At 44.3% G+C, this 71727-nt stretch overlaps 12 non-coding genes across 12 annotated transcripts; all 12 read right to left on the minus strand.

Moving 5' to 3' along the window:
- Window positions 1-2620: 2620 nt before the first annotated feature.
- On the minus strand, window positions 2621-2727 carry LOC138468669 (U6 spliceosomal RNA). Its single transcript, XR_011268409.1, has one exon. It is a non-coding gene; the product is annotated as a U6 spliceosomal RNA (small nuclear RNA).
- A 4578-nt stretch (window positions 2728-7305) lies between these two features.
- On the minus strand, window positions 7306-7409 carry LOC138468626 (U6 spliceosomal RNA). Its single transcript, XR_011268376.1, has one exon. It is a non-coding gene; the product is annotated as a U6 spliceosomal RNA (small nuclear RNA).
- A 4580-nt stretch (window positions 7410-11989) lies between these two features.
- Window positions 11990-12093, minus strand: LOC138468627 (U6 spliceosomal RNA). The gene has a single exon (XR_011268377.1). It is a non-coding gene; the product is annotated as a U6 spliceosomal RNA (small nuclear RNA).
- Window positions 12094-16675: 4582 nt separating this feature from the next.
- On the minus strand, window positions 16676-16779 carry LOC138468628 (U6 spliceosomal RNA). Its single transcript, XR_011268378.1, has one exon. It is a non-coding gene; the product is annotated as a U6 spliceosomal RNA (small nuclear RNA).
- A 4586-nt stretch (window positions 16780-21365) lies between these two features.
- Window positions 21366-21469, minus strand: LOC138468630 (U6 spliceosomal RNA). Its single transcript, XR_011268379.1, has one exon. It is a non-coding gene; the product is annotated as a U6 spliceosomal RNA (small nuclear RNA).
- A 4562-nt stretch (window positions 21470-26031) lies between these two features.
- Window positions 26032-26138, minus strand: LOC138468670 (U6 spliceosomal RNA). The gene has a single exon (XR_011268410.1). It is a non-coding gene; the product is annotated as a U6 spliceosomal RNA (small nuclear RNA).
- A 4562-nt stretch (window positions 26139-30700) lies between these two features.
- LOC138468671 (U6 spliceosomal RNA) lies at window positions 30701-30807 on the minus strand. The gene has a single exon (XR_011268411.1). It is a non-coding gene; the product is annotated as a U6 spliceosomal RNA (small nuclear RNA).
- A 4578-nt stretch (window positions 30808-35385) lies between these two features.
- Window positions 35386-35489, minus strand: LOC138468632 (U6 spliceosomal RNA). Its single transcript, XR_011268381.1, has one exon. It is a non-coding gene; the product is annotated as a U6 spliceosomal RNA (small nuclear RNA).
- A 4590-nt stretch (window positions 35490-40079) lies between these two features.
- LOC138468633 (U6 spliceosomal RNA) lies at window positions 40080-40183 on the minus strand. The gene has a single exon (XR_011268382.1). It is a non-coding gene; the product is annotated as a U6 spliceosomal RNA (small nuclear RNA).
- A 4594-nt stretch (window positions 40184-44777) lies between these two features.
- LOC138468634 (U6 spliceosomal RNA) lies at window positions 44778-44881 on the minus strand. Its single transcript, XR_011268383.1, has one exon. It is a non-coding gene; the product is annotated as a U6 spliceosomal RNA (small nuclear RNA).
- A 4573-nt stretch (window positions 44882-49454) lies between these two features.
- On the minus strand, window positions 49455-49558 carry LOC138468639 (U6 spliceosomal RNA). The gene has a single exon (XR_011268387.1). It is a non-coding gene; the product is annotated as a U6 spliceosomal RNA (small nuclear RNA).
- Window positions 49559-60318: 10760 nt separating this feature from the next.
- On the minus strand, window positions 60319-60422 carry LOC138468646 (U6 spliceosomal RNA). The gene has a single exon (XR_011268393.1). It is a non-coding gene; the product is annotated as a U6 spliceosomal RNA (small nuclear RNA).
- Window positions 60423-71727: the final 11305 nt, after the last annotated feature.

The following is a 71727-nucleotide window of genomic DNA, read 5'->3' on the forward strand; positions in this document are numbered from 1 at the left end:
AAATCCTGCCATAAGTTTGAGGGACCGAGCGGTGGTAACTGTAAAAGAATTTGGCAGTAATCCCTCAAGAATTACCACCAAACTCGTAAAGGCCCAATGAATGAACAGAAGACTGTTAAAAGTGAAATCAGCGGCCCAGCGAGGCCAACAGGTTAGTTTGGTAATATATGCCATCCCAGATAGAGAAAGGAGAATGGATGGTAAGACATAGAGAGAAGTGAACTGATTGACCCTTTTGCGTCTTTCCAAGGACAGTCTGTTGTAGATAGGCCAAATCTGATCCGAATGCACCTGGCCCATTTCCCCATCATGATCCTCGAGCCAGTCCACCTTAGCTTACCACAGAAGTCTGTACACTGCTGGTTTACTTTTCTGACTGGAGGGTAAATCTCTCCCTGACATTTGAAACATCCTTTGGTTTGGATAAAGGTGATCCCTACACCATGCGTTGGAAAAAATATTGATGTCTCCCCTAGGGTAAGACCTATAGCAATATGCAAGACAGAGGGATAAGTACACTTCTAAGTAACCTGTGTAGTAAGAATTATAGCTGGACAAAAACAAAATGTGACCACAATAAAGCCTTTGTCTAATGTACTACATGGTTCATTTGACGCAATTAATATAACTGACTATTCAATGCATCCATTTACATTAATGGGCCGCTGTCCACATTAATGGCATGGGTGAGGGCACTCTAGCACAAAGCACTCATCAAGAGAAGCACATAAATATGTTCACTTGCAATAGGCAGTGACTAGGTAGCAGAGAGGGCAGTTTGCTAGCATCAAAACACTGTTATGAACCCTGCAACCAGCCTTCTGTTAGACTTCAGAGGTAGCTCCTAGAAACAGGAAAAGTTGGTTTCACATGTATGCTACCACATCAGGTACAGCAAACATTATCAGAGCACCTGTTTAAGAAAGGCACATTGGAGACCTTTGGGTCCCTCAACTGGCAGTAGAAGGATTACACAAGAGGTACAGGAGCCAGTGGTGCAATGTAAACCTCCTCTGACTGTGAAACTAGAGGTTGTATCTTGCACCCCTATCCGATTTGACATCTTTCCAGACTTCTGGTTTAATTGCTTTAAGGTTTAGTCCAGTGTATCTCAGTGTTTGCAATATAGTCTTCATTATATGGGTGGGACATGCTGTGAACATTCATGAACAGGGCTGATTCTATGGCAGTGCAAGACTAGGCAGCATTCTAAAGCCTCAACATCAAGGCTCACCAGATGGCCCCTAAAAGTAAGAAATGGTTTCTATTTCCCTGCATGTGTGCTCTAATGGAGTCGAGTTGGGCTTTGGCTTATGTTCAGGAGACAAATATCACATTTATATACTATGGCAACTGTCCGGCACAGCCCCCACCTGCATAGCAAAGAATATATTTTGGCTATGATTCAGGCAGGAAAGAAATCCTGCCATCGAGGGCAGCAACATTTTGAAATACACAGCCACACCTGACAGCTGGTAGCGAGCAGGGCTGATGTGTCTGTCCCTGGGCAGGGCAATGAGCACCCTTCTCTCTAGCCCTCTGCCCTTCACGTCCCTGATCGGCCACGATCGGCCAATGACCTCTCTATGAGAGCTGCAGTTGAGCTTTTTATGGACCTCAGTAACTCATGGACAGGTGGCAAATTGTACACCGGATAAAGGCTTAACCTCATCTTTCTGGCTGGTGGGCTGAATCTGGGTCTTCTCCAACAGGCTGGCAGTCAAACAGGGCTTCGAGCGGCTGAAAAAGTGGGCTCCCCAGAAGACAATGGCAAATGATTTGCATAGGCAGAGCCCCATCTCTCTCTCTCTCTCTCTCTCTCTCTGCCCTAGACGTGCTTACTCTACAATAGCAAGATTGTTACAAATGCATAGAGATGGAGGTGGGATGGTTAACTGGCAACTCTGAGTAACTAAACCTGTAGTGCTTGGCTGCATACCAAAGCAGCAGCAGAGCCCAGGCCCTGGCACATAAACTGTGACACAGGGAGGAAGGCTGTGGGGTCTCAGTAACTTCAGGAATGGAGCCAGTGACTGACATGACTTCAGGGCTTCTAGCTCCCCCCTCCTCAACCAACCAGGATCCAAGAATCTATGCGTGTGAAGGATCACTTCCATGCTCAGACACCAGACACTGAGCCTTTTTCCATTTAGAAAACGTCCTGAAAGCTTTTCCATGCAAGCACGTGGGTTCCCATATGTCCTAATTGTATCTATGCTCTCTCTCTGCCTGACATCTGCGCTACACATAGCTTTTAAGTCCTGAAGCGCGTTTTGAAAGTGGCAATTGATAAGGCAGTGTTTGAAGGATAGTTAAATCAATAAGAAAATCACACACCTAAAAGCAAAGTATACAAGACATTGCTAAGCTTTATTCAGGATTAAGGCCTAGAACTATTTAAAGAGGTAGCATTAAGGAATGTTTGATAACACTGCCTAAAGCCAGCCAGCAATGCAGTGCGATGTGCTACATAGAAAATGGGCAACAAGAAGGAGACAAGGCCATAGCACTAAGTTTGGTATAATCAGAGAAAAATACCTTTGAAACACTACTTTTTTAGAGCCACAAGACATAGAATTGAATGGCGTTCTGTTTATTCGGTCAATAAGACTTACAAGTAAAGAATGATTCTCGCTTGGCAGGTGATAAAAAGTACGGACTTATGCAGGGGCCATGCTCATCTACTTTGTATCATTCCGATTTGGTACATGTGCTGCCGAAGCGCACAAAGTTAAAGACACCCCACACAGTATTTATGACGCCAGAATGTGCAGGCTTTTTAACATAGGCCCACTTGGTATGGTGTAACTTTGGCCAGACACCTATTATTTATGGAGGAGATATGAATATGAGGGTAAAAAAACAATGATCCAGGTTTCTTCACTGCTCTTTTAATCCAAAATAACTGATTTGTTTGTCGGACTATAACATTCAGAGGTGCAAAGGGTCATGGTCCAGGTTGCATAGAAAGAGAGAAGACGCATCACAATGGCTTAGTGATGTATGCCTGAAAGCAGCCCATAGGTCTGATAGGCCAGAAAAAAGACTCTGTGCTTGTGATCATGTGTTTGTGGGTCAGTTACCTCTTCATGAATAATCAGCTGTATATGGTGCCACCGCCAGAGGGTGCCAGTTCGATGCCTGCAGGCAACATATGTATTCTATGACTGATTTCAATTTTCATCTGGATGACATGCTTAGGATGCCTATCCCCTCACCCATTTTCCAGCGGTCTAGTGTCATTATATACGCACAGTAAATCTCTTACACCAGGTATTAGATCAAAGTGAAGTAATTTTTTCAACTTGTGAGGCTCGTGGTACTAACTTTTTTTTGGGTTATAACTGAGGGCGTTTGATACTATAAGTAAATGTTTAAAGCATATATTCCGCTGCAGGGCTCTGCCACTTACATTTGAGGGTCAGGACTGCAGGGAGGCGCATGGTAAAGAGTGACCCTCGTGAGTATTACCCCGAATAGTATATATGACATAATTCCCATGGTAACGGCCTGGAGATTCTGATGCTCCCGTTAAAAAGGAATAAAAAGAATGTTTATGATTTTAAGTTTTTCTTAAATTCTATTGTATTATCATTCTAATAAAAATAATTAAACATTAAAAAAAAAGTAAGGAAGGCAATAATGTAAATTTGGTTGTTCCCGTAGCTGGATGTGGTGATCCAGAAAGGGGGAGACCTATGGCAATGAAGGGTATTACTTAAGTGAGAGCAGGGAGAGAGGGTGATACAATTATTGGCAGCTGATGAGAGAAGACACATCTGACGATTCCTTTACTGGTCCAGGTAAGAGGCCAAGTGCCACCTATGACAGGGGGCTTCTGTTGTAGGGAGTGCCCTGTGCCCCATCCCTCCTGGTGCAGTGTTGCCCCGTCACTGTTCACAAACATTCTCCCGCGCAGGGAGTCAGTCTTAGCATAGCTATCTGAGACAGGGACTGTCACAGGTTTACTCCTGACAAAGCCTTTGGAAGGCATTTGGAACCCAGGGAGGTAGGAAAAAAAAGGCCTCATCAACCCTTTGGCGCTGCTGTAAAAAAGTGGCAGTATTTCAGTTCCAAGCCACTATTTTCCATTACCGCACCGCCGAGTTATAGGTTTGACGCGAAGTGAAGGATTTACCTCCAAAAACACTCTGGAGGTAAATCTCTCACTTCAAGATAAAAAAATCATCAGATTTACTGTGGCGGAATTACCGCTCGCAGTAAACCAAATAAGTCCCCATGGAGTCCAATGGAAAACGGGGTCTAACAGCCCTGCTACCAACTGATAATCCTGCAATAAATTTACGGACCCGCATGGAGATAATGGTAACCGAGATTGGTGGTAATTTCTCTGGAATGACTGCCAAACTCATAATAAGGCCCAATAGTTCTAAATATGAGTTTAGCTGTGCCATAGAAAAGTGGCAGTAATTCTCATGCTGCCACATTTCTGACCGGGAATTGATTTACCACAATGCCATATTATAGGTTTGGCATCTAATTGGAGGACTGACCTCCAGCATATTGCTGGAGGTAAGCCCTCCATTTAAAGGTCATAAACTGCTCGATTTACAGTAGTGGAATTACCATATGTGCTAAATGTGACAAAATGCCGATGTAGACCTGTGGATGCCAAATGGGGAGTAACACAACTGTTAACTCACTTAAAATCCTGCCATAAGTTTGAGGGACCGAGCGGTGGTAACTGTAAAAGAATTTGGCAGTAATCCCTCAAGAATTACCACCAAACTCGTAAAGGCCCAACGAATGAACAGAAGACTGTTAAAAGTGAAATCAGCAGCCCAGCGAGGCCAACAGGTTAGTTTGGTAATATATGCCATCCCAGATAGAGAAAGGAGAATGGATGGTAAGACAGAGAGAAGTGAACTGATTGACCCTTTTGCGTCTTTCCAAGGACAGTCTGTTGTAGATAGGCCAAATCTGATCCGAATGCACCTGGCCCATTTCCCCATCATGATCCTCGAGCCAGTCCACCTTAGCTTACCACAGAAGTCTGTACACTGCTGGTTTACTTTTCTGACTGGAGGGTAAATCTCTCCCTGACATTTGAAACATCCTTTGGTTTGGATAAAGGTGATCCCTACACCATGCGTTGGAAAAAATATTGATGTCTCCCCTAGGGTGAGACCTATAGCAATGTGCAAGACAGAGGGATAAGTACACTTCTAAGTAACCTGTGTAGTAAGAATTATAGCTGGACAAAAACAAAATGTGACCACAATAAAGCCTTTGTCTAATGTACTACATGGTTCATTTGACGCAATTAATATAACTGACTATTCAATGCATCCATTTACATTAATGGGCCGCTGTCCACATTAATGGCATGGGTGAGGGCACTCTAGCACAAAGCACTCATCAAGAGAAGCACATAAATATGTTCACCTGCAATAGGCAGTGACTAGGTAGCAGAGAGGGCAGTTTGCTAGCATCAAAACACTGTTATGAACCCTGCAACCAGCCTTCTGTTAGACTTCAGAGGTAGCTCCTAGAAACAGGAAAAGTTGGTTTCACATGTATGCTACCACATCAGGTACAGCAAACATTATCAGAGCACCTGTTTAAGAAAGGCACCTTGGAGACCTTTGGGTCCCTCAACTGGCAGTAGAAGGATTACACAAGAGGTACAGGAGCCAGTGGTGCAATGTAAACCTCCTCTGACTGTGAAACTAGAGGTTGTATCTTGCACCCCTATCCGATTTGACATCTTTCCAGACTTCTGGTTTAATTGCTTTAAGGTTTAGTCCAGTGTATCTCAGTGTTTGCAATATAGTCTTCATTATATGGGTGGGACATGCTGTGAACATTCATGAACAGGGCTGATTCTATGGCAGTGCAAGACTAGGCAGCATTCTAAAGCCTCAACATCAAGGCTCACCAGATGGCCCCTAAAAGTAAGAAATGGTTTCTATTTCCCTGCATGTGTGCTCTAATGGAGTCGAGTTGGGCTTTGGCTTATGTTCAGGAGACAAATATCACATTTATATACTATGGCAACTGTCCGGCACAGCCCCCACCTGCATAGCAAAGAATATTTTTTGGCTATGATTCAGGCAGGAAAGAAATCCTGCCATCGAGGGCAGCAACATTTTGAAATACACAGCCACACCTGACAGCTGGTAGCGAGCAGGGCTGATGTGTCTGTCCCTGGGCAGGGCAATGAGCACCCTTCTCTCTAGCCCTCTGTCCTTCACGTCCCTGATCGGCCAATGACCTCTCTATGAGAGCTGCAGTTGAGCTTTTTATGGACCTCAGTAACTCATGGACAGGTGGCAAATTGTACACCGGATAAAGGCTTAACCTCATCTTTCTGGCTGGTGGGCTGAATCTGGGTCTTTTCCAACAGGCTGGCAGTCAAACAGGGCTTCGAGCTGCTGAAAAAGTGGGCTCCCCAGAAGACAATGGCAAATGATTTGCATAGGCAGAGCCCCATCTCTCTCTCTCTCTCTCTCTCTCTCTCTCTGCCCTAGACGTGCTTACTCTACAATAGCAAGATTGTTACAAATGCATAGAGATGGAGGTGGGATGGTTAACTGGCAACTCTGAGTAACTAAACCTGTAGTGCTTGGCTGCATACCAAAGCAGCAGCAGAGCCCAGGCCCTGGCACATAAACTGTGACACAGGGAGGAAGGCTGTGGGGTCTCAGTAACTTCAGGAATGGAGCCAGTGACTGACATGACTTCAGGGCTTCTAGCTCCCCCCTCCTCAACCAACCAAGATCCAAGAATCTATGCGTGTGAAGGATCACTTCCATGCTCAGACACCAGACACTGAGCCTTTTTCCATTTAGAAAACGTCCTGAAAGCTTTTCCATGCAAGCATGTGGGTTCCCATATGTCCTAATTGTATCTATGCTCTCTCTCTGCCTGACATCTGCGCTACACATAGCTTTTAAGTCCTGAAGCGCGTTTTGAAAGTGGCAATTGATAAGGCAGTGTTTGAAGGATAGTTAAATCAATAAGAAAATCACACACCTAAAAGCAAAGTATACAAGACATTGCTAAGCTTTATTCAGGATTAAGGCTTAGAACTATTTAAAGAGGTAGCATTAAGGAATGTTTGATAACACTGCCTAAAGCCAGCCAGCAATGCAGTGCGATGTGCTACATAGAAAATGTGCAACAAGAAGGAGACAAGGCCATAGCACTAAGTTTGGTATAATCAGAGAAAAATACCTTTGAAACACTACTTTTTTAGAGCCACAAGACATAGAATTGAATGGCGTTCTGTTTATTCGGTCAATAAGACTTACAAGTAAAGAATGATTCTCGCTTGGCAGGTGATAAAAAGTACGGAACTCCACGATTTTGCACGTCATCCTTATGCAGGGGCCATGCTCATCTACTTTGTATCATTCCGATTTGGTACATGTGCTGCCGAAGCGCACAAAGTTAAAGACACCCCACACAGTATTTATGACGCCAGAATGTGCAGGCTTTTTAACATAGGCCCACTTGGTATGGTGTAACTTTGGCCAGACACCTATTATTTATGGAGGAGATATGAATATGAGGGTAAAAAAACAATGATCCAGGTTTCTTCACTGCTCTTTTAATCCAAAATAACTGATTTGTTTGTCGGACTATAACATTCAGAGGTGCAAAGGGTCATGGTCCAGGTTGCATAGAAAGAGAGAAGACGCATCACAATGGCTTAGTGATGTATGCCTGAAAGCAGCCCAAAGGTCTGATAGGCCAGAAAAAAGACTCTGTGCTTGTGATCATGTGTTTGTGGGTCAGTTACCTCTTCATGAATAATCAGCTGTATATGGTGCCACCGCCAGAGGGTGCCAGTTCGATGCCTGCAGGCAACATATGTATTCTATGACTGATTTCAATTTTCATCTGGATGACATGCTTAGGATGCCTATCCCCTCACCCATTTTCCAGCGGTCTAGTGTCATTATATACGCACAGTAAATCTCTTACACCAGGTATTAGATCAAAGTGAAGTAATTTTTTCAACTTGTGAGGCTCGTGGTACTAACTTTTTTTTGGGTTATAACTGAGGGCGTTTGATACTATAAGTAAATGTTTAAAGCATATATTCCGCTGCAGGGCTCTGCCACTTACATTTGAGGGTCAGGACTGCAGGGAGGCGCATGGTAAAGAGTGACCCTCGTGAGTATTACCCCGAATAGTATATATGACATAATTCCCATGGTAACGGCCTGGAGATTCTGATGCTCCCGTTAAAAAGGAATAAAAAGAATGTTTATGATTTTAAGTTTTTCTTAAATTCTATTGTATTATCATTCTAATAAAAATAATTAAACATTAAAAAAAAAGTAAGGAAGGCAATAATGTAAATTTGGTTGTTCCCGTAGCTGGATGTGGTGATCCAGAAAGGGGGAGACCTATGGCAATGAAGGGTATTACTTAAGTGAGAGCAGGGAGAGAGGGTGATACAATTATTGGCAGCTGATGAGAGAAGACACATCTGACGATTCCTTTACTGGTCCAGGTAAGAGGCCAAGTGCCACCTATGACAGGGGGCTTCTGTTGTAGGGAGTGCCCTGTGCCCCATCCCTCCTGGTGCAGTGTTGCCCCGTCACTGTTCACAAACATTCTCCCGCGCAGGGAGTCAGTCTTAGCATAGCTATCTGAGACAGGGACTGTCACAGGTTTACTCCTGACAAAGCCTTTGGAAGGCATTTGGAACCCAGGGAGGTAGGAAAAAAAAGGCCTCATCAACCCTTTGGCGCTGCTGTAAAAAAGTGGCAGTATTTCAGTTCCAAGCCACTATTTTCCATTACCGCACCGCCGAGTTATAGGTTTGACGCGAAGTGAAGGATTTACCTCCAAAAACACTCTGGAGGTAAATCTCTCACTTCAAGATAAAAAAATCATCAGATTTACTGTGGCGGAATTACCGCTCGCAGTAAACCAAATAAGTCCCCATGGAGTCCAATGGAAAACGGGGTCTAACAGCCCTGCTACCAACTGATAATCCTGCAATAAATTTACGGACCCGCATGGAGATAATGGTAACCGAGATTGGTGGTAATTTCTCTGGAATGACTGCCAAACTCATAATAAGGCCCAATAGTTCTAAATATGAGTTTAGCTGTGCCATAGAAAAGTGGCAGTAATTCTCATGCTGCCACATTTCTGACCGGGAATTGATTTACCACAATGCCATATTATAGGTTTGGCATCTAATTGGAGGACTGACCTCCAGCATATTGCTGGAGGTAAGCCCTCCATTTAAAGGTCATAAACTGCTCGATTTACAGTAGTGGAATTACCATATGTGCTAAATGTGACAAAATGCCGATGTAGACCTGTGGATGCCAAATGGGGAGTAACACAACTGTTAACTCACTTAAAATCCTGCCATAAGTTTGAGGGACCGAGCGGTGGTAACTGTAAAAGAATTTGGCAGTAATCCCTCAAGAATTACCACCAAACTCGTAAAGGCCCAATGAATGAACAGAAGACTGTTAAAAGTGAAATCAGCGGCCCAGCGAGGCCAACAGGTTAGTTTGGTAATATATGCCATCCCAGATAGAGAAAGGAGAATGGATGGTAAGACATAGAGAGAAGTGAACTGATTGACCCTTTTGCGTCTTTCCAAGGACAGTCTGTTGTAGATAGGCCAAATCTGATCCGAATGCACCTGGCCCATTTCCCCATCATGATCCTCGAGCCAGTCCACCTTAGCTTACCACAGAAGTCTGTACACTGCTGGTTTACTTTTCTGACTGGAGGGTAAATCTCTCCCTGACATTTGAAACATCCTTTGGTTTGGATAAAGGTGATCCCTACACCATGCGTTGGAAAAAATATTGATGTCTCCCCTAGGGTGAGACCTATAGCAATATGCAAGACAGAGGGATAAGTACACTTCTAAGTAACCTGTGTAGTAAGAATTATAGCTGGACAAAAACAAAATGTGACCACAATAAAGCCTTTGTCTAATGTACTACATGGTTCATTTGACGCAATTAATATAACTGACTATTCAATGCATCCATTTACATTAATGGGCCGCTGTCCACATTAATGGCATGGGTGAGGGCACTCTAGCACAAAGCACTCATCAAGAGAAGCACATAAATATGTTCACCTGCAATAGGCAGTGACTAGGTAGCAGAGAGGGCAGTTTGCTAGCATCAAAACACTGTTATGAACCCTGCAACCAGCCTTCTGTTAGACTTCAGAGGTAGCTCCTAGAAACAGGAAAAGTTGGTTTCACATGTATGCTACCACATCAGGTACAGCAAACATTATCAGAGCACCTGTTTAAGAAAGGCACCTTGGAGACCTTTGGGTCCCTCAACTGGCAGTAGAAGGATTACACAAGAGGTACAGGAGCCAGTGGTGCAATGTAAACCTCCTCTGACTGTGAAACTAGAGGTTGTATCTTGCACCCCTATCCGATTTGACATCTTTCCAGACTTCTGGTTTAATTGCTTTAAGGTTTAGTCCAGTGTATCTCAGTGTTTGCAATATAGTCTTCATTATATGGGTGGGACATGCTGCGAACATTCATGAACAGGGCTGATTCTATGGCAGTGCAAGACTAGGCAGCATTCTAAAGCCTCAACATCAAGGCTCACCAGATGGCCCCTAAAAGTAAGAAATGGTTTCTATTTCCCTGCATGTGTGCTCTAATGGAGTCGAGTTGGGCTTTGGCTTATGTTCAGGAGACAAATATCACATTTATATACTATGGCAACTGTCCGGCACAGCCCCCACCTGCATAGCAAAGAATATTTTTTGGCTATGATTCAGGCAGGAAAGAAATCCTGCCATCGAGGGCAGCAACATTTTGAAATACACAGCCACACCTGACAGCTGGTAGCGAGCAGGGCTGATGTGTCTGTCCCTGGGCAGGGCAATGAGCACCCTTCTCTCTAGCCCTCTGCCCTTCACGTCCCTGATTGGCCAATGACCTCTCTATGAGAGCTGCAGTTGAGCTTTTTATGGACCTCAGTAACTCATGGACAGGTGGCAAATTGTACACCGGATAAAGGCTTAACCTCATCTTTCTGGCTGGTGGGCTGAATCTGGGTCTTCTCCAACAGGCTGGCAGTCAAACAGGGCTTCGAGCGGCTGAAAAAGTGGGCTCCCCAGAAGACAATGGCAAATGATTTGCATAGGCAGAGCCCCATCTCTCTCTCTCTCTCTCTCTCTCTCTCTCTGCCCTAGACGTGCTTACTCTACAATAGCAAGATTGTTACAAATGCATAGAGATGGAGGTGGGATGGTTAACTGGCAACTCTGAGTAACTAAACCTGTAGTGCTTGGCTGCATACCAAAGCAGCAGCAGAGCCCAGGCCCTGGCACATAAACTGTGACACAGGGAGGAAGGCTGTGGGGTCTCAGTAACTTCAGGAATGGAGCCAGTGACTGACATGACTTCAGGGCTTCTAGCTCCCCCCTCCTCAACCAACCAAGATCCAAGAATCTATGCGTGTGAAGGATCACTTCCATGCTCAGACACCAGACACTGAGCCTTTTTCCATTTAGAAAACGTCCTGAAAGCTTTTCCATGCAAGCACGTGGGTTCCCATATGTCCTAATTGTATCTATGCTCTCTCTCTGCCTGACATCTGCGCTACACATAGCTTTTAAGTCCTGAAGCGCGTTTTGAAAGTGGCAATTGATAAGGCAGTGTTTGAAGGATAGTTAAATCAATAAGAAAATCACACACCTAAAAGCAAAGTATACAAGACATTGCTAAGCTTTATTCAGGATTAAGGCCTAGAACTATTTAAAGAGGTAGCATTAAGGAATGTTTGATAACACTGCCTAAAGCCAGCCAGCAATGCAGTGCGATGTGCTACATAGAAAATGTGCAACAAGAAGGAGACAAGGTCATAGCACTAAGTTTGGTATAATCAGAGAAAAATACCTTTGAAACACTACTTTTTTAGAGCCACAAGACATAGAATTGAATGGCGTTCTGTTTATTCGGTCAATAAGACTTACAAGTAAAGAATGATTCTCGCTTGGCAGGTGATAAAAAGTACGGAACTCCACGATTTTGCACGTCATCCTTATGCAGGGGCCATGCTCATCTACTTTGTATCATTCCGATTTGGTACATGTGCTGCCGAAGCGCACAAAGTTAAAGACACCCCACACAGTATTTATGACGCCAGAATGTGCAGGCTTTTTAACATAGGCCCACTTGGTATGGTGTAACTTTGGCCAGACACCTATTATTTATGGAGGAGATATGAATATGAGGGTAAAAAAACAATGATCCAGGTTTCTTCACTGCTCTTTTAATCCAAAATAACTGATTTGTTTGTCGGACTATAACATTCAGAGGTGCAAAGGGTCATGGTCCAGGTTGCATAGAAAGAGAGAAGACGCATCACAATGGCTTAGTGATGTATGCCTGAAAGCAGCCCATAGGTCTGATAGGCCAGAAAAAAGACTCTGTGCTTGTGATCATGTGTTTGTGGGTCAGTTACCTCTTCATGAATAATCAGCTGTATATGGTGCCACCGCCAGAGGGTGCCAGTTCGATGCCTGCAGGCAACATATGTATTCTATGACTGATTTCAATTTTCATCTGGATGACATGCTTAGGATGCCTATCCCCTCACCCATTTTCCAGCGGTCTAGTGTCATTATATACGCACAGTAAATCTCTTACACCAGGTATTAGATCAAAGTGAAGTAATTTTTTCAACTTGTGAGGCTCGTGGTACTAACTTTTTTTTGGGTTATAACTGAGGGCGTTTGATACTATAAGTAAATGTTTAAAGCATATATTCCGCTGCAGGGCTCTGCCACTTACATTTGAGGGTCAGGACTGCAGGGAGGCGCATGGTAAAGAGTGACCCTCGTGAGTATTACCCCGAATAGTATATATGACATAATTCCCATGGTAACGGCCTGGAGATTCTGATGCTCCCGTTAAAAAGGAATAAAAAGAATGTTTATGATTTTAAGTTTTTCTTAAATTCTATTGTATTATCATTCTAATAAAAATAATTAAACATTAAAAAAAAAGTAAGGAAGGCAATAATGTAAATTTGGTTGTTCCCGTAGCTGGATGTGGTGATCCAGAAAGGGGGAGACCTATGGCAATGAAGGGTATTACTTAAGTGAGAGCAGGGAGAGAGGGTGATACAATTATTGGCAGCTGATGAGAGAAGACACATCTGACGATTCCTTTACTGGTCCAGGTAAGAGGCCAAGTGCCACCTATGACAGGGGGCTTCTGTTGTAGGGAGTGCCCTGTGCCCCATCCCTCCTGGTGCAGTGTTGCCCCGTCACTGTTCACAAACATTCTCCCGCGCAGGGAGTCAGTCTTAGCATAGCTATCTGAGACAGGGACTGTCACAGGTTTACTCCTGACAAAGCCTTTGGAAGGCATTTGGAACCCAGGGAGGTAGGAAAAAAAAGGCCTCATCAACCCTTTGGCGCTGCTGTAAAAAAGTGGCAGTATTTCAGTTCCAAGCCACTATTTTCCATTACCGCACCGCCGAGTTATAGGTTTGACGCGAAGTGAAGGATTTACCTCCAAAAACACTCTGGAGGTAAATCTCTCACTTCAAGATAAAAAAATCATCAGATTTACTGTGGCGGAATTACCGCTCGCAGTAAACCAAATAAGTCCCCATGGAGTCCAATGGAAAACGGGGTCTAACAGCCCTGCTACCAACTGATAATCCTGCAATAAATTTACGGACCCGCATGGAGATAATGGTAACCGAGATTGGTGGTAATTTCTCTGGAATGACTGCCAAACTCATAATAAGGCCCAATAGTTCTAAATATGAGTTTAGCTGTGCCATAGAAAAGTGGCAGTAATTCTCATGCTGCCACATTTCTGACCGGGAATTGATTTACCACAATGCCATATTATAGGTTTGGCATCTAATTGGAGGACTGACCTCCAGCATATTGCTGGAGGTAAGCCCTCCATTTAAAGGTCATAAACTGCTCGATTTACAGTAGTGGAATTACCATATGTGCTAAATGTGACAAAATGCCGATGTAGACCTGTGGATGCCAAATGGGGAGTAACACAACTGTTAACTCACTTAAAATCCTGCCATAAGTTTGAGGGACCGAGCGGTGGTAACTGTAAAAGAATTTGGCAGTAATCCCTCAAGAATTACCACCAAACTCGTAAAGGCCCAACGAATGAACAGAAGACTGTTAAAAGTGAAATCAGCAGCCCAGCGAGGCCAACAGGTTAGTTTGGTAATATATGCCATCCCAGATAGAGAAAGGAGAATGGATGGTAAGACATAGAGAGAAGTGAACTGATTGACCCTTTTGCGTCTTTCCAAGGACAGTCTGTTGTAGATAGGCCAAATCTGATCCGAATGCACCTGGCCCATTTCCCCATCATGATCCTCGAGCCAGTCCACCTTAGCTTACCACAGAAGTCTGTACACTGCTGGTTTACTTTTCTGACTGGAGGGTAAATCTCTCCCTGACATTTGAAACATCCTTTGGTTTGGATAAAGGTGATCCCTACACCATGCGTTGGAAAAAATATTGATGTCTCCCCTAGGGTGAGACCTATAGCAATGTGCAAGACAGAGGGATAAGTACACTTCTAAGTAACCTGTGTAGTAAGAATTATAGCTGGACAAAAACAAAATGTGACCACAATAAAGCCTTTGTCTAATGTACTACATGGTTCATTTGACGCAATTAATATAACTGACTATTCAATGCATCCATTTACATTAATGGGCCGCTGTCCACATTAATGGCATGGGTGAGGGCACTCTAGCACAAAGCACTCATCAAGAGAAGCACATAAATATGTTCACCTGCAATAGGCAGTGACTAGGTAGCAGAGAGGGCAGTTTGCTAGCATCAAAACACTGTTATGAACCCTGCAACCAGCCTTCTGTTAGACTTCAGAGGTAGCTCCTAGAAACAGGAAAAGTTGGTTTCACATGTATGCTACCACATCAGGTACAGCAAACATTATCAGAGCACCTGTTTAAGAAAGGCACCTTGGAGACCTTTGGGTCCCTCAACTGGCAGTAGAAGGATTACACAAGAGGTACAGGAGCCAGTGGTGCAATGTAAACCTCCTCTGACTGTGAAACTAGAGGTTGTATCTTGCACCCCTATCCGATTTGACATCTTTCCAGACTTCTGGTTTAATTGCTTTAAGGTTTAGTCCAGTGTATCTCAGTGTTTGCAATATAGTCTTCATTATATGGGTGGGACATGCTGTGAACATTCATGAACAGGGCTGATTCTATGGCAGTGCAAGACTAGGCAGCATTCTAAAGCCTCAACATCAAGGCTCACCAGATGGCCCCTAAAAGTAAGAAATGGTTTCTATTTCCCTGCATGTGTGCTCTAATGGAGTCGAGTTGGGCTTTGGCTTATGTTCAGGAGACAAATATCACATTTATATACTATGGCAACTGTCCGGCACAGCCCCCACCTGCATAGCAAAGAATATTTTTTGGCTATGATTCAGGCAGGAAAGAAATCCTGCCATCGAGGGCAGCAACATTTTGAAATACACAGCCACACCTGACAGCTGGTAGCGAGCAGGGCTGATGTGTCTGTCCCTGGGCAGGGCAATGAGCACCCTTCTCTCTAGCCCTCTGTCCTTCACGTCCCTGATCGGCCAATGACCTCTCTATGAGAGCTGCAGTTGAGCTTTTTATGGACCTCAGTAACTCATGGACAGGTGGCAAATTGTACACCGGATAAAGGCTTAACCTCATCTTTCTGGCTGGTGGGCTGAATCTGGGTCTTTTCCAACAGGCTGGCAGTCAAACAGGGCTTCGAGCTGCTGAAAAAGTGGGCTCCCCAGAAGACAATGGCAAATGATTTGCATAGGCAGAGCCCCATCTCTCTCTCTCTCTCTCTCTCTCTCTCTCTCTGCCCTAGACGTGCTTACTCTACAATAGCAAGATTGTTACAAATGCATAGAGATGGAGGTGGGATGGTTAACTGGCAACTCTGAGTAACTAAACCTGTAGTGCTTGGCTGCATACCAAAGCAGCAGCAGAGCCCAGGCCCTGGCACATAAACTGTGACACAGGGAGGAAGGCTGTGGGGTCTCAGTAACTTCAGGAATGGAGCCAGTGACTGACATGACTTCAGGGCTTCTAGCTCCCCCCTCCTCAACCAACCAAGATCCAAGAATCTATGCGTGTGAAGGATCACTTCCATGCTCAGACACCAGACACTGAGCCTTTTTCCATTTAGAAAACGTCCTGAAAGCTTTTCCATGCAAGCATGTGGGTTCCCATATGTCCTAATTGTATCTATGCTCTCTCTCTGCCTGACATCTGCGCTACACATAGCTTTTAAGTCCTGAAGCGCGTTTTGAAAGTGGCAATTGATAAGGCAGTGTTTGAAGGATAGTTAAATCAATAAGAAAATCACACACCTAAAAGCAAAGTATACAAGACATTGCTAAGCTTTATTCAGGATTAAGGCCTAGAACTATTTAAAGAGGTAGCATTAAGGAATGTTTGATAACACTGCCTAAAGCCAGCCAGCAATGCAGTGCGATGTGCTACATAGAAAATGTGCAACAAGAAGGAGACAAGGCCATAGCACTAAGTTTGGTATAATCAGAGAAAAATACCTTTGAAACACTACTTTTTTAGAGCCACAAGACATAGAATTGAATGGCGTTCTGTTTATTCGGTCAATAAGACTTACAAGTAAAGAATGATTCTCGCTTGGCAGGTGATAAAAAGTACGGAACTCCACGATTTTGCACGTCATCCTTATGCAGGGGCCATGCTCATCTACTTTGTATCATTCCGATTTGGTACATGTGCTGCCGAAGCGCACAAAGTTAAAGACACCCCACACAGTATTTATGACGCCAGAATGTGCAGGCTTTTTAACATAGGCCCACTTGGTATGGTGTAACTTTGGCCAGACACCTATTATTTATGGAGGAGATATGAATATGAGGGTAAAAAAACAATGATCCAGGTTTCTTCACTGCTCTTTTAATCCAAAATAACTGATTTGTTTGTCGGACTATAACATTCAGAGGTGCAAAGGGTCATGGTCCAGGTTGCATAGAAAGAGAGAAGACGCATCACAATGGCTTAGTGATGTATGCCTGAAAGCAGCCCAAAGGTCTGATAGGCCAGAAAAAAGACTCTGTGCTTGTGATCATGTGTTTGTGGGTCAGTTACCTCTTCATGAATAATCAGCTGTATATGGTGCCACCGCCAGAGGGTGCCAGTTCGATGCCTGCAGGCAACATATGTATTCTATGACTGATTTCAATTTTCATCTGGATGACATGCTTAGGATGCCTATCCCCTCACCCATTTTCCAGCGGTCTAGTGTCATTATATACGCACAGTAAATCTCTTACACCAGGTATTAGATCAAAGTGAAGTAATTTTTTCAACTTGTGAGGCTCGTGGTACTAACTTTTTTTTGGGTTATAACTGAGGGCGTTTGATACTATAAGTAAATGTTTAAAGCATATATTCCGCTGCAGGGCTCTGCCACTTACATTTGAGGGTCAGGACTGCAGGGAGGCGCATGGTAAAGAGTGACCCTCGTGAGTATTACCCCGAATAGTATATATGACATAATTCCCATGGTAACGGCCTGGAGATTCTGATGCTCCCGTTAAAAAGGAATAAAAAGAATGTTTATGATTTTAAGTTTTTCTTAAATTCTATTGTATTATCATTCTAATAAAAATAATTAAACATTAAAAAAAAAGTAAGGAAGGCAATAATGTAAATTTGGTTGTTCCCGTAGCTGGATGTGGTGATCCAGAAAGGGGGAGACCTATGGCAATGAAGGGTATTACTTAAGTGAGAGCAGGGAGAGAGGGTGATACAATTATTGGCAGCTGATGAGAGAAGACACATCTGACGATTCCTTTACTGGTCCAGGTAAGAGGCCAAGTGCCACCTATGACAGGGGGCTTCTGTTGTAGGGAGTGCCCTGTGCCCCATCCCTCCTGGTGCAGTGTTGCCCCGTCACTGTTCACAAACATTCTCCCGCGCAGGGAGTCAGTCTTAGCATAGCTATCTGAGACAGGGACTGTCACAGGTTTACTCCTGACAAAGCCTTTGGAAGGCATTTGGAACCCAGGGAGGTAGGAAAAAAAAGGCCTCATCAACCCTTTGGCGCTGCTGTAAAAAAGTGGCAGTATTTCAGTTCCAAGCCACTATTTTCCATTACCGCACCGCCGAGTTATAGGTTTGACGCGAAGTGAAGGATTTACCTCCAAAAACACTCTGGAGGTAAATCTCTCACTTCAAGATAAAAAAATCATCAGATTTACTGTGGCGGAATTACCGCTCGCAGTAAACCAAATAAGTCCCCATGGAGTCCAATGGAAAACGGGGTCTAACAGCCCTGCTACCAACTGATAATCCTGCAATAAATTTACGGACCCGCATGGAGATAATGGTAACCGAGATTGGTGGTAATTTCTCTGGAATGACTGCCAAACTCATAATAAGGCCCAATAGTTCTAAATATGAGTTTAGCTGTGCCATAGAAAAGTGGCAGTAATTCTCATGCTGCCACATTTCTGACCGGGAATTGATTTACCACAATGCCATATTATAGGTTTGGCATCTAATTGGAGGACTGACCTCCAGCATATTGCTGGAGGTAAGCCCTCCATTTAAAGGTCATAAACTGCTCGATTTACAGTAGTGGAATTACCATATGTGCTAAATGTGACAAAATGCCGATGTAGACCTGTGGATGCCAAATGGGGAGTAACACAACTGTTAACTCACTTAAAATCCTGCCATAAGTTTGAGGGACCGAGCGGTGGTAACTGTAAAAGAATTTGGCAGTAATCCCTCAAGAATTACCACCAAACTCGTAAAGGCCCAATGAATGAACAGAAGACTGTTAAAAGTGAAATCAGCGGCCCAGCGAGGCCAACAGGTTAGTTTGGTAATATATGCCATCCCAGATAGAGAAAGGAGAATGGATGGTAAGACATAGAGAGAAGTGAACTGATTGACCCTTTTGCGTCTTTCCAAGGACAGTCTGTTGTAGATAGGCCAAATCTGATCCGAATGCACCTGGCCCATTTCCCCATCATGATCCTCGAGCCAGTCCACCTTAGCTTACCACAGAAGTCTGTACACTGCTGGTTTACTTTTCTGACTGGAGGGTAAATCTCTCCCTGACATTTGAAACATCCTTTGGTTTGGATAAAGGTGATCCCTACACCATGCGTTGGAAAAAATATTGATGTCTCCCCTAGGGTGAGACCTATAGCAATATGCAAGACAGAGGGATAAGTACACTTCTAAGTAACCTGTGTAGTAAGAATTATAGCTGGACAAAAACAAAATGTGACCACAATAAAGCCTTTGTCTAATGTACTACATGGTTCATTTGACGCAATTAATATAACTGACTATTCAATGCATCCATTTACATTAATGGGCCGCTGTCCACATTAATGGCATGGGTGAGGGCACTCTAGCACAAAGCACTCATCAAGAGAAGCACATAAATATGTTCACCTGCAATAGGCAGTGACTAGGTAGCAGAGAGGGCAGTTTGCTAGCATCAAAACACTGTTATGAACCCTGCAACCAGCCTTCTGTTAGACTTCAGAGGTAGCTCCTAGAAACAGGAAAAGTTGGTTTCACATGTATGCTACCACATCAGGTACAGCAAACATTATCAGAGCACCTGTTTAAGAAAGGCACCTTGGAGACCTTTGGGTCCCTCAACTGGCAGTAGAAGGATTACACAAGAGGTACAGGAGCCAGTGGTGCAATGTAAACCTCCTCTGACTGTGAAACTAGAGGTTGTATCTTGCACCCCTATCCGATTTGACATCTTTCCAGACTTCTGGTTTAATTGCTTTAAGGTTTAGTCCAGTGTATCTCAGTGTTTGCAATATAGTCTTCATTATATGGGTGGGACATGCTGCGAACATTCATGAACAGGGCTGATTCTATGGCAGTGCAAGACTAGGCAGCATTCTAAAGCCTCAACATCAAGGCTCACCAGATGGCCCCTAAAAGTAAGAAATGGTTTCTATTTCCCTGCATGTGTGCTCTAATGGAGTCGAGTTGGGCTTTGGCTTATGTTCAGGAGACAAATATCACATTTATATACTATGGCAACTGTCCGGCACAGCCCCCACCTGCATAGCAAAGAATATTTTTTGGCTATGATTCAGGCAGGAAAGAAATCCTGCCATCGAGGGCAGCAACATTTTGAAATACACAGCCACACCTGACAGCTGGTAGCGAGCAGGGCTGATGTGTCTGTCCCTGGGCAGGGCAATGAGCACCCTTCTCTCTAGCCCTCTGCCCTTCACGTCCCTGATTGGCCAATGACCTCTCTATGAGAGCTGCAGTTGAGCTTTTTATGGACCTCAGTAACTCATGGACAGGTGGCAAATTGTACACCGGATAAAGGCTTAACCTCATCTTTCTGGCTGGTGGGCTGAATCTGGGTCTTCTCCAACAGGCTGGCAGTCAAACAGGGCTTCGAGCGGCTGAAAAAGTGGGCTCCCCAGAAGACAATGGCAAATGATTTGCATAGGCAGAGCCCCATCTCTCTCTCTCTCTCTCTCTCTCTCTCTCTCTCTCTGCCCTAGACGTGCTTACTCTACAATAGCAAGATTGTTACAAATGCATAGAGATGGAGGTGGGATGGTTAACTGGCAACTCTGAGTAACTAAACCTGTAGTGCTTGGCTGCATACCAAAGCAGCAGCAGAGCCCAGGCCCTGGCACATAAACTGTGACACAGGGAGGAAGGCTGTGGGGTCTCAGTAACTTCAGGAATGGAGCCAGTGACTGACATGACTTCAGGGCTTCTAGCTCCCCCCTCCTCAACCAACCAAGATCCAAGAATCTATGCGTGTGAAGGATCACTTCCATGCTCAGACACCAGACACTGAGCCTTTTTCCATTTAGAAAACGTCCTGAAAGCTTTTCCATGCAAGCACGTGGGTTCCCATATGTCCTAATTGTATCTATGCTCTCTCTCTGCCTGACATCTGCGCTACACATAGCTTTTAAGTCCTGAAGCGCGTTTTGAAAGTGGCAATTGATAAGGCAGTGTTTGAAGGATAGTTAAATCAATAAGAAAATCACACACCTAAAAGCAAAGTATACAAGACATTGCTAAGCTTTATTCAGGATTAAGGCCTAGAACTATTTAGAGAGGTAGCATTAAGGAATGTTTGATAACACTGCCTAAAGCCAGCCAGCAATGCAGTGCGATGTGCTACATAGAAAATGTGCAACAAGAAGGAGACAAGGTCATAGCACTAAGTTTGGTATAATCAGAGAAAAATACCTTTGAAACACTACTTTTTTAGAGCCACAAGACATAGAATTGAATGGCGTTCTGTTTATTCGGTCAATAAGACTTACAAGTAAAGAATGATTCTCGCTTGGCAGGTGATAAAAAGTACGGAACTCCACGATTTTGCACGTCATCCTTATGCAGGGGCCATGCTCATCTACTTTGTATCATTCCGATTTGGTACATGTGCTGCCGAAGCGCACAAAGTTAAAGACACCCCACACAGTATTTATGACGCCAGAATGTGCAGGCTTTTTAACATAGGCCCACTTGGTATGGTGTAACTTTGGCCAGACACCTATTATTTATGGAGGAGATATGAATATGAGGGTAAAAAAACAATGATCCAGGTTTCTTCACTGCTCTTTTAATCCAAAATAACTGATTTGTTTGTCGGACTATAACATTCAGAGGTGCAAAGGGTCATGGTCCAGGTTGCATAGAAAGAGAGAAGACGCATCACAATGGCTTAGTGATGTATGCCTGAAAGCAGCCCAAAGGTCTGATAGGCCAGAAAAAAGACTCTGTGCTTGTGATCATGTGTTTGTGGGTCAGTTACCTCTTCATGAATAATCAGCTGTATATGGTGCCACCGCCAGAGGGTGCCAGTTCGATGCCTGCAGGCAACATATGTATTCTATGACTGATTTCAATTTTCATCTGGATGACATGCTTAGGATGCCTATCCCCTCACCCATTTTCCAGCGGTCTAGTGTCATTATATACGCACAGTAAATCTCTTACACCAGGTATTAGATCAAAGTGAAGTAATTTTTTCAACTTGTGAGGCTCGTGGTACTAACTTTTTTTTGGGTTATAACTGAGGGCGTTTGATACTATAAGTAAATGTTTAAAGCATATATTCCGCTGCAGGGCTCTGCCACTTACATTTGAGGGTCAGGACTGCAGGGAGGCGCATGGTAAAGAGTGACCCTCGTGAGTATTACCCCGAATAGTATATATGACATAATTCCCATGGTAACGGCCTGGAGATTCTGATGCTCCCGTTAAAAAGGAATAAAAAGAATGTTTATGATTTTAAGTTTTTCTTAAATTCTATTGTATTATCATTCTAATAAAAATAATTAAACATTAAAAAAAAAGTAAGGAAGGCAATAATGTAAATTTGGTTGTTCCCGTAGCTGGATGTGGTGATCCAGAAAGGGGGAGACCTATGGCAATGAAGGGTATTACTTAAGTGAGAGCAGGGAGAGAGGGTGATACAATTATTGGCAGCTGATGAGAGAAGACACATCTGACGATTCCTTTACTGGTCCAGGTAAGAGGCCAAGTGCCACCTATGACAGGGGGCTTCTGTTGTAGGGAGTGCCCTGTGCCCCATCCCTCCTGGTGCAGTGTTGCCCCGTCACTGTTCACAAACATTCTCCCGCGCAGGGAGTCAGTCTTAGCATAGCTATCTGAGACAGGGACTGTCACAGGTTTACTCCTGACAAAGCCTTTGGAAGGCATTTGGAACCCAGGGAGGTAGGAAAAAAAAGGCCTCATCAACCCTTTGGCGCTGCTGTAAAAAAGTGGCAGTATTTCAGTTCCAAGCCACTATTTTCCATTACCGCACTGCCGAGTTATAGGTTTGACGCGAAGTGAAGGATTTACCTCCAAAAACACTCTGGAGGTAAATCTCTCACTTCAAGATAAAAAAATCATCAGATTTACTGTGGCGGAATTACCGCTCGCAGTAAACCAAATAAGTCCCCATGGAGTCCAATGGAAAACGGGGTCTAACAGCCCTGCTACCAACTGATAATCCTGCAATAAATTTACGGACCCGCATGGAGATAATGGTAACCGAGATTGGTGGTAATTTCTCTGGAATGACTGCCAAACTCATAATAAGGCCCAATAGTTCTAAATATGAGTTTAGCTGTGCCATAGAAAAGTGGCAGTAATTCTCATGCTGCCACATTTCTGACCGGGAATTGATTTACCACAATGCCATATTATAGGTTTGGCATCTAATTGGAGGACTGACCTCCAGCATATTGCTGGAGGTAAGCCCTCCATTTAAAGGTCATAAACTGCTCGATTTACAGTAGTGGAATTACCATATGTGCTAAATGTGACAAAATGCCGATGTAGACCTGTGGATGCCAAATGGGGAGTAACACAACTGTTAACTCACTTAAAATCCTGCCATAAGTTTGAGGGACCGAGCGGTGGTAACTGTAAAAGAATTTGGCAGTAATCCCTCAAGAATTACCACCAAACTCGTAAAGGCCCAATGAATGAACAGAAGACTGTTAAAAGTGAAATCAGCGGCCCAGCGAGGCCAACAGGTTAGTTTGGTAATATATGCCATCCCAGATAGAGAAAGGAGAATGGATGGTAAGACATAGAGAGAAGTGAACTGATTGACCCTTTTGCGTCTTTCCAAGGACAGTCTGTTGTAGATAGGCCAAATCTGATCCGAATGCACCTGGCCCATTTCCCCATCATGATCCTCGAGCCAGTCCACCTTAGCTTACCACAGAAGTCTGTACACTGCTGGTTTACTTTTCTGACTGGAGGGTAAATCTCTCCCTGACATTTGAAACATCCTTTGGTTTGGATAAAGGTGATCCCTACACCATGCGTTGGAAAAAATATTGATGTCTCCCCTAGGGTAAGACCTATAGCAATATGCAAGACAGAGGGATAAGTACACTTCTAAGTAACCTGTGTAGTAAGAATTATAGCTGGACAAAAACAAAATGTGACCACAATAAAGCCTTTGTCTAATGTACTACATGGTTCATTTGACGCAATTAATATAACTGACTATTCAATGCATCCATTTACATTAATGGGCCGCTGTCCACATTAATGGCATGGGTGAGGGCACTCTAGCACAAAGCACTCATCAAGAGAAGCACATAAATATGTTCACCTGCAATAGGCAGTGACTAGGTAGCAGAGAGGGCAGTTTGCTAGCATCAAAACACTGTTATGAACCCTGCAACCAGCCTTCTGTTAGACTTCAGAGGTAGCTCCTAGAAACAGGAAAAGTTGGTTTCACATGTATGCTACCACATCAGGTACAGCAAACATTATCAGAGCACCTGTTTAAGAAAGGCACCTTGGAGACCTTTGGGTCCCTCAACTGGCAGTAGAAGGATTACACAAGAGGTACAGGAGCCAGTGGTGCAATGTAAACCTCCTCTGACTGTGAAACTAGAGGTTGTATCTTGCACCCCTATCCGATTTGACATCTTTCCAGACTTCTGGTTTAATTGCTTTAAGGTTTAGTCCAGTGTATCTCAGTGTTTGCAATATAGTCTTCATTATATGGGTGGGACATGCTGTGAACATTCATGAACAGGGCTGATTCTATGGCAGTGCAAGACTAGGCAGCATTCTAAAGCCTCAACATCAAGGCTCACCAGATGGCCCCTAAAAGTAAGAAATGGTTTCTATTTCCCTGCATGTGTGCTCTAATGGAGTCGAGTTGGGCTTTGGCTTATGTTCAGGAGACAAATATCACATTTATGTACTATGGCAACTGTCCGGCACAGCCCCCACCTGCAGAGCAAAGAATATTTTTTGGCTATGATTCAGGCAGGAAAGAAATCCTGCCATCGAGGGCAGCAACATTTTGAAATACACAGCCACACCTGACAGCTGGTAGCGAGCAGGGCTGATGTGTCTGTCCCTGGGCAGGGCAATGAGCACCCTTCTCTCTAGCCCTCTGCCCTTCACGTCCCTGATCGGCCAATGACCTCTCTATGAGAGCTGCAGTTGAGCTTTTTATGGACCTCAGTAACTCATGGACAGGTGGCAAATTGTACACCGGATAAAGGCTTAACCTCATCTTTCTGGCTGGTGGGCTGAATCTGGGTCTTCTCCAACAGGCTGGCAGTCAAACAGGGCTTCGAGCGGCTGAAAAAGTGGGCTCCCCAGAAGACAATGGCAAATGATTTGCATAGGCAGAGCCCCATCTCTCTCTCTCTCTCTCTCTCTCTCTCTCTCTCTCTCTGCCCTAGACGTGCTTACTCTACAATAGCAAGATTGTTACAAATGCATAGAGATGGAGGTGGGATGGTTAACTGGCAACTCTGAGTAACTAAACCTGTAGTGCTTGGCTGCATACCAAAGCAGCAGCAGAGCCCAGGCCCTGGCACATAAACTGTGACACAGGGAGGAAGGCTGTGGGGTCTCAGTAACTTCAGGAATGGAGCCAGTGACTGACATGACTTCAGGGCTTCTAGCTCCCCCCTCCTCAACCAACCAGGATCCAAGAATCTATGCGTGTGAAGGATCACTTCCATGCTCAGACACCAGACACTGAGCCTTTTTCCATTTAGAAAACGTCCTGAAAGCTTTTCCATGCAAGCACGTGGGTTCCCATATGTCCTAATTGTATCTATGCTCTCTCTCTGCCTGACATCTGGGCTACACATAGCTTTTAAGTCCTGAAGCGCGTTTTGAAAGTGGCAATTGATAAGGCAGTGTTTGAAGGATAGTTAAATCAATAAGAAAATCACACACCTAAAAGCAAAGTATACAAGACATTGCTAAGCTTTATTCAGGATTAAGGCCTAGAACTATTTAAAGAGGTAGCATTAAGGAATGTTTGATAACACTGCCTAAAGCCAGCCAGCAATGCAGTGCGATGTGCTACATAGAAAATGTGCAACAAGAAGGAGACAAGGCCATAGCACTAAGTTTGGTATAATCAGAGAAAAATACCTTTGAAACACTACTTTTTTAGAGCCACAAGACATAGAATTGAATGGCGTTCTGTTTATTCGGTCAATAAGACTTACAAGTAAAGAATGATTCTCGCTTGGCAGGTGATAAAAAGTACGGACTTATGCAGGGGCCATGCTCATCTACTTTGTATCATTCCGATTTGGTACATGTGCTGCCGAAGCGCACAAAGTTAAAGACACCCCACACAGTATTTATGACGCCAGAATGTGCAGGCTTTTTAACATAGGCCCACTTGGTATGGTGTAACTTTGGCCAGACACCTATTATTTATGGAGGAGATATGAATATGAGGGTAAAAAAACAATGATCCAGGTTTCTTCACTGCTCTTTTAATCCAAAATAACTGATTTGTTTGTCGGACTATAACATTCAGAGGTGCAAAGGGTCATGGTCCAGGTTGCATAGAAAGAGAGAAGACGCATCACAATGGCTTAGTGATGTATGCCTGAAAGCAGCCCATAGGTCTGATAGGCCAGAAAAAAGACTCTGTGCTTGTGATCATGTGTTTGTGGGTCAGTTACCTCTTCATGAATAATCAGCTGTATATGGTGCCACCGCCAGAGGGTGCCAGTTCGATGCCTGCAGGCAACATATGTATTCTATGACCGATTTCAATTTTCATCTGGATGACATGCTTAGGATGCCTATCCCCTCACCCATTTTCCAGCGGTCTAGTGTCATTATATACGCACAGTAAATCTCTTACACCAGGTATTAGATCAAAGTGAAGTAATTTTTTCAACTTGTGAGGCTCGTGGTACTAACTTTTTTTTGGGTTATAACTGAGGGCGTTTGATACTATAAGTAAATGTTTAAAGCATATATTCCGCTGCAGGGCTCTGCCACTTACATTTGAGGGTCAGGACTGCAGGGAGGCGCATGGTAAAGAGTGACCCTCGTGAGTATTACCCCGAATAGTATATACGACATAATTCCCATGGTAACGGCCTGGAGATTCTGATGCTCCCGTTAAAAAGGAATAAAAAGAATGTTTATGATTTTAAGTTTTTCTTAAATTCTATTGTATTATCATTCTAATAAAAATAATTAAACATTAAAAAAAAAGTAAGGAAGGCAATAATGTAAATTTGGTTGTTCCCGTACCTGGATGTGGTGATCCAGAAAGGGGGAGACCTATGGCAATGAAGGGTATTACTTAAGTGAGAGCAGGGAGAGAGGGTGATACAATTATTGGCAGCTGATGAGAGAAGACACATCTGACGATTCCTTTACTGGTCCAGGTAAGAGGCCAAGTGCCACCTATGACAGGGGGCTTCTGTTGTAGGGAGTGCCCTGTGCCCCATCCCTCCTGGTGCAGTGTTGCCCCGTCACTGTTCACAAACATTCTCCCGCGCAGGGAGTCAGTCTTAGCATAGCTATCTGAGACAGGGACTGTCACAGGTTTACTCCTGACAAAGCCTTTGGAAGGCATTTGGAACCCAGGGAGGTAGGAAAAAAAAGGCCTCATCAACCCTTTGGCGCTGCTGTAAAAAAGTGGCAGTATTTCAGTTCCAAGCCACTATTTTCCATTACCGCACCGCCGAGTTATAGGTTTGACGCGAAGTGAAGGATTTACCTCCAAAAACACTCTGGAGGTAAATCTCTCACTTCAAGATAAAAAAATCATCAGATTTACTGTGGCGGAATTACCGCTCGCAGTAAACCAAATAAGTCCCCATGGAGTCCAATGGAAAACGGGGTCTAACAGCCCTGCTACCAACTGATAATCCTGCAATAAATTTACGGACCCGCATGGAGATAATGGTAACCGAGATTGGTGGTAATTTCTCTGGAATGACTGCCAAACTCATAATAAGGCCCAATAGTTCTAAATATGAGTTTAGCTGTGCCATAGAAAAGTGGCAGTAATTCTCATGCTGCCACATTTCTGACCGGGAATTGATTTACCACAATGCCATATTATAGGTTTGGCATCTAATTGGAGGACTGACCTCCAGCATATTGCTGGAGGTAAGCCCTCCATTTAAAGGTCATAAACTGCTCGATTTACAGTAGTGGAATTACCATATGTGCTAAATGTGACAAAATGCCGATGTAGACCTGTGGATGCCAAATGGGGAGTAACACAACTGTTAACTCACTTAAAATCCTGCCATAAGTTTGAGGGACCGAGCGGTGGTAACTGTAAAAGAATTTGGCAGTAATCCCTCAAGAATTACCACCAAACTCGTAAAGGCCCAATGAATGAACAGAAGACTGTTAAAAGTGAAATCAGCGGCCCAGCGAGGCCAACAGGTTAGTTTGGTAATATATGCCATCCCAGATAGAGAAAGGAGAATGGATGGTAAGACATAGAGAGAAGTGAACTGATTGACCCTTTTGCGTCTTTCCAAGGACAGTCTGTTGTAGATAGGCCAAATCTGATCCGAATGCACCTGGCCCATTTCCCCATCATGATCCTCGAGCCAGTCCACCTTAGCTTACCACAGAAGTCTGTACACTGCTGGTTTACTTTTCTGACTGGAGGGTAAATCTCTCCCTGACATTTGAAACATCCTTTGGTTTGGATAAAGGTGATCCCTACACCATGCGTTGGAAAAAATATTGATGTCTCCCCTAGGGTAAGACCTATAGCAATATGCAAGACAGAGGGATAAGTACACTTCTAAGTAACCTGTGTAGTAAGAATTATAGCTGGACAAAAACAAAATGTGACCACAATAAAGCCTTTGTCTAATGTACTACATGGTTCATTTGACGCAATTAATATAACTGACTATTCAATGCATCCATTTACATTAATGGGCCGCTGTCCACATTAATGGCATGGGTGAGGGCACTCTAGCACAAAGCACTCATCAAGAGAAGCACATAAATATGTTCACCTGCAATAGGCAGTGACTAGGTAGCAGAGAGGGCAGTTTGCTAGCATCAAAACACTGTTATGAACCCTGCAACCAGCCTTCTGTTAGACTTCAGAGGTAGCTCCTAGAAACAGGAAAAGTTGGTTTCACATGTATGCTACCACATCAGGTACAGCAAACATTATCAGAGCACCTGTTTAAGAAAGGCACCTTGGAGACCTTTGGGTCCCTCAACTGGCAGTAGAAGGATTACACAAGAGGTACAGGAGCCAGTGGTGCAATGTAAACCTCCTCTGACTGTGAAACTAGAGGTTGTATCTTGCACCCCTATCCGATTTGACATCTTTCCAGACTTCTGGTTTAATTGCTTTAAGGTTTAGTCCAGTGTATCTCAGTGTTTGCAATATAGTCTTCATTATATGGGTGGGACATGCTGTGAACATTCATGAACAGGGCTGATTCTATGGCAGTGCAAGACTAGGCAGCATTCTAAAGCCTCAACATCAAGGCTCACCAGATGGCCCCTAAAAGTAAGAAATGGTTTCTATTTCCCTGCATGTGTGCTCTAATGGAGTCGAGTTGGGCTTTGGCTTATGTTCAGGAGACAAATATCACATTTATGTACTATGGCAACTGTCCGGCACAGCCCCCACCTGCAGAGCAAAGAATATTTTTTGGCTATGATTCAGGCAGGAAAGAAATCCTGCCATCGAGGGCAGCAACATTTTGAAATACACAGCCACACCTGACAGCTGGTAGCGAGCAGGGCTGATGTGTCTGTCCCTGGGCAGGGCAATGAGCACCCTTCTCTCTAGCCCTCTGCCCTTCACGTCCCTGATCGGCCAATGACCTCTCTATGAGAGCTGCAGTTGAGCTTTTTATGGACCTCAGTAACTCATGGACAGGTGGCAAATTGTACACCGGATAAAGGCTTAACCTCATCTTTCTGGCTGGTGGGCTGAATCTGGGTCTTCTCCAACAGGCTGGCAGTCAAACAGGGCTTCGAGCGGCTGAAAAAGTGGGCTCCCCAGAAGACAATGGCAAATGATTTGCATAGGCAGAGCCCCATCTCTCTCTCTCTCTCTCTCTCTCTCTCTCTCTCTCTCTGCCCTAGACGTGCTTACTCTACAATAGCAAGATTGTTACAAATGCATAGAGATGGAGGTGGGATGGTTAACTGGCAACTCTGAGTAACTAAACCTGTAGTGCTTGGCTGCATACCAAAGCAGCAGCAGAGCCCAGGCCCTGGCACATAAACTGTGACACAGGGAGGAAGGCTGTGGGGTCTCAGTAACTTCAGGAATGGAGCCAGTGACTGACATGACTTCAGGGCTTCTAGCTCCCCCCTCCTCAACCAACCAGGATCCAAGAATCTATGCGTGTGAAGGATCACTTCCATGCTCAGACACCAGACACTGAGCCTTTTTCCATTTAGAAAACGTCCTGAAAGCTTTTCCATGCAAGCACGTGGGTTCCCATATGTCCTAATTGTATCTATGCTCTCTCTCTGCCTGACATCTGGGCTACACATAGCTTTTAAGTCCTGAAGCGCGTTTTGAAAGTGGCAATTGATAAGGCAGTGTTTGAAGGATAGTTAAATCAATAAGAAAATCACACACCTAAAAGCAAAGTATACAAGACATTGCTAAGCTTTATTCAGGATTAAGGCCTAGAACTATTTAAAGAGGTAGCATTAAGGAATGTTTGATAACACTGCCTAAAGCCAGCCAGCAATGCAGTGCGATGTGCTACATAGAAAATGTGCAACAAGAAGGAGACAAGGCCATAGCACTAAGTTTGGTATAATCAGAGAAAAATACCTTTGAAACACTACTTTTTTAGAGCCACAAGACATAGAATTGAATGGCGTTCTGTTTATTCGGTCAATAAGACTTACAAGTAAAGAATGATTCTCGCTTGGCAGGTGATAAAAAGTACGGACTTATGCAGGGGCCATGCTCATCTACTTTGTATCATTCCGATTTGGTACATGTGCTGCCGAAGCGCACAAAGTTAAAGACACCCCACACAGTATTTATGACGCCAGAATGTGCAGGCTTTTTAACATAGGCCCACTTGGTATGGTGTAACTTTGGCCAGACACCTATTATTTATGGAGGAGATATGAATATGAGGGTAAAAAAACAATGATCCAGGTTTCTTCACTGCTCTTTTAATCCAAAATAACTGATTTGTTTGTCGGACTATAACATTCAGAGGTGCAAAGGGTCATGGTCCAGGTTGCATAGAAAGAGAGAAGACGCATCACAATGGCTTAGTGATGTATGCCTGAAAGCAGCCCATAGGTCTGATAGGCCAGAAAAAAGACTCTGTGCTTGTGATCATGTGTTTGTGGGTCAGTTACCTCTTCATGAATAATCAGCTGTATATGGTGCCACCGCCAGAGGGTGCCAGTTCGATGCCTGCAGGCAACATATGTATTCTATGACCGATTTCAATTTTCATCTGGATGACATGCTTAGGATGCCTATCCCCTCACCCATTTTCCAGCGGTCTAGTGTCATTATATACGCACAGTAAATCTCTTACACCAGGTATTAGATCAAAGTGAAGTAATTTTTTCAACTTGTGAGGCTCGTGGTACTAACTTTTTTTTGGGTTATAACTGAGGGCGTTTGATACTATAAGTAAATGTTTAAAGCATATATTCCGCTGCAGGGCTCTGCCACTTACATTTGAGGGTCAGGACTGCAGGGAGGCGCATGGTAAAGAGTGACCCTCGTGAGTATTACCCCGAATAGTATATACGACATAATTCCCATGGTAACGGCCTGGAGATTCTGATGCTCCCGTTAAAAAGGAATAAAAAGAATGTTTATGATTTTAAGTTTTTCTTAAATTCTATTGTATTATCATTCTAATAAAAATAATTAAACATTAAAAAAAAAGTAAGGAAGGCAATAATGTAAATTTGGTTGTTCCCGTACCTGGATGTGGTGATCCAGAAAGGGGGAGACCTATGGCAATGAAGGGTATTACTTAAGTGAGAGCAGGGAGAGAGGGTGATACAATTATTGGCAGCTGATGAGAGAAGACACATCTGACGATTCCTTTACTGGTCCAGGTAAGAGGCCAAGTGCCACCTATGACAGGGGGCTTCTGTTGTAGGGAGTGCCCTGTGCCCCATCCCTCCTGGTGCAGTGTTGCCCCGTCACTGTTCACAAACATTCTCCCGCGCAGGGAGTCAGTCTTAGCATAGCTATCTGAGACAGGGACTGTCACAGGTTTACTCCTGACAAAGCCTTTGGAAGGCATTTGGAACCCAGGGAGGTAGGAAAAAAAAGGCCTCATCAACCCTTTGGCGCTGCTGTAAAAAAGTGGCAGTATTTCAGTTCCAAGCCACTATTTTCCATTACCGCACCGCCGAGTTATAGGTTTGACGCGAAGTGAAGGATTTACCTCCAAAAACACTCTGGAGGTAAATCTCTCACTTCAAGATAAAAAAATCATCAGATTTACTGTGGCGGAATTACCGCTCGCAGTAAACCAAATAAGTCCCCATGGAGTCCAATGGAAAACGGGGTCTAACAGCCCTGCTACCAACTGATAATCCTGCAATAAATTTACGGACCCGCATGGAGATAATGGTAACCGAGATTGGTGGTAATTTCTCTGGAATGACTGCCAAACTCATAATAAGGCCCAATAGTTCTAAATATGAGTTTAGCTGTGCCATAGAAAAGTGGCAGTAATTCTCATGCTGCCACATTTCTGACCGGGAATTGATTTACCACAATGCCATATTATAGGTTTGGCATCTAATTGGAGGACTGACCTCCAGCATATTGCTGGAGGTAAGCCCTCCATTTAAAGGTCATAAACTGCTCGATTTACAGTAGTGGAATTACCATATGTGCTAAATGTGACAAAATGCCGATGTAGACCTGTGGATGCCAAATGGGGAGTAACACAACTGTTAACTCACTTAAAATCCTGCCATAAGTTTGAGGGACCGAGCGGTGGTAACTGTAAAAGAATTTGGCAGTAATCCCTCAAGAATTACCACCAAACTCGTAAAGGCCCAACGAATGAACAGAAGACTGTTAAAAGTGAAATCAGCAGCCCAGCGAGGCCAACAGGTTAGTTTGGTAATATATGCCATCCCAGATAGAGAAAGGAGAATGGATGGTAAGACATAGAGAGAAGTGAACTGATTGACCCTTTTGCGTCTTTCCAAGGACAGTCTGTTGTAGATAGGCCAAATCTGATCCGAATGCACCTGGCCCATTTCCCCATCATGATCCTCGAGCCAGTCCACCTTAGCTTACCACAGAAGTCTGTACACTGCTGGTTTACTTTTCTGACTGGAGGGTAAATCTCTCCCTGACATTTGAAACATCCTTTGGTTTGGATAAAGGTGATCCCTACACCATGCGTTGGAAAAAATATTGATGTCTCCCCTAGGGTGAGACCTATAGCAATATGCAAGACAGAGGGATAAGTACACTTCTAAGTAACCTGTGTAGTAAGAATTATAGCTGGACAAAAACAAAATGTGACCACAATAAAGCCTTTGTCTAATGTACTACATGGTTCATTTGACGCAATTAATATAACTGACTATTCAATGCATCCATTTACATTAATGGGCCGCTGTCCACATTAATGGCATGGGTGAGGGCACTCTAGCACAAAGCACTCATCAAGAGAAGCACATAAATATGTTCACCTGCAATAGGCAGTGACTAGGTAGCAGAGAGGGCAGTTTGCTAGCATCAAAACACTGTTATGAACCCTGCAACCAGCCTTCTGTTAGACTTCAGAGGTAGCTCCTAGAAACAGGAAAAGTTGGTTTCACATGTATGCTACCACATCAGGTACAGCAAACATTATCAGAGCACCTGTTTAAGAAAGGCACCTTGGAGACCTTTGGGTCCCTCAACTGGCAGTAGAAGGATTACACAAGAGGTACAGGAGCCAGTGGTGCAATGTAAACCTCCTCTGACTGTGAAACTAGAGGTTGTATCTTGCACCCCTATCCGATTTGACATCTTTCCAGACTTCTGGTTTAATTGCTTTAAGGTTTAGTCCAGTGTATCTCAGTGTTTGCAATATAGTCTTCATTATATGGGTGGGACATGCTGTGAACATTCATGAACAGGGCTGATTCTATGGCAGTGCAAGACTAGGCAGCATTCTAAAGCCTCAACATCAAGGCTCACCAGATGGCCCCTAAAAGTAAGAAATGGTTTCTATTTCCCTGCATGTGTGCTCTAATGGAGTCGAGTTGGGCTTTGGCTTATGTTCAGGAGACAAATATCACATTTATATACTATGGCAACTGTCCGGCACAGCCCCCACCTGCATAGCAAAGAATATATTTTGGCTATGATTCAGGCAGGAAAGAAATCCTGCCATCGAGGGCAGCAACATTTTGAAATACACAGCCACACCTGACAGCTGGTAGCGAGCAGGGCTGATGTGTCTGTCCCTGGGCAGGGCAATGAGCACCCTTCTCTCTAGCCCTCTGCCCTTCACGTCCCTGATTGGCCAATGACCTCTCTATGAGAGCTGCAGTTGAGCTTTCTATGGACCTCAGTAACTCATGGACAGGTGGCAAATTGTACACCGGATAAAGGCTTAACCTCATCTTTCTGGCTGGTGGGCTGAATCTGGGTCTTCTCCAACAGGCTGGCAGTCAAACAGGGCTTCGAGCGGCTGAAAAAGTGGGCTCCCCAGAAGACAATGGCAAATGATTTGCATAGGCAGAGCCCCATCTCTCTCTCTCTCTCTCTCTCTCTCTCTGCCCTAGACGTGCTTACTCTACAATAGCAAGATTGTTACAAATGCATAGAGATGGAGGTGGGATGGTTAACTGGCAACTCTGAGTAACTAAACCTGTAGTGCTTGGCTGCATACCAAAGCAGCAGCAGAGCCCAGGCCCTGGCACATAAACTGTGACACAGGGAGGAAGGCTGTGGGGTCTCAGTAACTTCAGGAATGGAGCCAGTGACTGACATGACTTCAGGGCTTCTAGCTCCCCCCTCCTCAACCAACCAAGATCCAAGAATCTATGCGTGTGAAGGATCACTTCCATGCTCAGACACCAGACACTGAGCCTTTTTCCATTTAGAAAACGTCCTGAAAGCTTTTCCATGCAAGCACGTGGGTTCCCATATGTCCTAATTGTATCTATGCTCTCTCTCTGCCTGACATCTGCGCTACACATAGCTTTTAAGTCCTGAAGCGCGTTTTGAAAGTGGCAATTGATAAGGCAGTGTTTGAAGGATAGTTAAATCAATAAGAAAATCACACACCTAAAAGCAAAGTATACAAGACATTGCTAAGCTTTATTCAGGATTAAGGCCTAGAACTATTTAAAGAGGTAGCATTAAGGAATGTTTGATAACACTGCCTAAAGCCAGCCAGCAATGCAGTGCGATGTGCTACATAGAAAATGTGCAACAAGAAGGAGACAAGGCCATAGCACTAAGTTTGGTATAATCAGAGAAAAATACCTTTGAAACACTACTTTTTTAGAGCCACAAGACATAGAATTGAATGGCGTTCTGTTTATTCGGTCAATAAGACTTACAAGTAAAGAATGATTCTCGCTTGGCAGGTGATAAAAAGTACGGAACTCCACGATTTTGCACGTCATCCTTATGCAGGGGCCATGCTCATCTACTTTGTATCATTCCGATTTGGTACATGTGCTGCCGAAGCGCACAAAGTTAAAGACACCCCACACAGTATTTATGACGCCAGAATGTGCAGGCTTTTTAACATAGGCCCACTTGGTATGGTGTAACTTTGGCCAGACACCTATTATTTATGGAGGAGATATGAATATGAGGGTAAAAAAACAATGATCCAGGTTTCTTCACTGCTCTTTTAATCCAAAATAACTGATTTGTTTGTCGGACTATAACATTCAGAGGTGCAAAGGGTCATGGTCCAGGTTGCATAGAAAGAGAGAAGACGCATCACAATGGCTTAGTGATGTATGCCTGAAAGCAGCCCAAAGGTCTGATAGGCCAGAAAAAAGACTCTGTGCTTGTGATCATGTGTTTGTGGGTCAGTTACCTCTTCATGAATAATCAGCTGTATATGGTGCCACCGCCAGAGGGTGCCAGTTCGATGCCTGCAGGCAACATATGTATTCTATGACCGATTTCAATTTTCATCTGGATGACATGCTTAGGATGCCTATCCCCTCACCCATTTTCCAGCGGTCTAGTGTCATTATATACGCACAGTAAATCTCTTACACCAGGTATTAGATCAAAGTGAAGTAATTTTTTCAACTTGTGAGGCTCGTGGTACTAACTTTTTTTTGGGTTATAACTGAGGGCGTTTGATACTATAAGTAAATGTTTAAAGCATATATTCCGCTGCAGGGCTCTGCCACTTACATTTGAGGGTCAGGACTGCAGGGAGGCGCATGGTAAAGAGTGACCCTCGTGAGTATTACCCCGAATAGTATATACGACATAATTCCCATGGTAACGGCCTGGAGATTCTGATGCTCCCGTTAAAAAGGAATAAAAAGAATGTTTATGATTTTAAGTTTTTCTTAAATTCTATTGTATTATCATTCTAATAAAAATAATTAAACATTAAAAAAAAAGTAAGGAAGGCAATAATGTAAATTTGGTTGTTCCCGTACCTGGATGTGGTGATCCAGAAAGGGGGAGACCTATGGCAATGAAGGGTATTACTTAAGTGAGAGCAGGGAGAGAGGGTGATACAATTATTGGCAGCTGATGAGAGAAGACACATCTGACGATTCCTTTACTGGTCCAGGTAAGAGGCCAAGTGCCACCTATGACAGGGGGCTTCTGTTGTAGGGAGTGCCCTGTGCCCCATCCCTCCTGGTGCAGTGTTGCCCCGTCACTGTTCACAAACATTCTCCCGCGCAGGGAGTCAGTCTTAGCATAGCTATCTGAGACAGGGACTGTCACAGGTTTACTCCTGACAAAGCCTTTGGAAGGCATTTGGAACCCAGGGAGGTAGGAAAAAAAAGGCCTCATCAACCCTTTGGCGCTGCTGTAAAAAAGTGGCAGTATTTCAGTTCCAAGCCACTATTTTCCATTACCGCACCGCCGAGTTATAGGTTTGACGCGAAGTGAAGGATTTACCTCCAAAAACACTCTGGAGGTAAATCTCTCACTTCAAGATAAAAAAATCATCAGATTTACTGTGGCGGAATTACCGCTCGCAGTAAACCAAATAAGTCCCCATGGAGTCCAATGGAAAACGGGGTCTAACAGCCCTGCTACCAACTGATAATCCTGCAATAAATTTACGGACCCGCATGGAGATAATGGTAACCGAGATTGGTGGTAATTTCTCTGGAATGACTGCCAAACTCATAATAAGGCCCAATAGTTCTAAATATGAGTTTAGCTGTGCCATAGAAAAGTGGCAGTAATTCTCATGCTGCCACATTTCTGACCGGGAATTGATTTACCACAATGCCATATTATAGGTTTGGCATCTAATTGGAGGACTGACCTCCAGCATATTGCTGGAGGTAAGCCCTCCATTTAAAGGTCATAAACTGCTCGATTTACAGTAGTGGAATTACCATATGTGCTAAATGTGACAAAATGCCGATGTAGACCTGTGGATGCCAAATGGGGAGTAACACAACTGTTAACTCACTTAAAATCCTGCCATAAGTTTGAGGGACCGAGCGGTGGTAACTGTAAAAGAATTTGGCAGTAATCCCTCAAGAATTACCACCAAACTCGTAAAGGCCCAACGAATGAACAGAAGACTGTTAAAAGTGAAATCAGCAGCCCAGCGAGGCCAACAGGTTAGTTTGGTAATATATGCCATCCCAGATAGAGAAAGGAGAATGGATGGTAAGACATAGAGAGAAGTGAACTGATTGACCCTTTTGCGTCTTTCCAAGGACAGTCTGTTGTAGATAGGCCAAATCTGATCGGAATGCACCTGGCCCATTTCCCCATCATGATCCTCGAGCCAGTCCACCTTAGCTTACCACAGAAGTCTGTACACTGCTGGTTTACTTTTCTGACTGGAGGGTAAATCTCTCCCTGACATTTGAAACATCCTTTGGTTTGGATAAAGGTGATCCCTACACCATGCGTTGGAAAAAATATTGATGTCTCCCCTAGGGTGAGACCTATAGCAATATGCAAGACAGAGGGATAAGTACACTTCTAAGTAACCTGTGTAGTAAGAATTATAGCTGGACAAAAACAAAATGTGACCACAATAAAGCCTTTGTCTAATGTACTACATGGTTCATTTGACGCAATTAATATAACTGACTATTCAATGCATCCATTTACATTAATGGGCCGCTGTCCACATTAATGGCATGGGTGAGGGCACTCTAGCACAAAGCACTCATCAAGAGAAGCACATAAATATGTTCACCTGCAATAGGCAGTGACTAGGTAGCAGAGAGGGCAGTTTGCTAGCATCAAAACACTGTTATGAACCCTGCAACCAGCCTTCTGTTAGACTTCAGAGGTAGCTCCTAGAAACAGGAAAAGTTGGTTTCACATGTATGCTACCACATCAGGTACAGCAAACATTATCAGAGCACCTGTTTAAGAAAGGCACCTTGGAGACCTTTGGGTCCCTCAACTGGCAGTAGAAGGATTACACAAGAGGTACAGGAGCCAGTGGTGCAATGTAAACCTCCTCTGACTGTGAAACTAGAGGTTGTATCTTGCACCCCTATCCGATTTGACATCTTTCCAGACTTCTGGTTTAATTGCTTTAAGGTTTAGTCCAGTGTATCTCAGTGTTTGCAATATAGTCTTCATTATATGGGTGGGACATGCTGTGAACATTCATGAACAGGGCTGATTCTATGGCAGTGCAAGACTAGGCAGCATTCTAAAGCCTCAACATCAAGGCTCACCAGATGGCCCCTAAAAGTAAGAAATGGTTTCTATTTCCCTGCATGTGTGCTCTAATGGAGTCGAGTTGGGCTTTGGCTTATGTTCAGGAGACAAATATCACATTTATATACTATGGCAACTGTCCGGCACAGCCCCCACCTGCATAGCAAAGAATATTTTTTGGCTATGATTCAGGCAGGAAAGAAATCCTGCCATCGAGGGCAGCAACATTTTGAAATACACAGCCACACCTGACAGCTGGTAGCGAGCAGGGCTGATGTGTCTGTCCCTGGGCAGGGCAATGAGCACCCTTCTCTCTAGCCCTCTGCCCTTCACGTCCCTGATTGGCCAATGACCTCTCTATGAGAGCTGCAGTTGAGCTTTTTATGGACCTCAGTAACTCATGGACAGGTGGCAAATTGTACACCGGATAAAGGCTTAACCTCATCTTTCTGGCTGGTGGGCTGAATCTGGGTCTTCTCCAACAGGCTGGCAGTCAAACAGGGCTTCGAGCGGCTGAAAAAGTGGGCTCCCCAGAAGACAATGGCAAATGATTTGCATAGGCAGAGCCCCATCTCTCTCTCTCTCTCTCTCTCTCTCTCTCTCTCTCTCTCTGCCCTAGACGTGCTTACTCTACAATAGCAAGATTGTTACAAATGCATAGAGATGGAGGTGGGATGGTTAACTGGCAACTCTGAGTAACTAAACCTGTAGTGCTTGGCTGCATACCAAAGCAGCAGCAGAGCCCAGGCCCTGGCACATAAACTGTGACACAGGGAGGAAGGCTGTGGGGTCTCAGTAACTTCAGGAATGGAGCCAGTGACTGACATGACTTCAGGGCTTCTAGCTCCCCCCTCCTCAACCAACCAAGATCCAAGAATCTATGCGTGTGAAGGATCACTTCCATGCTCAGACACCAGACACTGAGCCTTTTTCCATTTAGAAAACGTCCTGAAAGCTTTTCCATGCAAGCACGTGGGTTCCCATATGTCCTAATTGTATCTATGCTCTCTCTCTGCCTGACATCTGCGCTACACATAGCTTTTAAGTCCTGAAGCGCGTTTTGAAAGTGGCAATTGATAAGGCAGTGTTTGAAGGATAGTTAAATCAATAAGAAAATCACACACCTAAAAGCAAAGTATACAAGACATTGCTAAGCTTTATTCAGGATTAAGGCCTAGAACTATTTAAAGAGGTAGCATTAAGGAATGTTTGATAACACTGCCTAAAGCCAGCCAGCAATGCAGTGCGATGTGCTACATAGAAAATGTGCAACAAGAAGGAGACAAGGCCATAGCACTAAGTTTGGTATAATCAGAGAAAAATACCTTTGAAACACTACTTTTTTAGAGCCACAAGACATAGAATTGAATGGCGTTCTGTTTATTCGGTCAATAAGACTTACAAGTAAAGAATGATTCTCGCTTGGCAGGTGATAAAAAGTACGGAACTCCACGATTTTGCACGTCATCCTTATGCAGGGGCCATGCTCATCTACTTTGTATCATTCCGATTTGGTACATGTGCTGCCGAAGCGCACAAAGTTAAAGACACCCCACACAGTATTTATGACGCCAGAATGTGCAGGCTTTTTAACATAGGCCCACTTGGTATGGTGTAACTTTGGCCAGACACCTATTATTTATGGAGGAGATATGAATATGAGGGTAAAAAAACAATGATCCAGGTTTCTTCACTGCTCTTTTAATCCAAAATAACTGATTTGTTTGTCGGACTATAACATTCAGAGGTGCAAAGGGTCATGGTCCAGGTTGCATAGAAAGAGAGAAGACGCATCACAATGGCTTAGTGATGTATGCCTGAAAGCAGCCCAAAGGTCTGATAGGCCAGAAAAAAGACTCTGTGCTTGTGATCATGTGTTTGTGGGTCAGTTACCTCTTCATGAATAATCAGCTGTATATGGTGCCACCGCCAGAGGGTGCCAGTTCGATGCCTGCAGGCAACATATGTATTCTATGACTGATTTCAATTTTCATCTGGATGACATGCTTAGGATGCCTATCCCCTCACCCATTTTCCAGCGGTCTAGTGTCATTATATACGCACAGTAAATCTCTTACACCAGGTATTAGATCAAAGTGAAGTAATTTTTTCAACTTGTGAGGCTCGTGGTACTAACTTTTTTTTGGGTTATAACTGAGGGCGTTTGATACTATAAGTAAATGTTTAAAGCATATATTCCGCTGCAGGGCTCTGCCACTTACATTTGAGGGTCAGGACTGCAGGGAGGCGCATGGTAAAGAGTGACCCTCGTGAGTATTACCCCGAATAGTATATATGACATAATTCCCATGGTAACGGCCTGGAGATTCTGATGCTCCCGTTAAAAAGGAATAAAAAGAATGTTTATGATTTTAAGTTTTTCTTAAATTCTATTGTATTATCATTCTAATAAAAATAATTAAACATTAAAAAAAAAGTAAGGAAGGCAATAATGTAAATTTGGTTGTTCCCGTAGCTGGATGTGGTGATCCAGAAAGGGGGAGACCTATGGCAATGAAGGGTATTACTTAAGTGAGAGCAGGGAGAGAGGGTGATACAATTATTGGCAGCTGATGAGAGAAGACACATCTGACGATTCCTTTACTGGTCCAGGTAAGAGGCCAAGTGCCACCTATGACAGGGGGCTTCTGTTGTAGGGAGTGCCCTGTGCCCCATCCCTCCTGGTGCAGTGTTGCCCCGTCACTGTTCACAAACATTCTCCCGCGCAGGGAGTCAGTCTTAGCATAGCTATCTGAGACAGGGACTGTCACAGGTTTACTCCTGACAAAGCCTTTGGAAGGCATTTGGAACCCAGGGAGGTAGGAAAAAAAAGGCCTCATCAACCCTTTGGCGCTGCTGTAAAAAAGTGGCAGTATTTCAGTTCCAAGCCACTATTTTCCATTACCGCACCGCCGAGTTATAGGTTTGACGCGAAGTGAAGGATTTACCTCCAAAAACACTCTGGAGGTAAATCTCTCACTTCAAGATAAAAAAATCATCAGATTTACTGTGGCGGAATTACCGCTCGCAGTAAACCAAATAAGTCCCCATGGAGTCCAATGGAAAACGGGGTCTAACAGCCCTGCTACCAACTGATAATCCTGCAATAAATTTACGGACCCGCATGGAGATAATGGTAACCGAGATTGGTGGTAATTTCTCTGGAATGACTGCCAAACTCATAATAAGGCCCAATAGTTCTAAATATGAGTTTAGCTGTGCCATAGAAAAGTGGCAGTAATTCTCATGCTGCCACATTTCTGACCGGGAATTGATTTACCACAATGCCATATTATAGGTTTGGCATCTAATTGGAGGACTGACCTCCAGCATATTGCTGGAGGTAAGCCCTCCATTTAAAGGTCATAAACTGCTCGATTTACAGTAGTGGAATTACCATATGTGCTAAATGTGACAAAATGCCGATGTAGACCTGTGGATGCCAAATGGGGAGTAACACAACTGTTAACTCACTTAAAATCCTGCCATAAGTTTGAGGGACCGAGCGGTGGTAACTGTAAAAGAATTTGGCAGTAATCCCTCAAGAATTACCACCAAACTCGTAAAGGCCCAATGAATGAACAGAAGACTGTTAAAAGTGAAATCAGCGGCCCAGCGAGGCCAACAGGTTAGTTTGGTAATATATGCCATCCCAGATAGAGAAAGGAGAATGGATGGTAAGACATAGAGAGAAGTGAACTGATTGACCCTTTTGCGTCTTTCCAAGGACAGTCTGTTGTAGATAGGCCAAATCTGATCCGAATGCACCTGGCCCATTTCCCCATCATGATCCTCGAGCCAGTCCACCTTAGCTTACCACAGAAGTCTGTACACTGCTGGTTTACTTTTCTGACTGGAGGGTAAATCTCTCCCTGACATTTGAAACATCCTTTGGTTTGGATAAAGGTGATCCCTACACCATGCGTTGGAAAAAAAAAATATTGATGTCTCCCCTAGGGTAAGACCTATAGCAATATGCAAGACAGAGGGATAAGTACACTTCTAAGTAACCTGTGTAGTAAGAACTATAGCTGGACAAAAACAAAATGTGACCACAATAAAGCCTTTGTCTAATGTACTACATGGTTCATTTGACGCAATTAATATAACTGACTATTCAATGCATCCATTTACATTAATGGGCCGCTGTCCACATTAATGGCATGGGTGAGGGCACTCTAGCACAAAGCACTCATCAAGAGAAGCACATAAATATGTTCACCTGCAATAGGCAGTGACTAGGTAGCAGAGAGGGCAGTTTGCTAGCATCAAAACACTGTTATGAACCCTGCAACCAGCCTTCTGTTAGACTTCAGAGGTAGCTCCTAGAAACAGGAAAAGTTGGTTTCACATGTATGCTACCACATCAGGTACAGCAAACATTATCAGAGCACCTGTTTAAGAAAGGCACCTTGGAGACCTTTGGGTCCCTCAACTGGCAGTAGAAGGATTACACAAGAGGTACAGGAGCCAGTGGTGCAATGTAAACCTCCTCTGACTGTGAAACTAGAGGTTGTATCTTGCACCCCTATCCGATTTGACATCTTTCCAGACTTCTGGTTTAATTGCTTTAAGGTTTAGTCCAGTGTATCTCAGTGTTTGCAATATAGTCTTCATTATATGGGTGGGACATGCTGTGAACATTCATGAACAGGGCTGATTCTATGGCAGTGCAAGACTAGGCAGCATTCTAAAGCCTCAACATCAAGGCTCACCAGATGGCCCCTAAAAGTAAGAAATGGTTTCTATTTCCCTGCATGTGTGCTCTAATGGAGTCGAGTTGGGCTTTGGCTTATGTTCAGGAGACAAATATCACATTTATATACTATGGCAACTGTCCGGCACAGCCCCCACCTGCATAGCAAAGAATATATTTTGGCTATGATTCAGGCAGGAAAGAAATCCTGCCATCGAGGGCAGCAACATTTTGAAATACACAGCCACACCTGACAGCTGGTAGCGAGCAGGGCTGATGTGTCTGTCCCTGGGCAGGGCAATGAGCACCCTTCTCTCTAGCCCTCTGCCCTTCACGTCCCTGATCGGCCACGATCGGCCAATGACCTCTCTATGAGAGCTGCAGTTGAGCTTTCTATGGACCTCAGTAACTCATGGACAGGTGGCAAATTGTACACCGGATAAAGGCTTAACCTCATCTTTCTGGCTGGTGGGCTGAATCTGGGTCTTCTCCAACAGGCTGGCAGTCAAACAGGGCTTCGAGCGGCTGAAAAAGTGGGCTCCCCAGAAGACAATGGCAAATGATTTGCATAGGCAGAGCCCCATCTCTCTCTCTCTCTCTCTCTCTCTCTCTCTGCCCTAGACGTGCTTACTCTACAATAGCAAGATTGTTACAAATGCATAGAGATGGAGGTGGGATGGTTAACTGGCAACTCTGAGTAACTAAACCTGTAGTGCTTGGCTGCATACCAAAGCAGCAGCAGAGCCCAGGCCCTGGCACATAAACTGTGACACAGGGAGGAAGGCTGTGGGGTCTCAGTAACTTCAGGAATGGAGCCAGTGACTGACATGACTTCAGGGCTTCTAGCTCCCCCCTCCTCAACCAACCAAGATCCAAGAATCTATGCGTGTGAAGGATCACTTCCATGCTCAGACACCAGACACTGAGCCTTTTTCCATTTAGAAAACGTCCTGAAAGCTTTTCCATGCAAGCACGTGGGTTCCCATATGTCCTAATTGTATCTATGCTCTCTCTCTGCCTGACTTCTGCGCTACACATAGCTTTTAAGTCCTGAAGCGCGTTTTGAAAGTGGCAATTGATAAGGCAGTGTTTGAAGGATAGTTAAATCAATAAGAAAATCACACACCTAAAAGCAAAGTCTACAAGACATTGCTAAGCTTTATTCAGGATTAAGGCCTAGAACTATTTAAAGAGGTAGCATTAAGGAATGTTTGATAACACTGCCTAAAGCCAGCCAGCAATGCAGTGCGATGTGCTACATAGAAAATGTGCAACAAGAAGGAGTCAAGGCCATAGCACTAAGTTTGGTATAATCAGAGAAAAATACCTTTGAAACACTACTTTTTTAGAGCCACAAGACATAGAATTGAATGGCGTTCTGTTTATTCGGTCAATAAGACTTACAAGTAAAGAATGATTCTCGCTTGGCAGGTGATAAAAAGTACGGAACTCCACGATTTTGCACGTCATCCTTATGCAGGGGCCATGCTCATCTACTTTGTATCATTCCGATTTGGTACATGTGCTGCCGAAGCGCACAAAGTTAAAGACACCCCACACAGTATTTATGACGCCAGAATGTGCAGGCTTTTAAACATAGGCCCACTTGGTATGGTGTAACTTTGGCCAGACACCTATTATTTATGGAGGAGATATGAATATGAGGGTAAAAAAACAATGATCCAGGTTTCTTCACTGCTCTTTTAATCCAAAATAACTGATTTGTTTGTCGGACTATAACATTCAGAGGTGCAAAGGGTCATGGTCCAGGTTGCATAGAAAGAGAGAAGACGCATCACAATGGCTTAGTGATGTATGCCTGAAAGCAGCCCAAAGGTCCGATAGGCCAGAAAAAAGACTCTGTGCTTGTGATCATGTGTTTGTGGGTCAGTTACCTCTTCATGAATAATCAGCTGTATATGGTGCCACCGCCAGAGGGTGCCAGTTCGATGCCTGCAGGCAACATATGTATTCTATGACTGATTTCAATTTTCATCTGGATGACATGCTTAGGATGCCTATCCCCTCACTCATTTTCCAGCGGTCTAGTGTCATTATATACGCACAGTAAATCTCTTACACCAGGTATTAGATCAAAGTGAAGTAATTTTTTCAACTTGTGAGGCTCGTGGTACTAACTTTTTTTTGGGTTATAACTGAGGGCGTTTGATACTATAAGTAAATGTTTAAAGCATATATTCCGCTGCAGGGCTCTGCCACTTACATTTGAGGGTCAGGACTGCAGGGAGGCTCAGGGTAAAGAGTGACCCTCGTGAGTATTACCCCGAATAGTATATATGACATAATTCCCATGGTAACGGCCTGGAGATTCTGATGCTCCCGTTAAAAAGGAATAAAAAGAATGTTTATGATTTTAAGTTTTTCTTAAATTCTATTGTATTATCATTCTAATAAAAATAATTAAACATTTAAAAAAAAGTAAGGAAGGCAATAATGTAAATTTGGTTGTTCCCGTAGCTGGATGTGGTGATCCAGAAAGGGGGAGACCTATGGCAATGAAGGGTATTACTTAAGTGAGAGCAGGGAGAGAGGGTGATACAATTATTGGCAGCTGATGAGAGAAGACACATCTGACGATTCCTTTACTGGTCCAGGTAAGAGGCCAAGTGCCACCTATGACAGGGGGCTTCTGTTGTAGGGAGTGCCCTGTGCCCCATCCCTCCTGGTGCAGTGTTGCCCCGTCACTGTTCACAAACATTCTCCCGCGCAGGGAGTCAGTCTTAGCATAGCTATCTGAGACAGGGACTGTCACAGGTTTACTCCTGACAAAGCCTTTGGAAGGCATTTGGAACCCAGGGAGGTAGGAAAAAAAGGCCTCATCAACCCTTTGGCGCTGCTGTAAAAAAGTGGCAGTATTTCAGTTCCAAGCCACTATTTTCCATTACCGCACCGCCGAGTTATAGGTTTGACGCGAAGTGAAGGATTTACCTCCAAAAACGAGGTAAATCTCTCACTTCAAGATAAAAAAATCATCAGATTTACTGTGGCGGAATTACCGCTCACAGTAAACCAAATAAGTCCCCATGGAGTCCAATGGAAAACGGGGTCTAACAGCCCTGCTACCAACTGATAATCCTGCAATAAATTTACGGACCCGCATGGAGATAATGGTAACCGAGATTGGTGGTAATTTCTCTGGAATGACTGCCAAACTCATAATAAGGCCCAATAGTTCTAAATATGAGTTTAGCTGTGCCATAGAAAAGTGGCAGTAATTCTCATGCTGCCACATTTCTGACCGGGAATTGATTTACCACAATGCCATATTATAGGTTTGGCATCTAATTGGAGGACTGACCTCCAGCATATTGCTGGAGGTAAGCCCTCCATTTAAAGGTCATAAACTGCTCGATTTACAGTAGTGGAATTACCATATGTGCTAAATGTGACAAAATGCCGATGTAGACCTGTGGATGCCAAATGGGGAGTAACACAACTGTTAACTCACTTAAAATCCTGCCATAAGTTTGAGGGACCGAGCGGTGGTAACTGTAAAAGAATTTGGCAGTAATCCCTCAAGAATTACCACCAAACTCGTAAAGGCCCAATGAATGAACAGAAGACTGTTAAAAGTGAAATCAGCGGCCCAGCGAGGCCAACAGGTTAGTTTGGTAATATATGCCATCCCAGATAGAGAAAGGAGAATGGATGGTAAGACATAGAGAGAAGTGAACTGATTGACCCTTTTGCGTCTTTCCAAGGACAGTCTGTTGTAGATAGGCCAAATCTGATCCGAATGCACCTGGCCCATTTCCCCATCATGATCCTCGAGCCAGTCCACCTTAGCTTACCACAGAAGTCTGTACACTGCTGGTTTACTTTTCTGACTGGAGGGTAAATCTCTCCCTGACATTTGAAACATCCTTTGGTTTGGATAAAGGTGATCCCTACACCATGCGTTGGAAAAAATATTGATGTCTCCCCTAGGGTGAGACCTATAGCAATATGCAAGACAGAGGGATAAGTACACTTCTAAGTAACCTGTGTAGTAAGAATTATAGCTGGACAAAAACAAAATGTGACCACAATAAAGCCTTTGTCTAATGTACTACATGGTTCATTTGACGCAATTAATATAACTGACTATTCAATGCATCCATTTACATTAATGGGTCGCTGTCCACATTAATGGCATGGGTGAGGGCACTCTAGCACAAAGCACTCATCAAGAGAAGCACATAAATATGTTCACCTGCAATAGGCAGTGACTAGGTAGCAGAGAGGGCAGTTTGCTAGCACCAAAACACTGTTATGAACCCTGCAACCAGCCTTCTGTTAGACTTCAGAGGTAGCTCCTAGAAACAGGAAAAGTTGGTTTCACATGTATGCTACCACATCAGGTACAGCAAACATTATCAGAGCACCTGTTTAAGAAAGGCACCTTGGAGACCTTTGGGTCCCTCAACTGGCAGTAGAAGGATTACACAAGAGGTACAGGAGCCAGTGGTGCAATGTAAACCTCCTCTGACTGTGAAACTAGAGGTTGTATCTTGCACCCCTATCCGATTTGACATCTTTCCAGACTTCTGGTTTAATTGCTTTAAGGTTTAGTCCAGTGTATCTCAGTGTTTGCAATATAGTCTTCATTATATGGGTGGGACATGCTGTGAACATTCATGAACAGGGCTGATTCTATGGCAGTGCAAGACTAGGCAGCATTCTAAAGCCTCAACATCAAGGCTCACCAGATGGCCCCTAAAAGTAAGAAATGGTTTCTATTTCCCTGCATGTGTGCTCTAATGGAGTCGAGTTGGGCTTTGGCTTATGTTCAGGAGACAAATATCACATTTATGTACTATGGCAACTGTCCGGCACAGCCCCCACCTGCAGAGCAAAGAATATTTTTTGGCTATGATTCAGGCAGGAAAGAAATCCTGCCATCGAGGGCAGCAACATTTTGAAATACACAGCCACACCTGACAGCTGGTAGCGAGCAGGGCTGATGTGTCTGTCCCTGGGCAGGGCAATGAGCACCCTTCTCTCTAGCCCTCTGCCCTTCACGTCCCTGATCGGCCACGATCGGCCAATGACCTCTCTATGAGAGCTGCAGTTGAGCTTTTTATGGACCTCAGTAACTCATGGACAGGTGGCAAATTGTACACCGGATAAAGGCTTAACCTCATCTTTCTGGCTGGTGGGCTGAATCTGGGTCTTCTCCAACAGGCTGGCAGTCAAACAGGGCTTCGAGCGGCTGAAAAAGTGGGCTCCCCAGAAGACAATGGCAAATGATTTGCATAGGCAGAGCCCCATCTGTCTCTCTCTCTCTCTCTCCCCTAGACGTGCTTACTCTACAATAGCAAGATTGTTACAAATGCATAGAGATGGAGGTGGGATGGTTAACTGGCAACTCTGAGTAACTAAACCTGTAGTGCTTGGCTGCATACCAAAGCAGCAGCAGAGCCCAGGCCCTGGCACATAAACTGTGACACAGGGAGGAAGGCTGTGGGGTCTCAGTAACTTCAGGAATGGAGCCAGTGACTGACATGACTTCAGGGCTTCTAGCTCCCCCCTCCTCAACCAACCAAGATCCAAGAATCTATGCGTGTGAAGGATCACTTCCATGCTCAGACACCAGACACTGAGCCTTTTTCCATTTAGAAAACGTCCTGAAAGCTTTTCCATGCAAGCACGTGGGTTCCCATATGTCCTAATTGTATCTATGCTCTCTCTCTGCCTGACTTCTGCGCTACACATAGCTTTTAAATCCTGAAGCGCGTTTTGAAAGTGGCAATTGATAAGGCAGTGTTTGAAGGATAGTTAAATCAATAAGAAAATCACACACCTAAAAGCAAAGTCTACAAGACATTGCTAAGCTTTATTCAGGATTAAGGCCTAGAACTATTTAAAGAGGTAGCATTAAGGAATGTTTGATAACACTGCCTAAAGCCAGCCAGCAATGCAGTGCGATGTGCTACATAGAAAATGTGCAACAAGAAGGAGACAAGGCCATAGCACTAAGTTTGGTATAATCAGAGAAAAGTACCTTTGAAACACTACTTTTTTAGAGCCACAAGACATAGAATTGAATGGCGTTCTGTTTATTCGGTCAATAAGACTTACAAGTAAAGAATGATTCTCGCTTGGCAGGTGATAAAAAGTACGGAACTCCACGATTTCGCACGTCATCCTTATGCAGGGGCCATGCTCATCTACTTTGTATCATTCCGATTTGGTACATGTGCTGCCGAAGCGCACAAAGTTAAAGACACCTGTGACGTTCTGATGTAATTTTAATGGAAACTAGTACAGAATAGTGAAGGTATTGAGGACCAGGAAGTCCCTACTCTATGGCCTTTCCTCTAATGCCTGCAAACTTGTTGTTGGTTGCCTAGGAGACGAGAGAGCAAGAGGACGAGAGCGAAAAGGACGGTTTATTGTGGGCGTATTAAAGAAGTAAAAGAAGAAAACCCCTGAACAGCTGACAGGGAATCAAGCCGGGGTTTTATGTGAAAACGTCCAAGAGAGTGTGGCTGGTCGAAGCGAGAGATCGACACTTGAGTACGGAGCACTATTCCCCGACAACTGATGCCGTAAAATTACGAGGAAAAACAAAAGGAAACTGACGCGGTATGCATTTCGCCGAAGCCGATGCGAAGTCAGTTTCAGCAGTCAGCTGTATCAACGAGTCTAACTGAAACCACGCAGTCGGAGGTGAGCGAGCGAGTGAGATATCGAGAGAGAGAGGGAAAACATAACGTTTCACTTGCAGGCGGAGCACAGAGAATACGACCGTTGTCGTCTGATAATCATTAATGAAGTTGACGCCGTTGCGTCTGTTTCTTTTCTGGTACTGTTAACCGAGTTGAAAGATTGTAACAGTTGAATACGCGCCGTTGCGCAATCAACGTTTGGGAGCACTTAAAAAAAAAAAGAGAGAAAAGGAAAAGTAAAGAGATAAGAATAACCCAAAGAAGGAGAAATAAGAAAAGGAACTCTGAAGGAGTAGAATATGTTTGTTAACTGAAGTTTGAAACTTGGTAAAGAAAAAAACTTATAGACTCTTACCTGAACTGTTGCCTGAACCTCCATCTACCCGAAAGTTGAAGTCTTCAAGAGAAACTGTATCCTTTTTTTAAAATATTTACAGAAAAAGAAAAAGAAAGTAGATATTAAGTTAATAAAAGAATTGGATTATCGTTATAGTCCAAACAACCTACGTATTGGCTCAGAGTATTATTCATGTCGTAAAGGTCATTCTCACAAGTGGTGTCAGAAGTGGGATTAGAGAACGCTATGGATGACCTTATTAAAACCCTAAGTGAGGGACAGCAATTATTACAACAGGCCTTACAATTACAGACTCAGCAAGCCCAAGCAGACAGACTAGCATTTCAACAAGCCTTACAAATGCAGCAAGCACAACTACTAGAGGTTACTAATACCAGGAACAACACTCCAGTTCCTACATCTGTGTTGCAAAAATATTCAACAGGAGAAGACCCTGCACATTTTTTTGTGAATTTTGAAAGAGTTGCTCGAAATGCACAGTGGCCAGCCGAGAGATGGTGCCATTACATCGCACCATTGATGACCGGGGAAATGCAAGCAGCTTATCAAACCGCCAACCCAACAGGAGACACCCCGTATGGAGATATGAAGAAAGTAGTGTTAGAGAGGATGGGGCACGATGAAGAGACGTATCGCATCAAATTCCGAGACATCAAGTTGGGTGGAGAGGAAACTCCTAGACAGTTGTACTACCGAGTTAAAGAATTAGCAGAGAAATGGTTACAGCCCACTGTGTCCTCTCCGAATGAAATAACGGAGAAAGTGATATTAGAACAATTTATTGAGGCTCTTCCCGGACCTGTTCAGAGATGGGTTAAACAACACCATAGACTAACTTTAAGGGAAGCAGTAGATGTGGCTTCGGCATATCAAAAGGCTGGACAGGGTCGGATAATGACATATCCGATAGCTAGCAAGTTACATCACCCTGTGAACAAAGCTATACCTCAATCGAGATGGACACACTCTATGTTGAAGAAACCTGAAGGAGAAGGTTCACGGTCCCGACCAAACAGTGAGGGCCCTAGCAATTATCGTCCTTTTACATCCACAGTTCGAGGCCCTCAATGTTTTGATTGCGGTGAATGGGGTCATCTTGCTAGGTTCTGTCCAAAGAAAGCAAAAACGGAACCAATGGATGTGGGGGCCTTCGACTCCATGAAAGAAAGTGAATATCTGGAACATCTACCTGGAAAGCAACCTCAATACTTATATACTTGTGAAGCAGAAGTGGATGGAAAAATGACAACGGCATTGATCGACTCCGGGAGTCTACAGACTGCTATAACACCAGAGTTGGTAGGTGAAGCTTATTGTTCTTCTGGGGAAATCCCAATACGCTGTGTACATGGGGATGTAAAATCTTACCCATCCAAGAATATACAGATTAAGCTAGGCGGGGAGACTATGGGGGTGAAAGCAGCTGTTCTTCCCACTCTTCCAAAACCATTGTTAGTTGGGTCAGATATACCTGAGTTACCTAAATTAATACATAAAATTGAGAAAAGCTGGTGGGAAAGTGCCCCTTTCTTTGAAGAAGAAATCAACCCAACAACAAATAAGACATTTAAGAGTAAAAAGCTAAAGAAACTTCTGAAAGAAGAATGGAAGAGTAAAAATGTACTTCCCATAGCAGTGGACTGGAGGATAGAAGAAGATGGTGATAGTTTCAGGACTGCTCAAGATCTAGACCCCTTGCTACAGTATGCCAGAGAACGAGCTTTGGAAGATCCCAAAGGTCAAGGTCCACATTTTATCAAAGTGAAAGGGTTGTTATACCGAGTAAGTAAATCCCGGACTGGGGATGAGTTAAGACAACTTGTAATTCCTCAGAAATATTATCCAACAGTGCTAGAAGTCGCTCACGTACAAGTTGGGGAGGGGCACCTCGGAACAGAGAAGACTACTAAGAAAATTTTGGACAGATTTTACTGGCCAGGGGTTTATCAACAAGTATTTAGATTTTGTCAAGCCTGTGAAGACTGTCAGAAGAAGAATAGGGCAAACTTAAAGAAAGCTCCACTGCAACCAATGCCCCTAGTACAAGAACCCTTCAGCAGAATTGGTATCGATATTGTCGGACCTATTGATCCCACGAGAAGAGGTCATAAATACATCCTCGTTGTCGTAGACTATGCCACTCGATACCCATAAGCTTTCCCATTAAAGGCCACTAATATACAACAGATATGTGACGTATTAATCCCCTTTATAGGCCGAGTAGGGATTCCCCGAGAAATTGTTACAGACAGGGGAACAAACTTTATGTCCAATGTGATGAAACAAGTCTGCAATACATTAAAGATAGAACATCTGAAGACAGCAGTTTACCATCCACAAACAGATGGGTTAGTAGAACGTTATAACCAGACTATCAAGCAAATGATTCGGAAAACAACCTCGCCAGAAGACAAAGACTGGGACCGAATATTACCGTGGATACTAATGACCCTCAGAAATACTCCACAATCTTCCACAGGTTTCTCACCCTTCGAATTATTATTCGGAAGACCCGTGAGGAGCTTATTAGACGTGTTGAAAGAGAATTGGGAGGAGCAACCAGAACAGGAGTTATCCCTGACTGAATATGCCTCACAACTGCAAGAACGAATAGAAAAATTACAGGGGGTAGCAAGAGACAATCTTCTCCAATCTCAGTTGAACCAAGAAAAGTATTACAACCAGAAAACACAACTTCGTACCTTTAAAAAAGGAGATCAGGTTCTAATCTTGATGCCCACATCAGACAACAAAATGTTAGCCAGCTGGAAGGGACCTTTCGAGATCCAAGAAGTTTTGGGGCCTTTAACATATAAAGTAAAACAACCCGGTAGTAGACTCCTGTATCAGACGTATCATGTGAATTTGCTTAAGGAGTGGATTCCACCAATACGGAGCGTTGCTATGGTCACTAACGATGTACCATTAGAAGGAAATTTTCCCCAGATAAAGGAGAAAATAGGTGTCGAAGGATTAAATATCAACATGGAGTTAACAGTACTACAGAAATCTGAGCTGTCTCATCTTTTACAAGATTTTGTTGACATATTCTCTTCCCTTCCAGGAAGAACTAATCTAACCCACCATCGTATAGAAACTAGACCGGGATCTATAGTAAGACTCAGACCTTATCGGATACCTGAGTCAAAAGTAAAAGCCATCAACCAGGAAGTTCAAGAAATGCTAGATTTAGGAATCATCGAACCGTCATTTAGCGACTGGAGTTCCCCAGTAGTTCTAGTCCCAAAGCCAGACGGTAGTGTAAGATTCTGCATGGACTTTCGGAAATTGAATGAAATTTCTAAATTTGACGCTTATCCGATGCCACGCATCGACGATCTCTTGAATAATCTAGGGAAGGCCAAGTTCCTAACTACCATCGATCTGACCAAAGGCTATTGGCAGGTACCGTTATCAGCAGCCGACAAAGAGAAAACATCCTTCGCTACACCCACTGGACTCTACCAGTTTACAGTTTTACCCTTTGGTCTACATGGCGCACCAGCAACCTTTCAAAGGTTAATGAATCATTTGATAAAAGGACATGAAGGATATGTGGGTGCATATCTGGACGACATCATTATATATAGTAAAACATGGCAAGAACATATGGTTCATCTACGAAAGATGCTAGCAACACTAAAGGGTGCTGGTTTACATGTAAACCCTAAGAAAACCCATATAGCTGAGTTCCATACGAAATATTTAGGGTATTATGTTGGACAAGGGGTAATTAAACCCCAAGAGGAGAAAGTAAAGGCCATCAAAGAGCTGAAGTTCCCGGAAAATACAAAACAAATACGGGCCTTCCTTGGATTTGTAGGGTATTACAGAAGATTTATTCCACACTTTTCTACTTTGGCTACTCCACTAACAAATCTGTTGAGGAAACCCTCCTTACCAAAGAAGGAGTGGCAGAACACTGAAGCGATGGAAGCCTTTAATGCTCTAAAAGAAGCTCTCACCAGTAAGGCAATGTTACAATGTCCTGATTTTGAATCCCCGTTTGTTCTTCAGACGGATGCTTCAGGAACGGGACTTGGGGCAGTACTTCTCCAGAATCAAGGGAACGGCGAAAGACCTGTGCTGTTCATCAGTCGTAAATTATTACCTCACGAACTTAACTACCCAACAATAGAAAAAGAATGTTTAGCTGTTAAGTGGGCCATTGATACTCTTAGATACTATCTACTGGGACGTGAATTTACTCTAATAACGGATCATGCACCGTTGGTATGGTTAGCACGTAACAAGGACTCCAATCAAAGAGTACTAAGGTGGTTCCTTTCCCTCCAGCCCTTCTCTTTTAAAACTGTTCACAATCCTGGGAAGCTGCTGTCACAAGCCGATTATTTATCCAGGGCACAAACCCTTCCCGAACGTAAGGGTTTAGTAGAGGGGGTGTGACGTTCTGATGTAATTTTAATGGAAACTAGTACAGAATAGTGAAGGTATTGAGGACCAGGAAGTCCCTACTCTATGGCCTTTCCTCTAATGCCTGCAAACTTGTTGTTGGTTGCCTAGGAGACGAGAGAGCAAGAGGACGAGAGCGAAAAGGACGGTTTATTGTGGGCGTATTAAAGAAGTAAAAGAAGAAAACCCCTGAACAGCTGACAGGGAATCAAGCCGGGGTTTTATGTGAAAACGTCCAAGAGAGTGTGGCTGGTCGAAGCGAGAGATCGACACTTGAGTACGGAGCACTATTCCCCGACAACTGATGCCGTAAAATTACGAGGAAAAACAAAAGGAAACTGACGCGGTATGCATTTCGCCGAAGCCGATGCGAAGTCAGTTTCAGCAGTCAGCTGTATCAACGAGTCTAACTGAAACCACGCAGTCGGAGGTGAGCGAGCGAGTGAGATATCGAGAGAGAGAGGGAAAACATAACGTTTCACTTGCAGGCGGAGCACAGAGAATACGACCGTTGTCGTCTGATAATCATTAATGAAGTTGACGCCGTTGCGTCTGTTTCTTTTCTGGTACTGTTAACCGAGTTGAAAGATTGTAACAGTTGAATACGCGCCGTTGCGCAATCAACGTTTGGGAGCACTTAAAAAAAAAAAAAAAAGAGAGAAAAGGAAAAGTAAAGAGATAAGAATAACCCAAAGAAGGAGAAATAAGAAAAGGAACTCTGAAGGAGTAGAATATGTTTGTTAACTGAAGTTTGAAACTTGGTAAAGAAAAAAACTTATAGACTCTTACCTGAACTGTTGCCTGAACCTCCATCTACCCGAAAGTTGAAGTCTTCAAGAGAAACTGTATCCTTTTTTTTAAATATTTACAGAAAAAGAAAAAGAAAGTAGATATTAAGTTAATAAAAGAATTGGATTATCGTTATAGTCCAAACAACCTACGTATTGGCTCAGAGTATTATTCATGTCGTAAAGGTCATTCTCACAACACCCCACACAGTATTTATGACGCCAGAATGTGCAGGCCCACTTGGTATGGTGTAACCTTGGCCAAACACCTATTATTTATGGAGGAGATATGAATATGAGGGTAAAAAAACAATGATCCAGGTTTCTTCACTGCTCTTTTAATCCAAAATAACTGATTTGTTTGTCGGACTATTACATTCAGAGGTGCAAAGGGTCATGGTCCAGGTTGCAAAGAAAGAGAGAAGACGTATCACAATGGCTTAGTGATGTATGCCTGAAAGCAGCCCAAAGGTCTGATAGGCCAGAAAAGAGACTCTGTGCTTGTGACCATGTGTTTGTGGGTCAGTTACCTCTTCATGAATAATCAGCTGTATATGGTGCCACCGCCAGAGGGTGCCAGTTCGATGCCTGCAGGCAACATATGTATTCTATGACTGATTTCAATTTTCATCTGGATGACATGCTTAGGATGCCTATCCCCTCACCCATTTTCCACCGGTCTAGTGTCATTATATACGCACAGTAAATCTCTTACACCAGGTATTAGATCAAATTGAAGTAATCTTTTCAACTTGTGAGGCTCGTGGTCCTAACTTTTTTTTGGGTTATAACTGAGGGCGTTTGATACTATAAGTAAATGTTTAAAGCATATATTCCGCTGCAGGGCTTTGCCACTTACATTTGAGGGTCAGGAATGCAGGGAGGCGCATGGTAAAGAGTGACCCTTGTGAGTATTACCCCGAATAGTATATATGACATAATTCCCATGGTAACGGCCTGGAGATTCTGATGCTCCCGTTAAAAAGGAATAAAAAGAATGTTTATGATTTTAAGTTTTTCTTAAATTCTATTGTATTATCATTCTAATAAAAATAATTAAACATTAAAAAAAAAGTAAGGAAGGCAATAATGTAAATTTGGTTGTTCCCGTAGCTGGATGTGGTGATCCAGAAAGGGGGAGACCTATTGCAATGAGGGGTATTACTTAAGTGAGAGCAGGGAGAGAGGGTGATACAATTATTGGCAGCTGATGAGAGAAGACACATCTGACGATTCCTTTACTTGTCCAGGTAAGAGGCCATGTGCCACCTACGACAGGGGGCTTCTGTTGTAGGGAGTGCCCTGTGCCCCATCCCTCCTGGTGCAGTGTTGCCCCGTCACGGTTCACAAACATTCTCCCGCGCAGGGAGTTAGTCTTAGCATAGCTACCTGAGACAGGGACTGTCACAGGTTTACTCCTGACAAAGCCTTTGGAAGGCATTTGGAACCCAGGGAGGTAGGAAAAAAAAGGCCTCATCAACCCTTTGGCGCTGCTGTAAAAAGGTGGCAGTATTTCAGTTCCAAGCCATTATTTTCCATTACCGCACCGCCGAGTTATAGGTTTGACGCGAAGTGAAGGATTTACCTCCAAAAACACTCTGGAGGTAAATCTCTCACTTCAAGATAAAAAAATCATCAGATTTACTGTGGCGGAATTACCGCTCGCAGTAAACCAAATAAGTCCCCATGGAGTCCAATGGAAAATGGGGTCCAACAGCCCTGCTACCAACTGATAATCCTGCAATAAATTTACGGACCCGCATGGCGATAATGGTAACCGAGATTGGTGGTAATTTCTCTGGAATGACTGCCAAACTCATAATAAGGCCCAATAGTTCTAAATATGAGTTTAGCTGTGCCATAGAAAAGTGGCAGTAATTCTCATGCCGCCACATTTCTGACCGGGAATTGATTTACCACAATGCCATATTATAGGTTTGGCATCTAATTGGAGGACTGACCTCCAGCATATTGCTGGAGGTAAGCCCTCCATTTAAAGGTCATAAACTGGTCGATTTACAGTAGTGGAATTACCATATGTGCTAAATGTGACAAAATGCCGATGTAGACCTATGGATGACAAATGGGGAGTAACACAACTGTTACCTCACTTAAAATCCTGCCATAAGTTTGAGGGACCGAGCGGTGGTAACTGTAAAAGAATTTGGCAGTAATCCCTCAAGAATTACCACCAAACTCGTAAAGGCCCAATGAATGAACAGAAGACTGTTAAAAGTGAAATCAGCGGCCCAGCGAGGCCAACAGGTTAGTTTGGTAATATATGCCATCCCAGATAGAGAAAGGAGAATGGATGGTAAGACATAGAGAGAAGTGAACTGATTGACCCTTTTGCGTCTTTCCAAGGACAGTCTGTTGTAGATAGGCCAAATCTGATCCGAATGCACCTGGCCCATTTCTCCATCATGATCCTCGAGCCAGTCCACCTTAGCTTACCACAGAAGTCTGTACACTGCTGGTTTACTTTCCTGACTGGAGGGTAAATCTCTCCCTGACATTTGAAACATCCTTTGGTTTGGATAAAGGTGATCCCTACACCATGCGTTGGAAAAAATATTGATGTCTCCCCTAGAGTGAGACCTATAGCAATATGCAAGACAGAGGGATAAGTACACTTCTAAGTAACCTGTGTAGTAAGAATAATAGCTGGACAAAAACAAAATGTGACCACAATAAAGCCTTTGTGTAATGTACTACATGGTTCATTTGACGCAATTAATATAACTGACTATTCAATGCATCCATTTACTTTAATGGGTCGCTGTCCACATTAATGGCATGGGTGAGGGCACTCTAGCACAAAGCACTCATCAAGAGAAGCACATAAATATGTTCACCTGCAATAGGCAGTGACTAGGTAGCAGAGAGGGCAGTTTGCTAGCACCAAAACACTGGAATGAACCCTGCAACCAGCCCTCTGTTAGACTTCAGAGGTAGCTCCTAGAAACAGGAAAATTTGGTTTCACATGTATGCTACCACATCAGGTACAGCAAACATTATCAGAGCACCTGTTTGAGAAAGGCACCTTGGAGACCTTTGGGGACCTCAACTGGCAGTAGAAGGATTACACAAGAGGTACAGGAGCCAGTGGTGCAATGTAAACCTCCTCTGACTGTGAAACTAGAGGTTGTATCTTGCACCCCTATCTGGTTTGACATCTTTCCAGACTTCTGGTTTAATTGCTTTAAGGTTTAGTCCAGTGTATCTCAGTGTTTGCAATATAGTCTTCATTATATGGGTGGGACATGCTGTGAACATTCATGAACAGGGCTGATTCTATGGCAGTGCAAGACTAGGCAGCATTCTAAAGCCTCAACATCAAGGCTCACCAGATGGCCCCTAAAAGTAAGAAACGGTTTCTATTTCCTTGCATGTGTGCTCTAATGGAGTCGGGTTGGGCTTTGGCTTATGTTCAGGAGACAAATATCACATTTATATACTATGGCAACTGTCCGGCACAGCCCCCACCTGCAGAGCAAAGAATATTTTTTGGCTATGATTCTGGCAGGAAAGAAATCCTGCCATCGAGGGCAGCAACATTTTGAAATACACAGCCACACCTGACAGCTGGTAGCGAGCAGGGCTGATGTGTCTGTCCCGGGGCAGGGCAATGAGCACCCTTCTCTCTAGCCCTCTGCCCTTCACGTCCCTGATCGGCCACGATCGGCCAATGACCTCTCTATGAGAGCTGCAGTTGAGCTTTTTATGGACCTCAGTAACTCATGGACAGGTGGCAAATTGTACACCGGATAAAGGCTTAACCTCATCTTTCTGGCTGGTGGGCTGAATCTGGGTCTTCTCCAACAGGCTGGCAGTCAAACAGGGCTTCGAGCGGGCTGAAAAAGTGGGCTCCCCAGAAGACAATGGCAAATGATTTGCATAGGCAGAGCCCCATCTCTCTCTCTCTCCCCTAGACGTGCTTACTCTACAATAGTAAGTATGTTGCAAATGCATAGAGATGGAGGTGGGATGGTTAACTGGCAACTCTGAGTAACAAAATCTGTAGAGCTTGGCTGCGTACCAAAGCAGCAGCAGAGCCCAGGCCCTGGCACATGAACTGTGACACCGGAGGAAGGCTGTGGGGTCTCAGTAACTTCAGGAAAGGAGCCTGTGACTGACATGACTCCAGGGCTTCTAGCTCCCCCCTCCTCAACCAACCAAGATCCAAGAATCTATGCGTGTGAAGGATCACTTCCATGCTCAGACACCAGACACTGAGCCTTTTTCCATTTAGAAAACGTCCTGAAAGCTTTTCCATGCAAGCACGTGGGTTCCCATATGTCCTAATTGTATCTATGCTCTCTCTCTGCCTGACTTCTGCGCTACACATAGCTTTTAAGTCCTGAAGCGCGTTTTGAAAGTGGCAATTGATAAGGCAGTGTTTGAAGGATAGTTAAATCAATAAGAAAATCACACACCTAAAAGCAAAGTCTACAAGACATTGCTAAACGTTATTCAGGATTAAGGCCTAGAACTATTTAAAGAGGTAGCATTAAGGAATGTTTGATAACACTGCCTAAAGCCAGCCAGCAATGCAGTGCCATGGGCTACATAGAAAATGTGCAACAAGAAGGAGACAAGGCCATAGCACTAAGTTTGGTATAATCAGAGAAAAATACCTTTGAAACACTACTTTTTTAGAGCCACAAGACATAGAATGGAATGGAGTTCTGTTTATTCGGTCAATAAGACTTACAAGTAAAGAATGTTTCTGGCTTGGCAGGTGATAAAAAGTACGGAACTCCACGATTTTGCACGTCATCCTTATGCAGGGGCCATGCTCATCTACTTTGTATCATTCCGATTTGGTACGTGTGCTGCCGAAGCGCACAAAGTTAAAGACACCCCACACAGTATTTATGACGCCAGAATGTGCAGGCTTTTTAACATAGGCCCACTTGGTATGGTGTAACTTTGGCCAGACACCTATTATTTATGCAGGAGATATGAATATGAGGGTAAAAAAACAATGATCCAGGTTTCTTCACTGCTCTTTTAATCCAAAATAACTGATTTGTTTGTCGGACTATTACATTCAGAGGTGCAAAGGGTCATGGTCCAGGTTGCATAGAAATAGAGAAGACGCATCACAATGGCTTAGTGATGAATGCCTGAAAGCAGCCCAAAGGTCTGATAGGCCAGAAAAAAGACTCTGTGCTTGTGACCATGTTTTTGTGGGTCAGTTACCTCTTCATGAATAATCAGCTGTATATGGTGTCACCGCCAGAGGGTGCCAGTTCGATGCCTGCAGGCAACATATGTATTCTATGATTGATTTCAATTTTCATCTGGATGACATGCTTAGGATGCCTATCCCCTCACCCATTTTCCACCGGTCTAGTGTCATTATATACGCACAGGAAATCTCTTACACCAGGTATTAGATCAAAGTGAAGTAATTTTTTCAATGTGTGAGGCTCGTGGTACTAACTCTTTTTTGGGTTATAACTGAGGGCGTTTGATACTATAAGTAAATGTTTAAAGCATATATTCCGCTGCAGGGATCTGCCACTTACATTTGAGGGTCAGGACTGCAGGGAGGCGCATGGTAAAGAGTGACCCTCGTGAGTATTACCCCGAATAGTATATATGACATAATTCCCATGGTAACGGCCTGGAGATTCTGATGCTCCCGTTAAAAAGGAATAAAAAGAATGTTTATGATTTTAAGTTTTTCTTAAATTCTATTGTATTATCATTCTAATAAAAATAATTAAACATTAAAAAAAAGTAAGGAAGGCAATAATGTAAATTTGGTTGTTCCCGTAGCTGGATGTGATGATCCAGAAAGGGGGAGACCTATGGCAATGAAGGGTATTACTTAAGTGAGAGCAGGGAGAGAGGGTGAGACAATTATTGGCAGCTGATGAGAGAAGACACATCTGACGATTCCTTTACTGGTCCAGGTAAGAGGCATGTGCCACCTATGACAGGGGGCTTCTGTTGTAGGGAGTGCCCTGTGCCCCATCCCTCCTGGTGCAGTGTTGCCCCGTCACTGGTCACAAACATTCTCCCGCGCAGGGAGTCAGTCTTAGCATAGCTATCTGAGACAGGGACTGTCACAGGTTTACTCCTGACAAAGCCTTTGGAAGGCATTTGGAACCCAGGGAGGTAGGAAAAAAAAGGCCTCATCAACCCTTTGGCGCTGCTGTAAAAAAGTGGCAGTAATTCAGTTCCAAGCCATTATTTTCCATTACCGCACCGCCGAGTTATAGGTTTGACGCGAAGTGAAGGATTTACCTCCAAAAACACTCTGGAGGTAAATCTCTCACTTCAAGATAAAAAAATCATCAGATTTACTGTGGCGGAATTACCGCTCGCAGTAAACCAAATAAGTCCCCATGGAGTCCAAAGGAAAACAGGGTCTAACAGCCCTGCTACCAACTGATAATCCTGCAATAAATTTACGGACCCGCATGGCGATAATGGTAACCGAGATTGGTGGTAATTTCTCTGGAATGACTGCCAAACTCATAATAAGGCCCAATAGTTCTAAATATGAGTTTAGCTGTGCCATAGAAAAGTGGCAGTAATTCTCATGCCGCCACATTTCTGACCGGGAATTGATTTACCACAATGCCATATTATAGGTTTGGCATCTAATTGGAGGACTGACCTCCAGCATATTGCTGGAGGTAAGCCCTCCATTTAAAGGTCATAAACTGCTCGATTTACAGTAGTGGAATTACCATATGTGCTAAATGTGACAAAATGCCGATGTAGACCTATGGATGCCAAATGGGGAGTAACACAACTGTTACCTCACTTAAAATCCTGCCATAAGTTTGAGGGACCGAGCGGTGGTAACTGTAAAAGAATTTGGCAGTAATCCCTCAAGAATTACCACCAAACTCGTAAAGGCCCAATGAATGAACAGAAGACTGTTAAAAGTGAAATCAGCGGCCCAGCGAGGCCAACAGGTTAGTTTGGTAATATATGCCATCCCAGATAGAGAAAGGAGAATGGATGGTAAAACAGAGAGAAGTGAACTGATTGACCCTTTTGCGTCTTTCCAAGGACAGTCTGTTGTAGATAGGCCAAATCTGATCCGAATGCACCTGGCCCATTTCCCCATCATGATCCTCGAGCCAGTCCACCTTAGCTTACCACAGAAGTCTGTACACTGCTGGTTTACTTTCCTGACTGGAGGGTAAATCTCTCCCTGACATTTGAAACATCCTTTGGTTTGGATAAAGGTGATCCCTACACCATGCTTTGGAAAAAATATTGATGTCTCCCCTAGAGTGAGACGTATAGCAATATGCAAGACAGAGGGATAAGTACACTTCTAAGTAACCTGTGTAGTAAGAATTATAGCTGGACAAAAACAAAATGTGACCACAATAAAGCCTTTGTGTAATGTACTACATGGTTCATTTGACACAATTAATATAACTGACTATTCAGTGCATCCATTTACTTTAATGGGTCCCTGTCCACATTAATGGCATGGGTGAGGGCACTCTAGCACAAAGCACTCATCAAGAGAAGCACATAAATATGTTCACCTGCAATAGGCAGTGACTAGGTAGCAGAGAGGGCAGTTTGCTAGCACCAAAACACTGGAATGAACCCTGCAACCAGCCTTCTGTTAGACTTCAGAGGTAGCTCCTAGAAACAGGAAAAGTTGGTTTCACATGTATGCTACCACATCAGGTACAGCAAACATTTTCAGAGCACCTGTTTAAGAAAGGCATTTTGGAGACCTTTGGGGACCTCAACTGGCAGTAGAAGGATTAAACAAGAGGTACAGGAGCCAGTGGTGCAATGTAAACCTCCTCTGACTGTGAAACTAGAGGTTGTATCTTGCACCCCTATCTGGTTTGACATCTTTCCAGACTTCTGGTTTAATTGCTTTAAGGTTTAGTCCAGTGTATCTCAGTGTTTGCAATAGAGTCTTCATTATAACGGGTGGGACATGCTGTGAACATTCATGAACAGGGCTGATTCTATGGCAGTGCAAGACTAGGCAGCATTCTAAAGCCTCACCATCAAGGTGTAACGCTCACCTGATTCCCGCAGAGGCGCCGGTCTTGACTGGGTGAATGCCGTATCTTCAACGGTGATGTGTAACACACGGTTGGCTCTTTGGGCTGGACCTCTGTGCACTGTATGTCTGACTCGAAGAGTAAGATGTCTGCAGATAGAAAATATGGGATTAATGAACTGGGGTTATTGGGTGCCTCTCTCCTCTTCCCTTTCTCTTCTCCTGTAGAACCCCAAAGGTTAACGTCTTCACCTTAGGTAAGTGAACGCCGAGCTCTCCATCTGCCTCGGGGCAGGGTGCCGTAACCAGTTCCTTCACTGGATAAGGGTGCAGGCCTCTTGACCTCAGAGGACTGCTGTCCGTCGTTAACTGCACGAACGGTAAATTCTGGGCGCTTCAAATGTCTTAAAAGTCTTTTGTAATGATATCTCTTGTTTTGCAGAGTTCCGGCGATGGCGGATGGCGGGCTGATGAGAGTTGAGGATCAAACCCGCGTGAGGAATAGAAGCACCTGGAAGCACGTAGGTAAGCGCTTGTAGCCTGCTTCACGATGCGCACTAACTGTCCCTTTTATCTTGCAGGTACAAGTTCGGAGCTTTAGAGAAGCTGAAGGGTGCTGGAATACCCACTGGATTCGGCGTGGGAAGGAGTAATGGCACGTGAGTAATAAAGTTGCCCAATGTCTTTAAACGCACCTTCTTTTGTCTTTCAGATGCGGGATGCAGCGCCGAAGGCCTCCGGAGCGTGCAAAGAGCTGGTAAGCTTTTGTCTTTCAGATGCCGGAATGCAGCGCGAGGCGTTGGTGACAGCCGATGGACCACGTAAGAGATGCGCTGCCACTGAAGACCGTAGTGCTAACCTGTTCTTTCTTTGTCTTTACAGGTGCTGCTGAAGACTGGATTCCAGGATGGTAAGCCTTTGTTTCCTTAGGCCCAGGATCAGAAGCAGAAGACACGATGAGCGTTCTGCTGCAGAGAATGCAGAATAACACAAAGCAAGATTCATCCATCGGGTGTGGTTTAAATAGCCTCCTGTAGTGCTTAGGTGTCTCCTTCCACAGCCACGCCTAGGTAAGAAAAGAGTTCCTGCTTTCCAGAAGAGTTCCAGTGTTCTGAACCTAGGGAGTGGCTCCTGCCCCACCCAACAGGAAAAGTAGTCCCAAACAGAAGAGGATCCGGGGTTCAACTGGCAGGTAAGTAAGCAGCATGGTCTGCTGCAGGTAAGTCCACCCAAGCATTATGAGCCCGGCGCTTCCAGCGCTGGGACTGGGCATCTATATGAGCCTGGTGCCACTGGCGCCAGGACAGGGTACAAAAGGTCCCAATTGGGACTGGCTGGCACTCGGAACCGGGGTTATGGGTCTGCTTCCAAGGGAGTCGGGCAAGTCCTGATCTTTTGGAAGCAGAGATCATGACAGCACCCCCCCTCAAGGCCCCTCCCAAACCGGGCTTCTCCGGGGGTTTGGGCTTGTTAGGAAATGTTCGATGAAATCTTTTGATTAGACGAGGCGCGTGGACATATTATGCAGGTTCCCAGGATCTTTCTTGGGGACCGTAGCCTTTCCAGTCAATCAGGTAAAATAGTTTAGATTTGGAGATCTTGGAATCCAGGATGCTTTTGACTTCAAACTCGAGTTCTCCATCAACTAGAATAGGTTTTGGAGATGTAGTTAGTCGGGTTTGAGGTTGCACGGGTTTTAATAGAGAGACGTGGAAGACCGGATGTATCTTCATGTGAGGGGGCAAGTCCAACTTGACCGCTACTGGATTTACTATGGTAGTGATGGAATAGGGACCAAGGTATCTTGGGTTGAATGTGCGTGGTCCTTTTAGAGGTAGATATTTGGTGGATAACCAGACTTGATCTCCTACTTGATATTGGGGGGCTTCCTTCCGATGTTGGTCTGCTCCTTTCTTGTATTGTTCTTTAGCCCTTTGAAGGTGAGAAACGGCTTCCTTAAAGGCTTCGGTGATTGTAGAATGCAGGTGGTCTACTGCTGGTGTTCCAAGATCTTGGAGTGGATCCAACTCCGAGGTTCGAGGGTGACTACCATATAAAAGAAAAAACGGGGTCTTCCCAGTTCCCGAGTGGACAGAGTTATTGTAGGCATATTCGGCTATCCAAAGGATATCTTTCCAAGTTTTTTTCAGTTTGTTGTAGCGTGCAGAGCAAATACTGTTCCAGAGTTTGATTGGTCCTCTCGGTTTGTCCGTCGGTTTGAGGGTGGTGGCTGGTCGAAAGTCTCACATCAATTTGAGCCGACCGACAGCAACTTCGCCAAAAATGAGAAATAAATTGACTACCTCGATCCGAAATTAGAACTGAAGGAAAACCGTGCAGTCGGACGATGTTTTCGAGAAATTCTCGGGCCAGAGTTGCTGCTGTTGGTAAGCCTTTGAGTGGAATGAAATGCGCCATCTTGGAGAATAGGTCCACGATTACTAGGATCGTATTGTATCCGGAGCATGGAGGTAGATCGGTGATGAAGTCCATAGAAAGCGTATGCCAAGGGCGAGGCGGGATGTCAATAGGGCGTAAGAGGCCGGCTGGTTTTTCCTTTTGACTCTTGTTTTGGGCGCATACTCCACAGGACATTATAAAGTCTCTGATATCTTTTTTCCAAGACGGCCACCAGAAGTAGCGCTTGATCTTTTCCGAGGTCTTGGTCATACCGGGATGTCCTTCCATTAAAGAATCGTGATAACAAGAGATTACCTTTTTCTGTAAATCTGTGCTGGGCAGGTGTAATCGTTCTTGGAAATATAATAGGTTGTCCTTCACCGTAAAGTCCTTTCCCTGCAGATGCCAATTCTGTATGTCTGCTGGAGTTACCAGTAGCCTGGCTTTATCCTTAACTTCCTCTATGGATTGTGTGGCGATTACACCTAGAATTCTTTGTTCGGGAATGATAGGTACAGGTTTAGGATTGATCAAATGTTCTTCCACTCCCATCCGAGAAAGGGCATCAGCTTTACCGTTTTTTGTACCAGGTCGATAGGTAATTATGAAGTCAAACTCGGCAAAGAATAGTGCCCAACGGAGTTGCCTAGAGGATTGAGCTTTTGCGGTTTTCAAATATTGCAGGTTTCGGTGATCTGTAATCATAGTAACGGTGTGTCGGGCCCCCAGAAGATAATGCTGCCAAGCCTTAAAGGCGGACTTGATAGCTAGAAGTTCCTTATCAGTAATAGTGTAATTGATTTCAGGAGGCGAGAATTTGCGGGACCAAAATGCCACGGGATGCAACTGATTGGTTACTGGGTCCTTTTGTGATAGAACTGCCCCCATGGCAAGGCTCGAAGCATCAGTTTCAACGATGTAGGGGAGTTCTGGGCGAGGATGTTATAAGATCGGTGCAGAGATAAATCTAGTCTTCAAATTCTGGAAAGCTTGTTCCGCCTCGGTAGACCATTCAAAACGTTTGTTTTTCTTTAACAAGGCGGTGATGGGCTGGACTATTCGAGAGAATTCAGGGATAAACCTGCGGTAAAAGTTAGCGAAGCCTAACATGCTTTGAACACCTTTTACGGAGGATGGCGATGGCCATTTGAGAATTGCATCGACCTTCTTTGAATCCATACGCACACCGCTAGGTGATAATATGAATCCCAAGAATTCAACTTCAGTCACGTTGAAAACACATTTTTCCAACTTAGCGAAAAGTTTGTGTTGACGCAATCTCTCGAGGACCATTTTCACGTGTTTCCGATGTTCAGTTTCCGATGAAGAATAAACGAGGATGTCGTCAATGTAAACAACAACAACCACATCTATGAGCTCTCTGAGGACATCGTTCATAAAATATTGAAAGGCGGCCGGGGCATTGCAAAGTCCGAAGGGCATGACCTGATATTCAAATAGCCCATACTTGGTGCGGAAGGCCGTCTTCCATTCATCGCCCTCTTTTACTCGTACCAAGTGGTAGGCTCCTCTAAGATCCAGCTTTGCATATATGCATGCTTTTCTGACTTGGTCCAGGAGTTCAGGGATCAAAGGTAACGGATATCTATTCTTAACGGTGATCTGGTTCAGGGCGCGATAATCTATACAAGTTCTAAGGTCCCCTTCTTTTTTTTGGAACGAAGAACAAAGCTGAGGAAGCAGGGGACTTGGAAGGACGAATAAACCCATTTGCTAGGTATTGATCCAGGTATTGTCGGAGGTGAAGATTCTCAGGCTCGGTGAGGGCAAAAATTCTACTACAAGGAGGAGTAGATCCAGCTATCAGGTCTATCTGGCAGTCATAAGACCTATGAGGAGGTAGAGAGTTAGCCTGATCCTTCCGGAAAACATCTTGGAATTCTAGGTATTCAGGAGGTAACTGGGGAGCCTCCGAGGAAATTGCTGCCAGTGCAACACCAGGTCGAGGGTGACAAGTAGAGACACATTCTGGAAACTGAACCGTTCTTGCTCGCCAATCAATCTGAGGATTGTGCTTTTCTAACCAAGGAATTCCTAGAATAATCTGGAACTGAGGGGCCTTGATCACATCGAACACGATCTTCTTATGGTGTCCATCTTGACTTACTAGCGTCACTTCTTGGGTGGTATGCGTTACTGGTCCGGAGGCTATCTCCGTACCATCCACCGTAGTAATGACGTCCTTTACAGCCTTTGGACAAAGAGTCAGATTCATCCTCAAAACCATTTCATGATCCACATAATTGCCAATGGCACCGCTGTCGACGTAAGCTTCAATCGCATGTAATCGATCCGGATGTTCAGGGCTAATGAGGACCATAGGTATCACGAAATGCGAGGTCACTGAACTGGTTTTAACGCTCGGCAAGAGGACCTCTATTCTTGTCGGGCGAGGTTGTTTCCCTGCTCAGAGTTTGTGACCCTGGTAACTGCAGCTCCTACTGCCTTCTTGGCTGGTTTCACCGGACAGTCTCGAAGAAAGTGCCCCGAGTTTCCGCAATAGAGGCATAATTGCAGCTGTTTTCTCCTTTCCCGCTCCTTTTGTGTTAGTGGTCCTTTCAGGCCCCCTATTTGCATGGGTTCCCCGGAGTCTACTCCTTTGGTAGGAGTTGGTCGTTTGGAAAATACTGGAGCATCAAACTTGGAACGATCGGCCTTCCTGTTCTGCAGTCTGTGGTCAATTTGAACGACTAAGTCAATATAGTCCGAACAGTCTTGCGGGGGATTCACTACTTGGGCTAACACATCTTTGAGCTCTCCACGTAGACCTCTATAAAACAGCGTAATCCTTTTGTCCTCAGGCCATCGAGTTTCCACTATCAGTCTGTTGAAAGACGCAATATAAGCCAAAAGGTCTTGATTACCCTGTCGCAATGAAAGGAGCTCATTGTCCAAGGCCTGCCCCTGTGAATGTCTTGCAAACAGTTTTTCCATACTGAGCTGAAAAGCTTGAAAATCATGGAGAACCGGATCATCTTGATTAACTAGAGGGATCGACCAGTCTGCCGCATTGCCACTAAGGTACGAAAGCACGAAAGCTAGCTTAGCTTGATCAGTTGGAAAGGCTGCTGGCCGGCATAAGAAGTGCAACCGGCACTGATTAATGAATACTGCAAACCTCTTTGGGTCACCAGAAAATCGTTCGGGCGGAGCCAGAGGTACATTCCCAGGTAGGTTGATCTGCACTGGGTTCGTAGAGGATGTTGAAGGAAGATTTGCCCCTGATGCGGGTAATGGAGTTTGTCCGTCTTGTGACTGTAGCAATTGTCTAGCGAGATTGTCTGTTCGCTCCTTGGAAATAATCAGTTCCCTTCTTAGAGCATTCGTTTCCTGACGGGCTGCATGCACTTCTGCTCTTAGTTCCCCAAGTAACTGGGCTAGTTGGTCGGTATCCGAGGTTTCCATAGCGCCTGGGTGGGAGTTTTGCGGTAGGCTTTGTGTTCTGTAAAGCTCACCTGATTCCCGCAGAGGCGCCGGTCTTGACTGGGTGAATGCCGTATCTTCAAAGGTGATGTGTAACACACGGTTGGCTCTTTGGGCTGGACCTCTGTGCACTGTATGTCTGACTCGAAGAGTAAGATGTCTGCAGATAGAAAATATGGGATTAATGAACTGGGGTTATTGGGTGCCTCTCTCCTCTTCTCTTTCTCTTCTCCTGTAGAACCCCAAAGGTTAACGCCCTCACCTTAGGTAAGTGAACGCCGAGCTCTCCATCTGCCTCGGGGCAGGGTGCCGTAACCAGTTCCTTCACTGGATAAGGGTGCAGGCCTCTTGACCTCAGAGGACTGCTGTCCGTCGTTAACTGCACGAACGGTAAGTTCTGTGCGCTTAAAATGTCTTAAAAGTCTTTTGTAATGATATCTCTTGTTTTGCAGAGTTCCGGCGATGGCGGATGGCGGGCTGACGAGAGTTGAGGATCGAACCCGCGTGAGGAATAGAAGCGCCTGGAAGCACGTAGGTAAGCGCTTGTAGCCTGCTTCACGATGCGCACTAACTGTCCCTTTTATCTTGCAGGTACAAGTTCGGAGCTTTAGAGAAGCTGAAGGGTGCTGGAATACCCACTGGATTCGGCGTGGGAAGGAGTAATGGCACGTGAGTAATAAAGTTGCCCAATGTCTTTAAACGCACCTTCTTTTGTCTTTCAGATGCGGGATGCAGCGCCGAAGGCCTCCGGAGCGTGCGAAGAGCTGGTAAGCTTTTGTCTTTCAGATGCCGGAATGCAGTGCGAAGACCTCCGGAACATGCGAAGAGTAGGTAAGCCTTTGTCTTTCAGATGCCGGAATGCAGCGCGAGGCGTTGGTGACAGCCGATGGACCAGGTACGAGATGCGCTGCCACTGAAGACCGTAGTGCTAACCTGTTCTTTCTTTGTCTTTACAGGTGCTGCTGAAGACTGGATTCCAGGATGGTAAGCCTTTGTTTCCTTAGGCCCAGGATCAGAAGCAGAAGACACGATGAGCGTTCTGCTGCAGAGAATGCAGAATAACACAAAGCAAGATTCATCCATCGGGTGTGGTTTAAATAGCCTCCTGTAGTGCTTAGGTGTCTCCTTCCACAGCCACGCCTAGGTAAGAAAAGAGTTCCTGCTTTCCAGAAGAGTTCCAGTGTTCTGAACCTAGGGAGTGGCTCCTGCCCCACCCAACAGGAAAAGTAGTCCCAAACAGAAGAGGATCCGGGGTTCAACTGGCAGGTAAGTAAGCAGCATGGTCTGCTGCAGGTAACTCCACCCAAGCATTATGAGCCCGGCGCTTCCAGCGCTGGGACTGGGCATCTTTATGAGCCTGGTGCCACTGGCGCCAGGACAGGGTCCAAAAGGTCCCAATTGGGACTGGCTGGCACTCGGAACCGGGGTTATGGGTCTGCTTCCAAGGGAGTCGGGCAAGTCCTGATCTTTTGGAAGCAGAGATCATGACACAAGGCTCACCAGATGGCCCCTAAAAGTAAGAAATGGTTTCTATTTCCTTGCATGTGTGCTCTAATGGAGTCGGGTTGGGCTTTGGCTTATGTTCAGGAGACAAATATCACATTTATATACTATGGCAACTGTCCGGCACAGCCCCCACCTGCAGAGCAAAGAATATTTTTTGGCTATGATTCTGGCAGGAAAGAAATCCTGCCATCGAGGGCAGCAACATTTTGAAATACACAGCCACACCTGACAGCTGGTAGCGAGCAGGGCTGATGTGTCTGTCCCGGGGCAGGGCAATGAGCACCCTTCTCTCTAGCCCTCTGCCCTTCACGTCCCTGATCGGCCACGATCGGCCAATGACCTCTCTATGAGAGCTGCAGTTGAGCTTTTTATGGACCTAAGTAACTCATGGACAGGTGGCAAATTGTACACCGGATAAAGGCTTAACCTCATCTTTCTGGCTGGTGGGCTGAATCTGGGTCTTCTCCAACAGGCTGGCAGTCAAACAGGGCTTCGAGCGGGCTGAAAAAGTGGGCTCCCCAGAAGACAATGGCAAATGATTTGCATAGGCAGAGCCCCATCTCTCTCTCTCTCTCTCTCTCTCTCCCCTAGACATGCTTACTCTACAATAGCAAGTATGTTGCAAATGCATAGAGATGGAGGTGGGATGGTTAACTGGCAACTCTGAGTAACTAAATCTGTAGTGCTTGGCTGCGTACCAAAGCAGCAGCAGAGCCCAGGCCCTGGCACATGAACTGTGACACAGGGAGGAAGGCTGTGGGGTCTCAGTAACTTCAGGAATGGAGCCAGTGACTGACAT

This window comes from Ambystoma mexicanum, chromosome 4q, assembly GCF_040938575.1.
Source record: "Ambystoma mexicanum isolate Mex_15411 chromosome 4q, UKY_AmexF1_1, whole genome shotgun sequence".
Classification (NCBI taxonomy): domain Eukaryota; kingdom Metazoa; phylum Chordata; class Amphibia; order Caudata; family Ambystomatidae; genus Ambystoma; species Ambystoma mexicanum.